The sequence below is a fragment of the Lemur catta genome, chromosome 1 (assembly GCF_020740605.2).
Source record: "Lemur catta isolate mLemCat1 chromosome 1, mLemCat1.pri, whole genome shotgun sequence".
NCBI lineage: Eukaryota > Metazoa > Chordata > Mammalia > Primates > Lemuridae > Lemur > Lemur catta.
In genome coordinates this window covers 6,096,430-6,164,357 of record NC_059128.1, presented here as the reverse complement: position 1 = coordinate 6,164,357, position 67,928 = coordinate 6,096,430, and the positions used below count along the sequence as shown (strand labels likewise).

At 49.1% G+C, this 67,928-nt stretch overlaps 1 pseudogene; it reads right to left on the bottom strand.

Moving 5' to 3' along the window:
- Positions 1–38,208: 38,208 nt before the first annotated feature.
- On the bottom strand, positions 38,209–53,265 carry LOC123620129 (annotated as a pseudogene).
- Positions 53,266–67,928: the final 14,663 nt, after the last annotated feature.

Sequence of the window (67,928 nt, the reverse complement as noted above, 5' to 3'; positions counted from 1 at the left end):
AACCAAAATGACTACTTTTCACAGCGAATCGTATTTCTCGGCCACTGTATCAAGAAACGATAGGCACTTAAAGTCTTTGAATCTGTTCTCCTTCTCCTTGGATACAACCGCTAATCTTTCTTCCTTGCCTTCTTTCTTTTTTCCTGGGGAATGCAACCTACTTACCTGGCACATAAAATACTCATATGATGACACCCAGGCTTTAGAGATTTACATGAGAATCAGCAAACCTTATTTTAGCCCAATATAGAGAGTGTGCAATGCATGGAGGGAACTCTGGGCTTATTCCCCAGGTAAGTCATTTATTTCTTTCCTCAAAGAAAAATCCAATATTCTGAGATCAGATGCATATTGAAGCTTTGGTGGAAAAGAACCAGACAGGAGCCGGATTAACATGTTCAAATCGGCCTCTCCCCTGCAGAGTGATCGGTGAGGCTAAGGGGAGCCCTCGCGGCCGAATGCTCCACGCTGGGCAGGAGCAGTGCCTCTGACTCGGTCGTTCCCACGGAAGGCACACGCCGTCCTGGAATGGGTGGCTTCCCTTCTTATTAGCATGTTTGGTCTCTTACCCCTGCGTCCCTAAGCAATGTGTCAGAGAGCTGAGCCCCCCTGCTCCAGGGCCCCCCCAGCCCTGGGCTCACCAGCCTGGCTGTAGGGACCTGGGGACAGAGATGGGACAGGAGCTTCCACAGCTGCCCAGGGGAGGACAGTAGCCAAATGTCCATGCTGTCTTGTCATTACCCAAACAAATGCACTTAGTGAGACCTTTCCGCATTGTTAGGAAGATAACTCAATGTCCGCACTGACGAGACTTCTGTCCTCTTTTTAGGGAGAGACCTAAATGAATCTGCAAACCGAGTAGATGCCTTTTGCCAGGGCAAGGACCCCAACGAGTCTGGTGATTATCTGATGATAAATGCCCTGTGGCCTCCCCTTTCCCACGTGAGAACAGCGCCTTGGTTCTCCCCTGACCTGGGCCCCCACAGCCAGGGCCCAGCGGCAAAAGGACAAGCACCCCCCTGAGTGTCCAGCCCAGAGACAACCCATCCCCAGGGCCATCTCTCTGCTGGGGGGTTCCCTTCCTTTCACTCTGTGGTGCGTCCGTTTCATCCTAGACAGAGCAGTGGGTTTAGTGAGAAGACAACAATGCAACAGCAGAAAAGGTCAGCTTGGTCCTGAGTCTAGTCACTGGCCTCTCCGATCCTCAGTCTACACATCTTTAAAATGGGAATCACATCCCAGCTCTGCCCACCACACAGGGCTGCTGAAAGATCAACCCTCACTGTGTCTCCGAAAAACAAACCAACCCGTGGACACCCTCCCCACCACCTCCCCGATTACAGCCTCCAGGGATGGCACGTGGGCTGCTATGTGACAGGAACGTTCCCCAGATGACTCCAGCGTGCGGCCCTGGTTGAGACCACAGTTTAATCCAGCTTTCTTCTGAGAAGGCCACACAGCTTTCCTAACTGCCAGGTTCCCGAGAGCCTGGCCACCGTCCCGTGATCAGAGTGTGGATTGGTCCCAGCTGTGGGTGCTCTTTCAAACTCTGCAAAGAATGACAATGCTGTGGACCCCGAGGGCCTTTAGAGTCACAGGATCTGGCCCCTGAGGGAATTTCCCACACAGCTCACCCCCCTCACCCTCCGGGCTCTGTGGTTTAGTTTGGTCTCAGTCAGCTATAAGGAGGCATCATCTGCACCTTCCATGAGCCGGTGACCACAGCCGTAAGAGTGTCTAAATAAAGAAGTACACAGTAGTAAACACTCTGCAGGGAATACGATGGCTTTGGGGAGACACAGCACCATGTCAGACCTGAAATGATGAAGCAGTAGTGTCCACACACTCCTGCTTCCAGGGGGACCTCTAAGGAGGTTGCACAGGAAGTGCCCCGGCACTGCGCAAGGGGGATCCCTTTGCAGGTTGTACTCTGAGCAGGAGGTGAAGCTTCATGACAAAATGGGTTCGAAACTGTCTCACCCTTTACTGTCTCCAGACAGCACCGATCCTGTAGAGACCACAGGCCAGCCATTACGCCAGCAACCCAGGGCTAGCACAGGGGTCAGGGGAGGAACTGGCTTCAGGGTCACACGGCCACCACCAGCTGTCAAGGGAAGCAGAGCCTCCTCTGGAGCCCTTGTGGCAGCGACTTTGAGAGGGCCCGTTAGCAATGGCAGAGACTGCACCAGAAAGATGCTGAACTGAGGGGCAGCTCTCTGAGGGTAAGCGGGACAGCCCAGGAGACAGGCGGGAACAGGTCTAGACGGGCCTGGGCTGCCCCCCAGGTGTGCAGCTGAAGCCTCCCTCCCATCGTCAGTGAGGGAGATGCGAGACCAAGATCATAGGCCACTGTGCCCCTTCGGTGCTGTGGGCACATGACAAGGTGTGATGGTGACTGTAGACTGGCCCAGGGTGTGAGCTCACCTGTGCCCAGCAGCACCTTCCATCACCTTCCTCCAAGCCCTGATCCAAGGATCCCCTTCAGATCTTCAGGTACCTGCGCAGGAAGACCACCTGAGCATTAGAGTCAGCATCCTGGCGTGCGAGGTGTGTCATACGGGATCTGTGAAGAGCATAGATCTGTCCAGGTGTCCACTGCATCGCGCAGGCTGTTCTGGCTAGAAACGAGCAGTTAGAACCATGTTCTAGAAATCCCTACATTATCCCAATTAGTTTTCACTCCTGGTTTGAGTTGGAGCAAATTTCAAGTCTGTTTGATGTCGAGAGGGGAATGGATTGAGAAGTCAGCTTGGCTTTCGGTTGGCACAGCTACAGGCCACCAAAGTGAAGTAGGAGCAGCAGTCCCTCCCTGGGGACCACACCAGCAGCACTTACCAAACACTCTTTCATCAACCGTCTCCTGGGAGCCTCAGGGCAGGATGAGGGGCACTATTGCAACAGTGACTTTGGAGATGAAACTTGGGGGCTCAGAGAGACTGCGAGTTGTTTGACGTCGCAGACCTGGCAAGTGATGAAGCACGGACTTTGACCGGAGTCTTCCTCCGAAGTCCTGCAGCCCTGCGGGAGTGTGCGTGTCCGGGAAGGACAGCAGCCACGTACTGGGATTCACTCTGTTAGAAACTGCGCTGAGCATCCTAGAAACAGTGAATTTAACTCTCCTAATCTGCCGATGAGGCCAGATGACTATGGAGCGGCCGGCAAGTGGGGGGCCTGGGGAAGACACACACTCCACATCAGCAAGAATGTTAGAGCCCAGTGGCCGGGGCAGCACAGGCGCCCCCTCCAACGTAAGGTAAAGGTATTGCGGCAGGCACCTCCCAGCACGGAGAGGGGAGCACAGTGCCTGGGGGCCTCTGAGTTCTCAGGGCAGCGTTTTCCACCCCAGGAACATGTCAGATGACACAAGCACTGCCAACCTCAGCAGGCCCAGGCTGCAGTGCAAGCAACCCTGCGACTCGGCTGCACGACGAGAAGGTGCCGTGGGATTGGAGGTACTGGCGGTGGGGAAGGGAGCTCCGTGGAGCCCACAGCAAGCCCCCGAGAGAGAATCAGGGCGCAGAGTCCCTCGGGGTTCCGAAGCGAGGGTGTGCCAACTGCAACAGAGAACAGGGCTCCTCTTCAAAAATAACTCCCACCTTGCCACTGGGCCTCCAGAGAGATACGCTAAGTCTCCCCAGGAAGACGATGACCGGGATCCTGAATCAGCTGCTCCCCAGACGTAGATGGCAAAGTGGCCTGGAGCAGCACAAGAGTGGACTCTGGGCTGGACACGGGGATGTGCCACGGGATCCCCTTAACCAAAGAGTCTGCTGCCCCAGCGGCCAACAGGCGGCCTCCAGCCCTCTCCCCGGGTGCCTCGGGTCCAGAGACCTGCTCCACCCGGGCTGCTGCACTTCTTCCCATTTTAGATATTGGGGTGCCATGTTAAATTGCATTTTTTAAAGTTCTCCACTACAGAACACTAGAAAATTGCAAAGGCTATTGCACCACCCAGGACTTCGTCCTCACAGCAATATTCCCAAAGGTAATGGAAAAGAAGCAAGAGGAAAACGAAAGACAGGGAATAAGAAAAAGGGAAAAGAAGAAAGTTATGTGTGTCCTCAACGCAGCAGGAGGCCCTTTGTGATGCTCTGACTCCCCACTGCCCTGTCCCGCATGGTTACACACGGGCGCACACACATACATGTGCACACACACACATACACGCACACACAAACATGCACACGCATGCACACACACACTTCCTGCGTTCAGCTTGTGTTTCCACTAGACCCCAGCTTGTGCAGCGCAGTACAAGGCCCAGGTGAGACAGGCAGTATTTGCTCAGGGAACAATAGGCCACGAGCTGCCGGGTGGTTTGTGCACAAGCATCTTTGAGCTTCAGACCTACATTTCTTTTGATCACCGCAGCTATTCGAGGGGTCCTGGAGGCAGGTAAAATGACTCCTCTTATTTGTTCTTCTCTTTCAAAATGATTGTAGCCATTCTAGTTGCTTTGCCTTCCCATGTAAATTTTAGAGTACAAAATCTTGTTGGAATTTCGATAGGAATTGTGTTAAACCTCTTTATCAATTTGGGAGAAAATTATATATCCTTACTCCTGATTCTCCCAACATACGACCACAGCGTGTCTCTTCATTTATTGAGACCTTCTATGATGTCTTTCATCCATATTTTGTCGTTGTAAGCATACAAATTCTGTGCAAGTTTTGTTAGATTTACACCCAAGTATTTTTTTGAGCATTTATAAATGGTATTGTGTTTCTAATAAATGGGATAATATATGGTATTGTGTTTTCCATTTGTAACAATAATATGATGTTTCCATTTTAAACAAATTTATGTAGGAAAATGTGAATCGACTTAAATAAAAATATTAAGTAAACAGTGGTAGACTAAGTGCACAGATGGGGCCACAGTTTGAGAACCACAGACGTGCATCACGCTCACACTCACCCTGCTGGTGGCGTTCCTGGATTCCTTTCATACGTGGAGAAATTGAGGCTCAGAGAGGTGGAGCCGCTTGTCTAAGATCACACAGAAAAGCAGAGGCAGATCTGGGATGTGAACCCAGCCCACCTGGCCCCGGGGCCCCTGCGGCTCTGACTGTCCCCGTGATTGTGGAAGGAACATGGTGGTCCGACCACAGGAGAGAGGGTAGCAGAGAGGTGCACCGGGAGAGCTGGGGCACAGGCAGGAAGGAAGATGGCGCTGTTGTCGTTAGTTGGTTGTCGCCATCATCTGGATGACGCCAGCGAGTTGCTCTTTAAAAACTCAGAAGTTGGCCATTGAGGTCAGCTGTGGGCCAAGACTTGGAATGACGGCTTTCTGCCTGGAGTCGCCTGTCCCAGAGGGTCTTTGTAGGTGAGTCTGGTACCCACAGCCCTCCCGACGTGCTCTGCCTGGCCCCTGTCCACTTGGCCCTAATACACTTCCATGCAAACAGCCTCATCGGATTTAATAAAAATCTCTCCCTCCCAGCGGGAAGTCTCATGACATCACCCCCTCCAGGGAAGGTGAGAAAATGACCTTCCATTTGATGAAAGAGGAGGATTAATTTTTATGGCCTGCCCTGCTAATGTGTGTTTAGACCGAGCGCGGCGATCAATACGGAGTGGAGGATGCTGACTTGACTCACCGGAGTTGAGGCAAGGACGTCGCCCCCCATCCATTTTTATAAATCACTTTAAAGGCCTATTGATCTTCCGCTGGGCACCAAGGGGCACCAACCCCAGGGGCAGCAGCTTGTCAGGCTTCTTAACCCTTTCTGAGATCCCCGCTCGCCCCCAGAGCCATCGCCTGCCACGGGTGACGCGTGAAGCTCCCTGTGACTCAGGCGGATGCCCCTCCAGGGCCCAAAGTCTTGCTGAGCCCCCTCCCCACAGGTTGCTCACACACACAGGCATGTACGTGCACACACACTGACACACCGTCCTGGCCACACATGCAGAGACCCACATACATCCCACCCTAAGATAAAACGGAGGCGTGAAGCTCACATACGTGCCATAGGTCTGTAAAGCACCCCTTGACACCAAGACCAAGGGGCGACTCGGGTGTCCCTGCCGTGCACCTCTCCTTCCCCTCCAGCTGATGTTTTCTCAGATTCTTTTCCCCTCCTGGGTTCATTTTCACCAGATGTCACCACTTGGGAAGGTGGGACAAGTGCGTGAAATGGAGGTTTCTCTGGGCCACCCCAATTTTAGGGACAACTCTGGCCTGGAGGCCCCCCTCCCCTGAGATGTCACCCACACATCTGGCTGAGGGTTCTCCTCACCAAGCACAGGTGCAGGAAGACACCCTTGCAATGTCCCAAGTTGTTCTTAAACACAAGGGTTTAAAAGGGGGTGTGGGACATTTTTGTAGCTTAGGGCAGAGCTGGTCCCCAGAGTAGCATCACTTCAAGGATTTATGTCCCAACCTCCTTGGTCACCCCCAGAGCCTGGCATGTGTCTGTCCCAGCTGCTTCCATGGGGGATGGGTCCAGCTGTCTGGGGCACCCGTGTGGGCTCGGGGTGCAGGTCAGTGCTAAGAGGCGTCACAGTGAGGGCTTCTAAGTGGAGCTTTCTTCAACCTTGGCCAGGGGCTGACCTCATGGCTGACCTCTGGGAGGTCTTCTGCCAGCCCAGCCCAGGATCCAGCAGATCCTGACCTCTCAGGGGTCAGGGTGCTGGCACTCCTGGGGGAGAGGAAGGGAAGGTGGGCAGGAGTGAGGGCAGCAAGCTCTGACCTTGAGGAACCAGCTCCATCCCTGTTATGGGACTAAAGCAGGGGAAAGGGAAGAGGAGGAGGAGGGGAGGGGGAAGGGACTCCTCCATCCCTCGGCCCCCTCGCCCTCCCTGCTCTTCCTGCTCCCACTGTGGCCCTCTGGGCCACCCTGTCCAATATGACAAACAGGCTGACCTTTCCCAGGCACCGGGCACCCTCAGTCTCCTGCCACCAGGAGGATCAAACCAGACTCCTGCCCCGGCTTTCCCAATCTTCTAGGGTCTGGAGACTTCTCCCCAGAACCCTGTCCCTCCCAGGGCCACGCACACCACTCCAGACACCCCGACCTCCTCAGGGGCCCTGCAGGGTCATCTGTCCTCATCCAGGTGTCATTATCCCCAACTTCAGGTGGAGATACTGAGGTTCAAAGGGATCAAGTTGCTTGCCTGAAGCCACACACTCATAGACAACCACGCCCCAAGTCTATACTTTCTCTCCTAGGAAAATGGTCAGACATCGAGGCCCTGAGGCATTTCCTCCCCACTTTGGCTGCTGTCATGGCAGCAGCAGCACCTTGTAGCCCACGGCAGCCTGGGTTTGAGTCCCAGCTGCCCCCTCTTCCTGCTGGGTGACTTTTGGTGAGTTATAAAACCTCTCTGGGCTCTTAATGTATAAAGTGGATCTAAGAACACAGCCTGGGCCAGGCATGGTGGCTCACACCTATAATCCCAGCACTTTGGGAGGTCCAGGCAGGAGGATCCCTTGAGGCCAGGAGTTTGAGACCAGCCTGGGCAACACAATGAGACCTGGTCTCTACAAAAAAATTTAAAAATTAGTGGGGCATGGTAACGCACACCTGTAGTCTCGGCTACTTGGGAGGCTGAGGCAGGAGAATCACTTGAACCCAGGAGTTCGAGGCTGCAGTGAGCTGTGATCGCACCACTGCACTACAGCCAGGGTGACAGAGCAAGACCCTGTCTCTAAACAAAAAGAATACACACAGCCTGAACTGGCTGCCGGAGGGATTCCTGTGGGGAAGAGATGCCATTTCCGATGCCTTTCCTCTGTGTGTCAGGGACGTCTACCAGCAGTGCCCGATTACCAGATTTTACCACTGAGAGTTGGGGGGGCTTGACCTGAACCCCCCCATTTCAGGGATAGCTCTGATCTGGAAGCCCCTGGGGCCATCCTGGGCTCTCCACCCGCTAGGGCTGGAACATACGCAGGACAGCATGCCGGACACCAGCAGTCTGGGCGAAGGTCGGAGATTACTGCGACCTGTACCCAGGCTGGGAAGAGGATGAAAGGCAGCAGCCAGGCCGGGAAGGAGCCAGAAAGCACGCGGTAGGCTGGGCTGTCGCAGGAGGGGCTGACTTGGAGAATCGCTGACTTACAGAGGGATCTACTTGCCCCTATCTCGCTGTGCGACCACTGGCAAGTTCCCGAACGTCTCTAAACCTCAGTTCCCACAGCAGTAAAACCAGGATACCGGGCCAGTCTCCTAGACCTTCCCAGGTATTAGACGTCTATGACGTGTCACCAACATCCCCCAACTCTGTCCCATGAGACAGGATCACCCCACCAACCTGGGAGGTGTCACTGCTCCGATTTCCAAACGGAGCAAACTGAGGCTCCGTGAACCGCGCTCCCGAGGCTGGGGCCAGGCCAGCAGCAGAACCGGCTCCATCTGGCTCCAGGGCCCAGGGCTGTGCTCTGCAACGTGGGGTGTTGGAGGAGGCTGCCCTCCCTCTTCCCCATCCCTCCTCCCTCCTCCCTCCTCCCCTCCATGCAGGCACTGGCCCGAACAGGCTGGCTGGGCCCCCCAAGCCTCCGTGCTGGTGGGAGGGCCGCCTGCACAGCCGGTGTGTCCTCCTCGGTGGCCCGTGCCAAGCAGCCCTGCCCAGACCGCACGAGGAGCTGGCCACGGCCTGCCAGGCCCGCTAAGCCCTTCCCGCCTGTTTCTCATTTAGAGCAAGCCCCGGCTGCAGCCCAGACATTCCAGAGGGGACAGTCAGACGCCAATCCCGCCCATGGCTTGGGAAACCGGGCTGCAGGCAGCCCCGTGGTCAGAAAACTCCACAATGTTTTCCCTTCCCTGTCGAAATTTTAAAAGTTGCTTAACCCTCGAGAAGTTTGGTCCACTCTTTTTGGGCCCTGCTGAACTGCGCAATCCCTGACCCTGGGGTTTGAGGCCTCCACGGCCAGGAATAAAAATGACTCCACAGAACCAGCGGACTCCCCTTGGCTTGCAGTTGCCCCTAGATCACCCTCCGGACCTTTGTTCAGGCTGGCCTCCAGCTCTGGGACGACCTCGCCTCCAGCTGGGAGTCGGGCTTCCTGGTGGAGGAGGCAGTGGAACAATACAATTGCTGCTAATTAGGCGTCAGCTGCTGGCTGAAGTGAGGCCCCCCACACTCCCTCCCGGAAGGTGCAGGTGGAATCGCTCTCGCTGTCCCTGGAAGAATCCTGCCCTTCACACAGCCTTGAGTGTGTTAATTATAGATTGCCGCCTAATGACATAAGTAGCGTTCCTGAATTCCGCCAAAGTGACAATTTGCCATCAACATAAAGCTGCTGCCCGTGCTGCTAGCCGGCCGGGCATCCGGGCGGGCGCGCGGCTCCTTGTTCTCCCGGCCCCTCCCTCCGCCCCCCTGCCCGGCACCTGGATTACGCCCGCTTGGCTGGCTAGTCAAAACAGACTCGCTCTCCTGTCAGGGCCGCATTTCAGCTCCCAAAGGGAGGGCTTTTTCTCTTTCCCTTTATCTTTTTCCCCTGAAGTATGAACCCTTGCTGATGGAACCGAGGGCTCTAAAACTCAGTTCCTCCAAAAATTAAAAATAGAATTCTCATATGATCCAGCAATTCCACTTCTGGGTATACATCCAAAAGAATTCAAAACAGGGACTCAAACAGATATCTGGGCACCCACTTCATAGCAGCGTTATTCACAATAACTGATAGGTGGAAGCGACTCAAGTGTCCGTAGACTCAAGAATGGATAAACAAAGTGTGGTTGATCCACACAATGGAATAGTATACAGCCTTGAAAAGGAAGGTGATCCTGACACGTGCTACAATATGGGTGAACTTGGTGAACTTGAAAGCACTATGCTCCGTGAAATAAGCCAGACAGGAAAGGACAAATACTTTATGACTACACTTATATGAGGTACCCTGAGTAGTCAAAATCATAGATGGGAAGTAGAGTGGGGAGCTGTTGTTTACAGTGGACAGAGTTTCAGTTTGGGGAAATGAAAGGGGTTCTGGAGATGGATGGTGGTGATGTTGCACAACAACGTGAATGTATTTAACACCACTGAACTGTATACTTAAAAAGGGTTAAAATGGTAAATTTTATGTTATGTTTATTTTACCACAATAAGAAAAACAATTTTAAAGAAAGGCAATTCCCCAAGCTCCCTGGTAGGCACCTTCGAGCTGGCAGGGTCACAGGCCAAGCTGGCCCTGAAGGAGTCAGAGTCTCTGACATGTCCTGGGCACCGGCCACACTCCAGGGCAGCCCGGAGTCAGACCCCACGGGATCCTCTCCAGAACCCTGCAAGGGGAGGAAAGGGAGGTGACTGGCCCAGGGACACACGTCCCCTCAGAAGCACAGCGAGGAGGGGATCCAGCCCTGATGCCACAGAGGTGTCCTCTCTATAGTAAAGGAATGAGTTTCCCAGAGACGGCCCCTCGCATGACACAGCTGGAAACGGACATTCCTTCCACAAAATCTTACAGTGCAATTTCCCTCCCCTCCCCTCCCCAAGCCCCTGCCACACACACAGGAGACAGGGACAGGGCAGGACAGGAGGCTGGGCCGTGGGCTGTGCCCCTTCTGGCCAGGTCCCTTGCCCACCTTAACCCCCTCCCTCAGTGCAGAACGTGTCAGGAATACACATGGTGGCCCAGGGACGGTGGGTGGCGGATGTGTTTCCATCTGACCAGCCACCCTCCCCTCGCTCTGCCTGGGCCACTGGGGTGACCAAGAATGGCCCCAACCCCAGCTCCAAGGCCTGGCCCACCAGAGCACTGAAACCCCCCAAATGACTACAGACAGCATTAGAGACGGACGTGTGGCCCAAGCAGGCCAATCAGAGCAGGTGCCCCCAGGCTTTTGCTGGAAAGCTCGAGAAAGATACCACCCCTTTCCTCAAGGATGAGTGAGCTGCTGGTGCCATCTCTGCCACCTCATAGCAAATGAAACCAATGCAGGGAAAAACAGGAGTGATGGGGAGAGAGCAAGGAGAGAAAGAGAGGGCCAGTCGGGGGGGGTGGGGAGATTGTCACTGAGTCACCTGGATCCAGCCATGCCTGAGGCTAGACGTATCCCCCTGGACTTTAAGAATTTCCATTTTCTTTCTCCTTATTCCATTTTGAGTGGGGTGTCTGTCCCTCACAACCAAAAGAATCCTGTTTTATGCAGAAGTGGACCCGCACAATTAATCCATGCCGGTTTTCACCCTCTGGGATTCCCTGGCTAGGATGTGCTAGCTGCGGTAGCAGACGACCCCAAAACCTCGGGGCTTACCCTGGTGAAGGTTTACTTCTGACTCACATCCCAGTGCACAGCAGGAAGGGGTGCAGTTTTCTGGGGCCCAGGTTCCTTCCATCAAGTGGCTCCATCTCCTCTCCTGCCCCCCAGGGCGGCAGAGCTCTCTGCTAGGTCTCTGCGTCTGCCCCTGAAGAGTGAGGGCCCAGAGCACCAGGAGACACACCTGCACCTCACAGCCCACTGTCATGTCTACTGGGTGGGGCAAGCCCCTGGGGGACACACAGCACACCTGTGCTACCCCCGCCCCAACCCGCACACCTCACACCTGGACTCACGGCACCCACCGGCCTCCCCACCCTCCTGCCCCCACTACTGGGTTGTCTGGGGGCCTCTGCCCTCCCTCCAGGCCACAGGGATGTCACCACCCAGCCCCACCTGCCCTTGGGGAAAGGAGCTGGGTGAGATACCTGGGAAAGGATGGATGCAAAGGCATAGCCATGGCACCCAAGGCCCGTTCTTGCCTTGCCGGTCTGTAAGTCCTCCCCCTCCTCCCCTGTCCCTCCTCCTCCTCTTCCGCCTCCTCTCTTTCCTTCTCCCCCCGCTCCTCCTCCTCTTCCCCCTCTTCTTTTTCACCTTCCTTATCCTCCTCTTCATCTCCTTCCTCCCCTCCTCCCCAGCTCCTCCTGCCTCTGTTGCCGCCTACTCAGGACACTCCAGTGGAGCCCTGAAAGGGACGTGCAGAGGGTGTAGAATGTGTCCCTAACCCAGCTCGTCTTACAGATGGGCCCCTGGGTGCCGAAGCAGAAAGGTGCCTCTCCCAGGTCCTGCGGTGACGAAGTCCCAGGCTGGGCCCGACTGGGCCTCCCACTCCCTGTGCAGTGCGCGTCCCCGGGCCAGCTGCCAATCCCTGATCCAGGAGAGGACGGGATGGAAGAAATCTGTACTTGAAGGTGACAGCTGAGTACCAGCCCCTGTAGAAGTGGCTTTTTGCATCATTTTACCCAATCAGTTCGCAATGCTCCTCCATAAGTAATACGGCTGGTCCCTCTGCAGAGAGGGCGAGTTTCAGCTCAGAGAGGCCAGGAGAGCAGCCTGGCCAGCCGTGAGGACCAGGAGCAGGGCCGGGGCTGAACCTGGGAGGGCCCAGTTCTGATGGCCGGCACCTTCCCCCGGCCCGGCTGCAGGCAGGGTCAGAAAGGAGCTCAGGGCGGCTGCCCCCACCTCCTGGGCCCCCGGCCCCTGGATCCAGGCTCAGCTCCCGCGCGGGACACCAGCTCCAGGGGGCATGCGAGCTGGGCGCGTGCGGAGCAGAACAGGGGCTGGGAGAGCAACAAACACGTCCCACAAAGGGACCCGGCGCCAGGAGGGAGGACAGGGAGCGAGAGGGAAAGAGACGTGGCAAAAACGAAGGCACCGAGAAATAAAAGCCGGGAACAAAGACCGCTAATATTACTAGTTAAAAACCCATTTCACTGTAAACTTTAATTCATCTACTAAATGTCAAGCACTGTTGGCTGCAGCCGCCGTTTCTATACCTCTCCTGGTTATTAATACGCACTTAGCGGCAGTGGGAATTAGAAGCTCTGTAATAATACCCTTCCCAAAACACTTCAGATGAGAATTTCGTTTGAAATTTAAGGAGAATGCTATTGCGGCTGCAGCGCGTTATGTAAAAGGCTGATGTTGGGAGTGAGGCCTTCATGGCTGCCCCCCCATGGCTGACGGACTCCGGCCAGGATGGAAGCCCGTGGCCGGGGCCATGCGTGGTCAGAGGCAAAGAGACTCGTGGATCAATGTGATGTGGCCCGGCTGTGACAACTGTCCAGTTCTGCTAACCTCGGCCTCCTGCCTGCTCCCCCCAGCTCTTCCCCACAGCCGAGCAGGGAGCACCCACACACACGGGTGTCTGGGGGCCCGTCCCCGCCAGCAGGTGGGCACAGTAACATGCCCAGGCCCTTCCCCCTCCCCAAGCCTCCTCAGTGACAGCACAAGAAACCCTGGCTTGAGGGCACAGAGTGGGAAAAGTCAATCCACCCTTGGTCAGAGCTGGCCTTCATCCCCTGAGACAGGGGTGGCCGTCACCTGTGGTTTTTTTTATTGGACTCTGAGACTGAAAACGAAGGTGATGTCATTATGTCTATTGCACTTCACCGTGTCTGTGGAGGCCTCCACCGTGGCTCACTGTGACTGTCACACTGACCCCCAGCCGGCCCACCTGCCTGCACTCTCCCCCTCCTATTCAGGTCAGGTCTGCTTGACACAGAACCTTCCCTAGTCCAGCTCTGACCACTGGACACTGAGCAGCAAACACCCCACACCTCCTCAGCAACAGTCCTTAGCTGAGAACCCAGGACCCTGTAAGCACTGGCCCATACCACCCTTTGCTGCCTCACAGCTCACTCACGTAAGGCCGTTCACCCACCGTGCTCCAGCCTGAATGAGCGGGTCACGGTTCCTGCAATGAAAATCTTCCCTTATGCCTCAGGGCCTTTGCACATGCTATCTTGTGGAGCCTCCCCCCTCCCTCCCTTCCCCCTGCTACCTCCTTCTCTGCCTGGCTGACTCCCACCACTTCCTTCAGGCCAGCCCTCATCCACAAAGCCTCTGTGATCTTCCCTTCCCCAGGCTGGCCCCTTGTCCCCTCTGTGGGCCCATAGCCCTGTGCCATCTCTATGACAACCTTTGCAGTATCATTGTCTGGCTCTGAGCCTGTCCTCCCACCGATCCGGGCAGGGCCTCAGAGCAAGGATGGGGTCCAGTTCATCTCTGTGTTGTCACCATGTGGCGCAGGGCTGGCACATAGTAAGTGCTCAACAAAAATTTGTTGAAGGAATGAAATGTGCTGAACTAGACCTGATCCCTCACCTTGAGCAGTGCCAGGCCAGTGAGGAGTGTGGAAGTTTGGGATGCAGCAGCGTGGCTAGGCTGGACTGCACTTCCCAGAATTCCATTCCCTGGAGGTTTCCAGTGGGGGTGGGGCACAGGGGACATCTACGGATGTGACGACGGGCAGAGGTGAAGCCACAGCTGCGTTGTGTTTATGCTCCACACGCTGTCTCTCTGCTGGCTCCCCTCCCTGCGGTGGGGCTGCAGCCAGGCCGCACCTGCCCCACCTCCCCCCACGCTCCTTCGGCTCTCTGATCCCTGGGCCAGGTGTGTGCTGAGCCCGTGATGACAGCTGTCTGCATTTTCAGGACGGACACCTTCAGGCTGAGGTAATGCGACAGACAGGGGTCCCAGTCCTCCTCGCGCCTTCCAGCTCTGCACGCGGTTCCAGCAGAGCCTTCGCCTCCCCATTTCCCGCCTCCTACCCACTACCCGCTCAGCACAGGTGAAGCTCCAGCAGGGGACACGGAGGCCACAGACGTACGGGCACTGCCCCACCCGATCCCACAGCCGCGTGAGGCCAGAGCCCTGCGGCAGGTCCCTTCCTGTCTGCGCTCATGTGTGGACTCAGACACAGCAAGTCTCTGCTCCCGGACGCCAGAGCATGGCGGAGCAGGGGCGCCAGGGAAAGCTGCGGAGCGGGTGGCGGTGAGCTCAGCCTGAACGAGCGGGACCACCAGGCCCCGTCAGGAGCCGGCCATCGCCACGCGGGAGGGATACAGCCGAGGGGCCCCAGCTCCCGATGGCAGGCCTGAGAGCGACGCAGACCCAGACCTGGGCTGCTGGGCCCTCACCCGGTCCCCGTGGTGGGAGGATGATCAGTCCAGGAGCAAAATGCTCTGAGCCGGGCAGAAAGCAGGAGAGCTGGGCATGGGCGAGTTCTGCTGGGAAGGGGCCACATCCCGGTAGCAGGTGGCAGTGGCGTTGGGCCCAGCTGGGTGCAGAGTGGGGCTCTGCCTTGCTTCCCAGGACAGCCCCGGGGGTGGCAAGTGCACGGAATTCCTCCATCCGGCAGAGCTGCCAGGAGCAGCGGCGTGGCCGGCTGTGTGAGGGCCTGAGACGGCCACCAACAGCTCTCAGATGCACCTGGCCCGGGAGTGACAGGGAGGGGTCTCCTCTGGGAAGGCAGGAAGCCCGTCCAGGACCACGTGCGAATGGGGAGGTCTCAGCAGTACCACCGTGGACCATGCACGGTCCCTTTTACAAGCTCCCTGGAGTGTAGACTCAACTCCAGGGAGGGAAGAGACCCTAAATTGACTGGGTTAAGTTTCCGTTATTTGGAATTTAGTTCAGCCATAAACCCTTCAGGGAGGTCCCTGGCACACCCCCAGGCAGTGGCCAGAGATTTGCACAAGAGACAGATCTCCAAGTTCGTTTGTCAAAACGGCCCCCGTGGGCTCACTGGCGTTAGAAATGTGGCCACTTCTGGAGGGGCCGGCAGCCGTGGGGGAAGGATTTCCAGCAGCAGTGGGAGAAGCCAAGGCAAGAACTAAAACTAACCAGCAAAACCAATTGGAAACAGCAGGGGAACTTGCTACAGGAGTTGGTTTCACGCGCACCCCATCCGTAATTACTCATTTCGAACGTGTCACGATTCTCCTGCCAAAATTATGGCTTCCCTTCACTTGTTAAACCCCTTTCACACCACTCCTTCTTCGCTCTGCAAAAATGAATTTCACTCAAAAAAGAAATTAGAAAAATAATTGATGTAATAACCATAACCTTGAAAACACTTCTGCCAGAATTTAAGAGCAGACGGGAAAGAAGGCCCAAAATAAAGGCATCTCTCTGGAAATCAGAAGCCCGAATTAGTTCCAAGCCCTGGCTGCACCCACTTCTCCGCCAATGCCCCGAAGGTGAACACCAGTGATCTGTCTCCTCCCGGCCCCCAAGGAGGCAGGACCCAGGCCGCTTCAGCAGGCACGGACCTCGATGCCACAGCCAGATAGGAGGGGCCGGCTGGGCCTGCCCTGCTTTTACAGATAGGGAAACTGAGGCTCGTAGCTGTGCCAGCTCTCCTTCCAGGCACATGGTATCATTGCATGTAGCCACCTCCTTTGAAGTTGTGACCACGTGACTTTCCTGGGCCAATGACACCTGAGTGGGAGTTGAGCACGTCCCTTCTGGGCGGAAGCTCTGGGCGCCAGTGCACAATTCGCCATGGTCCCTTTCTAGGGTCTCAGTGGCTGTGAGGGCCCAGATGGAAGGAGTTCCGCAATGGCCTGAGGGTTTGCGTGTCCGTGACAAACAGAGCCCCCGGTGGACCACTGTTAGATATTCAGCAGAGCAAAAATTAAGCTCTTGTTGTGTTTAAGCCACAACATGGGGGCTGCTTGGCACTCTACCATATTCTCTGTCACCCAGAGAGACAAATATTTTTTTGGTGGTGGTAGCAGTGATCTGTCACTCTGTTTTCTCATATTAAGGTCCATAACGTCAGGATTCATGTTTTGTTTGGGCTCCCAGGTGTGCCCAGTGCCTCGCACACAGGGGGCTCAGAAGATGTTTGTTGAATGAATGAACAAACAAAGACTCAATGGACAATGAGTCGAAAATAAGATGATACATCAACAGACATTTCCTCAAGTGGGGAGACAAATCTGACACCTGTGCAGACCATGACATCCCACGCTGTAGGGGTGGGTGACCATGGCAAGCCGGGTTTCAATTCTAAGGAAAAAATTTACCCAAGTAACTAGTTGTTATTGCCTTTTAAAGGTCAAAGAGATCCGGAGTGCTTGGGCGAATTGCCTAAGGTGACACAGTGAGCAAACAAGCCAGCCACTGGCCTGACTCCAGAGCCCGGGATGGTCCTCTGCCCGCCTGGGCACCCATTCTGCGGGACAGGAGCTCCAGGGAGGAGCCATGCCCTCATCACCTGCCCCTCTGCCAAACTTACAGGGGTGAGACCTCAAAGATGAAGTGAGAAAAAATATGTCAAGTGTCAATCTGGTGTCAGGCTTCAGATGCCTGTTTGAGAACGTGGAACTCGCAGGAGTCAGGAAGGACTCTGGGCTGCACACCGGGAGCCCTGCGTTCCAGCCCTGGGCGTCACAGCCAGCTGGGTCATCCCTCCCCTGGGCCTCGGTTTCCCCCACTGGGACAGCAGACAGGCTGGACAAAGTCACCCCAGGATCCGTTCCAGCTCCAGAGTCCTGCAGTTCCTGGGAACGTGCTTCTGGCTGGTGCAGGAAAGAAAGGCAAACCCTTTTAAGAAAATCACTAAAGCTCTAAAATTACGTGAAAGCTTTTGAGATTCCTGAAAGAAAGGCATTTGCTAAATCCCCTCTATTATTTCCAAAGGATATTTTCTATTATTATTATTTACCAAAGGAATTTCTGGACAGAGTTTAAGTGCCCCAGAGCCTACAAAATAATCGTCTCTTCGACATACAACAAAAGGATCTGAATATTCTTGGCTGATGACTTTTTCTTTGAAACATGTTCTCTACCGAACAAAGGATTTTCTTTTTCTTTTCCAATTTCTCTAAGTTTAAGTAAAACATACACACAAACTGCATCATGATTACTAACCTAGAAAACTTTTTAAGTCAGGCAGAGGCCCTAAGAACACACTTACAACACTGGTGATTCCCAGCCGGGACATGCTCAGTGCCACCCACCATCCTGAGGACTGGTTACTAGGAACAAGACAAAAAAATGACATCTGTCTATTGGGAACGATGAGCTAAGCTCTGTGCTGAAACCTTTATATGCAGTGCCTCACTTACACCTCGGCTCGGCCCAGCGGGGAAGGTGGGACAGCTGAGACTGACCACGTCCAGTCTGAGCTCTCACAGCTGGTAGGAGCTGGAGTTGGGATTCAGACTTGGATCTCCTAGATTCCCCAGTTCATGCTCTCAGCCATCCACACGCTGTCTCATTCGATCCTCATGCCCTGCCTCCAAGGCAAGGTTAGAAGCCCCACTACACAGATGAGGAACCCGAGGGCAGGCCAGGTAAGCTACTGGCACAATGTCACACAGAGAGAGTCTTGGTCACTAACGCCAGGATTCAAACCCTAGTCTATTGGACCAGAAATGCCTCTGCCTGACTCCGCGCTACTTCTGCAAGATGCAGACATTCAGACTCATGCTCTTCTCATTCAGGCCCAATTTATGGCCCAAAGCATGGCTAGTTCCAACTCTCCACATTTCCAGGTGAATGAAAGAACAGGGAAATTCTCTGTGGTGTGAGTGAATATGTGCATCCAAAGGACAGATTTGCTCTCCACAGCCAGGGTGGAACCTCGGCACACAGTGGGCACTGCCACGATGCCCACCTTGCCCAGGGGTCTGTCAGCAATTCCACCGCAGGCAGCTGTTTGCAAAGGTTCATAACTCGGCCCATAAAATCGTGTGGTGAGTTGCAACTTGGCACCAGCTGCCTCAGACTAGGAGAGAAGCTGGCGTTTGCAAAATATGGTTCAAATAATCCAGCCACCCCACCCCCCGTGCGCTTTTTTTCTTCTTTAGTTTTAAGAGTGCAAGAAACATAGAAGTTCTGTGGTTTCACACTGGTCTTTTTATGGTTCGAAAGACTCTAAAACAGAGTTGATTAAAAAAATGCCTCTGCATAATGCCGACCATTGTGCGGGCATTTTCAAGGAAGTATGCCATCCAGTAAGGGGACTTTGGGGACTTGGATGTTCTTCGTTGGCTTAAAGAAAAGATTTTGTTCTTGAACAAAAGAGACATCCTGACTCAACAACTGTTTGTGTCTTGACCTCTGCACCCAAATCCTAAATCTGTTCACGAGAAGCAACTTGATACAAGAGAATGAGCACAGACCTTGGATCCAGCCCGGAAAACCTCAGGCCTGGCTCTGCCTCTTCCTGGCTTGAGGATCACGGGGCCCTCGCATCTGATTCTCCCTTTCCTCTTCTCTGTAACGGGCACAGGAATTTCCACTTTGCAGAGTTGTCGAGAGACTGGAAAGAGATAACACATGCAAAGCATAAAGTCGATCCACCCATTCCTTTGAGAAAAAATTGTTAAGAACCTGCTAAGTACTGAGGAGAGGAAATGAGACTTCAGGGTCAACTGAGGCAGGGATATGTCTCCAAGCCCCTGCGTAAAACCGGGACCAGAAAGTGTTACCCAGCCATGAAACTATAAGCTAATACATTGCTATAAAATTGGTCCCAACTGAGGACACTCATAGGAAAGGCAAACATGGAACTACTCAGAAAGGACACTGCCAAAACTCAGGAAAACGAGGCTCTATGGAAAGCTATCCCCACTGAAGATGAGCACACAATAAAAAATTATAATTCACATGAGCAAAAAAGCCACGCTAAGGTATAGTACAATCAAAAGACATATCAAATGAGGTAAATTCACCTTAACAACTACAAATAAAAGAAAAATTTGAAAGAAACTTTAAAATAAGCATATTTAAAAATTGTCAGAGAGAGACAGGAAGAAATACTAACCAAGAAATACATACAAGAACAAAATAGCATGTCAAAGAAAAGGCAAAACTGAAAAGAACTAAACAGAGCATCTAGAAATGAACAAGGTAGTAATTAAAATAGGAAAGTTCAATAGGCAGGTCAAACAAGAATCAATACATGCAAGTGAAAATATTGAACTCTAAAGCTGAAATTTGGAAATCACATAGAATACAGAAAAAAGAGAGATAAATAAATAAAAATGAAAGAGTAATTTGAAACCTACATGACAGAAATAGAAGCTCCAATATATTAAATTGAACTATTATTATAGGTCAAAAACGATTGGCTCTCGGGAATTTCACACAGTTCTGTCTACTGTGTCTGCTATGAGTTTCAGAGAGGAAAATGAGGAAGAGCTGAGAACTGATAATTTTTTCAGAATTGAAAAAAAAAGAAAAACCATCAGGCCTGATGCTGACTCAAAGAAATATAAAGTATAGTGAAACAATTAAACATCAAAGACAAGGAGAAAAGCTTAAAAATCACCCAAGAGAAAAGACAGGAAAGGTCAAATAGTAGATCTGGGTACAACCTGTTACAGGCTTATATAAGGCACTATTAGCCTACTGATCCAGAGAGAGAATATAAAAGACATTTTAAGACATGCAAAGAATTTGTCACCCACAGACAAATAAAAGTACTGCAACATGAAGGAAATCAAAGTCAGAAAGAGGTGCCCACCATCACCAACCATCAGAGAAATGCAAATCAAAGCCACAGTGAGATATCCCCCCACACCCACTGGGACAGCTATTATCAAAAAGACAGAAGGTAACAAGCGTTAGTGAGGCTGTGGAGCAAAGGGAGCCCTTGTTCAGTGCTGGTGGGAATGTGAATGGGTAAAGCCACTATGGAAAACAGTCTGGAGCTCCCTCAAGAAATTTAAAATAGAACTACTGTATGATCCAGTGATGTTCATCACAGCATCACTCACAGTCGCCAAGACGTGGAAACAGCCTAAGTGTCCATTGACAGATAAATGGATAAAGAGAACATGATATACATACAAGGGAATATTATTAGCCATAAAAAGAAGGAGATCCTGACATTTGCAACAACATGGATAAAACTGGAGGTCGACATGCTATGCAAAATAGGCCCCACACAGAAAGACAAATACTGTGTGATCTCACTTATGTGTAGAATCTAAAAAGTTGAAGTCATAGAGAGTAGAATGGTAGTTACAAGTGGCTGGGGCGGGATGGGGTGATGTTGGTCAAAGGGTACAAACTTTAAATTATAAGATGAACAAGTTCTTGGGATCTAATGTATAGCATGGGTGGTGATGGATGTGTTGACTTGGTTATGACAATCATTATACAATGTGTATGTCTGTCAAATCATCATGTTGTATAATCTTTGTCAATTAAGTATTTAAAAATTTGTTTTAAAGGAAAAAAATTGAAAGAAAGGCAGGACTACAAGAAGCAATGTGAGTCTATAAATTGGCAAACATGTTGGAAGGCTAAATAAGTATTGACTACCAAAAATAAGAACGACTAACGGAGGGGTTAAAACAAGATAGAACTGAAATATTAAGCAACAATATTATTTTTAAAAGGAGGGAGAGTTCGGAATTAAAGATCTGTGAAATAAATTATTAGGGGAAAGATAGAGATAGCTTTAGATTTTGCTAAATATTCACCTTAAAATTTTTAAGGCAACTGCTTAAAAAAATAGATGTAGAATGTATTACTTCCAAACAAGTAGTTACGAAAAATAAAATCAACTCTATAGACAGGGATTGCCAAATATAGGGTCAGTTGGTAAATATTTTCAACTTTGGCAGTCATACAGTACCTGAGAAAACTACTCAGCTCCACCATTGTAGTGCAAATAGAACCACAGACAAAATGTAAATAAATGAGCATAGCTATGTTCTAGTAAAACTTTATTTACAAAAATAGGTAGGTATATGGAGTTAGCCTACACATTCTAGTATTGCCCCTGCAATAGAAGGCAAATGAAAGGATGAAAAAGGAATAATAAAGAAAAAGCATATTTGTAGAAAACAAAACAAAAAATAAATCCTAGGATTCACAATAAATGTAAATGGATTAAACCCATCTATTAGAATGTGCAAGTTGCAGAATGAGACAGTGTGATGTCATGCATATACAGTTTTAATACACACAAGCAATACCACTTATTGTTTATAGATATGTTCATATTTAGTAAAAGTACAGAAAGGGACACATCCCAATTCCGGAGAGTGCTACCTCAGGCAGGACACAAGAAGAATAGATTTGGAGAGGGATACAAACGAAACATCAGTGTAACTGCCAAAGATCTTGTTTTCAAAACAAACAAACAAACCAAAAGACAAAGCCAATTTGGCAAAACATTAATACTTGCTTATTGTCTGTAGTGGGTACATGGGTATTTGTCACAATACTCCACATTCTTCTTAAGGTTGAAAACATTTTATTTTTTAAGTACTTGTCTCTCATTTGAACCTTCACAGTCATTATGAGAACAGTGTTACAAACTCCACGTCTGCGAGCGAGGAACTTGAAGCTCTAGACTTGAAAAACTGAGACTATAATCTTCTAACTCGATTAAATGTGCTCTAGATACTGTATGACATTTTGTGGGAACTCGAAGACCTGTTTAGCAAACATTGTCCCTCCATAATCCCCGGGACCCCTTCCCAGACACTCATTCTCTTCTAACCACCTTCCCGCCTGTCCTGCCCCTCCCCTCTCTCTCCACTCCCTAGTCTTTCCACTTACGTCGTCCTTCTAGTATTTACCAGGCTGTGTCTGCTTTCAGAGTTGCCTTCTTGCCCCAGCTCTTCCACATCAGTCAAAATTATATTTTACCTGAAATAACAGGACTTTCAAGCTTTCTCAAAATCTCCAGCAAGAAGACGTTCCTCCCATTGAGTCTTCCCAGTTTGGGCTTACCTATTACCACCTGCATTCGTCCTCATGGCCAAACTATTGATTCAATGACTACAGTATGACTGCCTGGAGGAAACAACCTTCAGAGTGTGTACACTTGGCACTCATTAAATGCCTCTGTAATTGATTGAACAAAGCTGTGCCCAGTTGAGCTCAATTAGGTTGGGTGGAGTTCAACTGAGTAAGCTGAGAGCCGCTGAGTTGTGCTGAACTGAGCCAGGTTGGGTGGTGTCTGGGGTGGGGAGGGGGCCAGGGGGACGCTGAGCAAAGCTGAGTCCACCTGACCTCCGAGTTGCGCTGAGCTGGGCTGAACGAAGTTGTGGTGAGCTGAGTTGCACTGAGCTGAATTTCACTGAGCTGAGCTCAGTTGAGTCAAGTTGTACTTATCTGACCCCAGAAGCTGAGGATCTCACAACAGCCTGGGCTTCTTTAGATAGAAACTCTGCCAACTAGTCCCAATGACCCTTCTTTTATCTAAACCACAAGGGCTGATTTCCACCAAGCAGGGGGCTGGTTATGCTGCTCGGTGAGCTGTGTGCATTTCCTAGGCCCTGGGACCACAGGAACCAGCCGGAATGAATTCCTGAATTTCTGTGTCTGGCCTTCAGCCTGCTGCCCGTTGCTTAGGTAGAGCCTGCGGGGGAGAAGAGTTTGAGGGAGTGGCCTCGCCCGGGAGGGTCTGCAATGGCAAATGGCTCCGCAGGGGAGATCAAGCGTGAGTGCCGCCCAGCCAAAATAAGAATATTAATAATAATAAATACCTGCGACATCTGATATCCCTCACCATCAGCTAAAACCGAACATTGCCATCAGAAAGGAGTTAGGTTTATAGAAGCAGCATGTTGGGACAGAAATGAAAGCGGACTTTGAAGTGAGGGGACCCCTTGTGACACGCTAGCTGCTCGAACTTAAACGATTTAATCTCTCTGAATTTCAGTTTCATTGTGTATCAAATAAACAAAATAAAATAAAAATAGAACCACCTACCTCACAGAGTTGCTAAGAAAATTAAATAAAACGGTCTCCATAAAGCCCCTCACACAGCATTTGATGCATAGCGGGTATTTGAACCGAATCATCCCTCCTCTCTGTGGCAGCTCCGTCTGGAACTGCTGCGATGTCCCTGTGAAACTGTCAGATCAGCTGGGCCTTGTAGACTCGCCCTGGTCACACAGGGCTCACATCTGAAGAAAAGCCGTGTAATATTTCTCACGCACCCTGCCCGCCCCGGGACACCTCGGCCGGCCACATTCCCTCTCCAGGGCTCCACTCCCAATCGTTAGAGGACGGGTCGGACCAGACGACCTCTAAGAGCCCTTTCAGCTCTGACATGTAGGTTCGCCCACTTATTTCCCCTGGGACCCAGGAAAGCAGAGCCCCTGCAGGCCTGTCTTACGCAAACATGGGCCCCAGCCACGGGAAAGAACGTGGCATCATTAGCATTTCTCATGAGCAGTGGGGTGTCGCATTCCCTAGAAATGCAAGGCTTATTTACAGAGGGAACCGACATTCCTGCTGCTGCCACCCTCCACACTGGCCCCTGTCAGTTTCTGAATGGGCCACACTCCTCCCACCCTGGGCACTGGCACCCACGCTGTCCTCTCTGCTTGCTAGAAGGCTTGTGCCCACCCTTTACCTAGGCGGCCTCCACTCTGCTCTTCCACCAGGTCTCAGCTCAGACTTGGTTTCCTCAAGGAAGCCCTACCCAGCCTCCCAGACCAGTCAAATTCTCTGATTTTACATTTTCATAATATCATGCCTCTCTCTGTATCAGTCATGTATTGCCACAGTGAGGCTGTGTAACAAAACCACCCTGAAACTTACAACAACAGGCATGAGTTATTTCTATCTGTCCGTAAGATGACTGGACAGTTCTGCCGATCTGGGCTGAGCTCAGCGGATCTCACCTAGAGTGGCTCTTGCATCAGCAGTTAGCTGGTGACTCGGCTCGGGAGCTGGTGGGTCTATGAAGGCTCAGCAGGTGCCTCTGACACACTCCACGTGGTCTCTTGTCGGCAGCAGGTCTGCCTGGCCGCATCCTCAGTGTGGTGACAGGAGCCTGCAAGGCCCCCCAAGGCCTAGATTCAGAACTGACACAGCATCACTTTCTCTGCACTGTACTGACAAAAGCAAGCCCCCACCATCCTGTACTCAGAGGGTGAAGAGACAGCATCCACCTCTTAAGGGGAGGAACTGCAAAGCCACATTGCAAAGGGCTGGGACACAGGGAGGGGTGGCAATTGCAGCCATTTTTGCAATCAGTGTACCACATTCCCCTTTAAAGTAACTGTCAAAAATCACCATTTTTCCTTTTCCTTATGTGACTGTTATTATCTTACCCACTATACTACAATTCCCAGGAAGGTTGGAACCAAGTCCTATTTTTTTTTTCTAATCACTCTAGCCCCAGTACTCATTAACTAATTAATTTACAGATGACCTACAAGGAAATCAGCACTGTGCTGGGCATTTTTAAAATATATTATCTCATTTAATCCTCACATTAATCTATTAAATAACCATTATGTTCCCTCCTTTACCCATTAGTGCACTAAGACTTAAAGAGAGGAAGAAACTCCCCTAGAGTTATAAACTATGTTTCAAAACGATGGTGTAGCAGTCATTAGTACACAGTACACCAATATTCTAAGTTCTTCTTTTTAAAACATGGTAGGGTTCACTTTTCTGGTGCCTTGAAGTTAAGCATGCCTGTATAACTTTCTCTGGCCAATGAAATGTAACCAGAAAGTTCTTGCTGGAACCTTTAAGATCCAGCATGCAATTCAGCCTGTTCTAGTAATTGGTGACATTCTACATGGTAGCTGTTCTGTTGGCCTGAGTCCCTGAGTGAGGACAACATAGGGCTGAGTCCTCAGTTGATGCTTATTTGATATGTGGTATGAATAAGAAATAGGCCTGTGTTGGACTAAGCCATTGAGATATTGGAGTTATTTGTTGTTGCAGCATAACTTAGTCTATCCTGACTGATAAAAATGCTGACAACTGCCCACAGACCCTGAATCCCCAGCTCTATTCCCAGCCTGTAACACCAACAGAGATGCACATCCCTGTGTGTGTTGGAGGGTTACCACTCTGACCTTAACTGGGACTCTTGGTATGTTGAGCACTTGCATGCGTGCCAAGCATCTATGGTGTAATTTTATTTCTTCATGTACAGAGGGTTCTGCAGTCACAAACACAGGGGGTGTGGAACGGGATGCAGGGGTTGGATGAAAGAACCTCTCACTTGATGGTTTAATTTCCACAGCAGGCCAGGCATGGTGGCTCATTCCTGTAATCCCAACACTTTGGGAGGCCAAAGTGGGAGGATCACTTGGAGCCAGGAGTTCAAGACCAGCCTGGGCAATAGAGCAAGACCTTATGTTTATAAAAAAAAAAAAGAAAGAAAGAAAAAGAAAAAGAAAAATTAGCCAGGCATGGTGGCACATACCTGTAGTCCCAGCTACTTGGGAAGCTGACACAGGTGGATCACTTGAGCCCAGGAGTTGGAGGCTGCCGTGAGCTATAATCAGGCCACTACCTCCATCCTGGGTGACAGACTGAGACCCTGTCTCTAAAAAAAAGGTCCACACCAACTATTCATCTCAACAAATATTAAGAAGCCCCTATTATTCCAGACCTGATGCCAAATAGTAGGCCCAGCAAGGGGAGACTGGAAAACGCAGGCACTGCCCTCCGGGGGCTCGTTGCGTAGCAGATAATCGAGTCCCACTCCCGGATTAAGCAGGTGTTGAGCACAGGGTCCTTACCAGTTGCTGGGACACAACCATGGCTCAGTGCTGTTCGCCTGAAATACATCCAGACTGAGGCCCAGTCCTGCCGGCATCCACCCACCATCCACCATTCGACATCGTGAGGATCTGCGATGTTCTGTCCCAGGGTGCAGAGGCAAAGTCCCTGTGCTGTGGCACGTCCATTCTGGTGGGGAGGACAGAGATATCCATGGAAGCAGCAGATCAGAACCACCAGAGGAGCTCTGGGGCAACCCTCCTCTATTTGCATCTAAATTTGTAGAAAGTTCTCCACGAGCTGGGCCCAAAGCACTGTTGGAAACACTGAGGGACAGAAAAGGATGCTGACCAAGAACAGGGGGGCCTGGGCACCCTCCCTGAGGAGCAGACCAGTCTCTAGGTCAATGTCAAACAAGCCTCCCACAACCTCTCAGGGTCTGCACAGTCCGGTGAGTTCAGAGACTCGCACAGAAACCCCTGGGGTGCTCCGTGCCCCAGCCACAGGGACGGGCAAAGGCCATGGGTCATTCAGAGGGAAGAAAGGACAGGTCCTGGGACCCTGCCACGTGTGGGGCTCTGTCCCGAGCCCTGCAGGCAGACCACAGTGAGGAGCTTCTAATAGCAGGTTGTAGCTGGTACACTCAACTAGCCACTTGGCTTGGAGAACAAATCAGCAGCTTTTGTTGCCAGAAAAGCCACAGCTGCCAAAACCCCTTTGAGGTTTGAGGGCCGCACATGCTTGATGCTTCCAGTCACTGGGGCCATGTGTTTGCATTTCCAAGGGGGGGGCCCTCAGGAAGCCGTTGGTAAGACCCAGGGCTGCGGCTGGCCGACAGGAGGCCTCGGATTACCCAGCTGAACTTGCGGAAGTCCCAATCTCCATTCAGGCCCTGTGCATCCCTCAAACCGGGTGTCAGCATGCTGCGGTCCCCAGCTGGTCCCAGCAGCCTCGCAGCCGGGCTCAGGTGGGCAGGGCAGGGCGAAGGCACTGGCTGACTTTGTAAACTCCCTGGGCTTCTCTTGGCTGTGTGTGCCCCTCCCTTTGCCCTGGCTCCCTTATCTACAAAACAAAGATGGTAATAGCAGTGCCCCACAAGTTATTACGGTTTTTTTTAAGTGAGCTGATACAGGTTTGACTCCTACCGTAGAATCGGAAGCCAACATACATTTGCCGACTTGTGACAGGAACGTTCATAACAGCCCTGGGCACCGCTGTTCCCTGCATCAGGCCACTCACTGTTGGAGCGTCTGCAGGGTATTTTTATCCTCCCCGTTTCATAAACACTGAGGCTCAGGAGATTAACCATGAGCAGGTGACGGGAAGTGGCCCCAGTGCCCGAGGCTGTGGGAGCCTCACTGACTTCGGAGCCTGCAGGGAGAAGAAGCCAACGGGCACATCGTGGGGTCAGGCCTCTGACCTTGCCCCTGACTTTTCCATTTGTTCACAGCAGCTAGGGTCACCTGCAGGCCCAGGCCTCTTCTCTGGGCAGTCCCCAAACGCCTTCCATTCCCACGCACACCAGGAGCGTGGGCCCCAAGATGGTGTGACCCCAAATTTGACTCACCCAGGCCTGTCAAGGAAGAAACATGAAAATGTATTAAGCAGGGTGGGATGGATTTTTATGATTCCACCAAATGTCTGATAGTGGGAACATCGCCCACGACAAGTATGTATCAGCGTCAACAGAGGCAGAGAGCGTTTCAGGACACCGTGTGTTCAGGGCCTGGTGGTGTCACTTTGGGGGTGGATTACACAATGGCCCAGAGGCCCTTCCTGGGAGGCTGCTCTGAGGACGGGTCTCCCACCAGCCTCTGCTCAGGTGCCTCCTCTGCCTCCCCCGACCCCCCACTGCCCATTCCTGCCGCCCTTCAGGAGTCAGCTCACTTAAGTCCCATTCTACAGATGTTCAGGGGTCACACAATTACTAAGCATGAAGCCAGGACTTGGCCGAGGTCAGTCTGGCTCCAAACTCAGGCCCCTAACCCTGCCTAACCTTGACTGTGGCTGTGAGGCCCAAGCTCAGAACCAGGAATGGCAGGTGAGGGATCCATTCCAGCATGGTGGGCTGGGATGGGCTCCATGGGGCATGGCCACTGGGCCATGCCTGTTCTGTGCCACCATGCATCAGAGATTCACCTGGGTAATCCTCAGTTCCACACATGTAAAGCAGGGTGCTCACAGGCTCCCCTGGGAGGGTCAAGTGGGCTGTGGTGGTGAGAATGCCCAGCGGCCAGTGGGGAGCCTGGGCTCCAGCTGTCTGCAGAGCGCCCACCGGGCGGGAGCTGCCTTGAGCCTTCCTCACACGCCATCTCATGTTTCTCGAATTGATGGTGTTGATCCTCATCCTCACCCTCACAGCAGCAGACTGGTTCTGGAGGGTCTCCTGGAGATCAGAGCTACCTCCTAAGGACAAACCATTTCCTCGAAATGTTAATAGTTATCTGCTCTAAATCCCAGAGACTAAGGCGCTGTATTGCATTTATTTGTTAGACTCTCCACATACAACCTCCTCAACTTCCAAAGACAACCTGAAGTGTCTTATACTTGCACACTGTGTCCAACAGCATTTGAAATGTCAACCAGAATGCAGACTTCTGAGAGTGAGAGATGTCACTTTCCTACCCACCTCTCCATCCTCAGGGTTTGAGTAAGGCCTGGCATATATAGTAGGTGCTCAGCAGATATTTCCGGAAGGAACTAATGAGTGAAATAAGAATAATAATGGGCATTTGCACAAAACATTATAGTTTACAAGGCACATTTCCAGCTATTGTCTTGTCTGATCTTGATGAGAGAGAGTTGATATCGTTCCACTCTGCAGATGGAGAAGTGGAGGTTCAGGGAGGGAGGAACAGCAACTGCTTCACTTTAGTGGCAAATCCAATCTTCTCTGCTTATGGGATTCCTCTTCATCCATCAAGGCATGGATCATATGTCAGCTCCTCCAGGAAGCCTTCCCAGCCTTCCCCATACTTGATGTTCTCCTCCCTAATCTCCCACAGCCTGTCACCAAACCTCCATTATTTTTCCCTCACACTCTGGCTGCCATGAGGATTGGTTGATACACACCTATCTCCTCCCTAATGGCCGTGTCGTTCGCTTCCCATGTCCCCACAGCTAACACTGTGCCCAACACAAAGTAGGTCTTCAACCAATGTGTGCCAACTTAAATACCTTCTTGATAAGCTGCTTGTGGCTAACATGTCGGAGCTGGAAAGAACTTTGGAGATCAGCTCCCATCCCATCATTTGATAGAGGCTTGTCTGTGTTCCCCAGAGGGTTGATGTACCTCCCGACTTCTAACTCAGGGCCCTTCCCAAGGAGCAGACTCCAACTGACACCCAGATTTACTCTCCTGTGCTGACTCCAGTGGATCAAGGACGGTTGCCCGCAGCTCAAGTGGAAAGACTGCCATAATCAATTAGTAATGTCTGCCACTGGTATAGGAGGGGAGTGTCATAGAGGGTTGTCAGGTGACCCCAGCCTTAGATGGTGCTGTACACAGGCTGCATCTGATTCATTTCTGGACTCCCACTGCCTGCACACAATACAAGGTTCTCGGTGAGTGTTGGGGGGGGAGGGAAATTAAATTAATTAGACTTGGTTCAACAATCCTGGGTCCATAAGGTGAGTGGGTGGACATGCAAATGGACAATAGAATCTCAGCTAATCCTCCAAATGTCCCATCTGCATCAGCCTGGCTCCCTCGGGGTTCCTGGAGGCAGGACTCTCACCAACCACTTTATGCATGAGCTCACATTTCAGGGGTGTAGAAAAAGCATGCCCATCTTTCCAGCTGTGGGTTGGTACATTAGCAAAATATCCACAAAATATAAGTCTGGGGAAATCATTCTAAAAAATGGAATAAACCATTACCCAAAGGAAAATTGCCCAAATGTTAAGGGGATTTTTTTTAACCATTCAAATATCCATGGCCTTTATTCCCAATAGCCCTGTTCCTGCTGTGTTATAGAGGGAGGAAAATGTGGATTTATTTGTCTTATAATTTGCCTATTCTCTGTATGAAGCTCACATGCCAACTATGTGTGAAGAGATATAAATATTCCAATTCAGTTATAAAAGGATGTAGATTTGGAATTTTGAACCTCCTGATTTCGGTTGTTTACAAATTCTTTCTCCATGCTGTGATTTGTTCAAGGTATTTAATAAACAGACAAGTCTATAAAAAGATGGAAGGCATATTGTTTTTCGTTAAAGATGACCCTACAATCTCAATCCCTTAAAAATATATTCTGCTTTTGCCTTTCATGGAAGAATGGAAACCTTTAGGATTTTATAAGCAAGGAAGGGAAAAATGAAGTGCATAATTTATAAACAAACAACTCTAAGCAGAATGAAATATCTTTTAATTAAGTCTAAGTTACAGTTCTAGAAGGTACTGCAAGTGCCTTTCACAGATCCATTCATTCATGTATCTGAGAAGCACAGACAGAGCCCCTCACGTGAGTCGGACGGGTGCTTATGAAGGTCAGAACTGGATGTTTGGGATCCGAAGTCCAGGCACTGAGTTCAGGTCTTCTTGGAACCAGCTTTATCTCATTTGGGGAGGGTCCTGTTCCCAGCGTTCCGAGTGTCCTCAGTCAGGCATTCATTCCTTATTCCAAATCATATGCAAAGCGGCTAGCTGGTGAAAGGCACTGGGCTGGGCTCTGGGGACCCAGAAATGGGTGACAGCCAAGAACAGATGCCCCCGACTCCACCGAGAATAAGGCGAGGGGCCCAGCAGCACACTGAGTCACCTGGGGGAGCTACTGGCGTCTGGGGCCCTGGGAAACACACTCACAAGGAGTCATCTTCTGCCTCAGGGACCTTCAAAGATTTCTTTGTATGTCTGATGGTGATGAAAAAAAACTTTCATGGATTCAGCCCCTACCACACGGCAGGCATCGTGCTGGGTGCTCCCCGAATGTTAGCTCGCTGACTCTCAGTCACAGACTCAGGGGGGCTGAGGCTCAAAGACAGACATAAATTTCTCAGAACGCAGAACTCACACATGGCTGACCGGGATCCGGCCCAGCACTTCCAGCTCCAAACCCAAGGATGGTCTCTTTCCCCCACCACATACTGCGCAAGGGGGTGAATCTCGGGGATCAGCCTAGCTGACTTCCAGACTTCAGATGAATGAACATGTATGCAGAGCATGTGTCGCACGGGATGCAGGAACTGGCAGAGTGGTCTGATCACTTTACTTGCAAAATAGGAGAGGGGAACTCACCTGCCCAGAGGCACGCAGCGCAGAGCTAAGCCCGGCATCCCGGTCTCCCAACTCCCGGCGCGAGCCGTGCACAGCTCCACGCCACCTGCACATCCCCCCTCCCCTCCCCCACCCCTCAGATGACACGTGGATCCCAAGGCAAAATCCATCTCAATGGAGTTCCTGTAAATATTTTCCACTCGGTTTGCAGGTTAGCAAGATTCCTTTTCTGCCTCACGGTTTTAGACAATTTACGCTTCCATTCTCAAAACAGATTTTTATCCTAATAAAGGCTTTTATTACTATTATCCACCTGTCATTACACAGCATTAGACAATTACAGAGAGCAGACTGACTCTCCCACCACGAGCCTTCCCCTCCACTCTCGCTGGGGGGAGGGGACGCACACAAACAGAACATTTCATTAAAAAATAGAGAGGCATCTTTAATTTTTTAAGCTCTGCCAAGACTGCTACCTACGCGTTTGAAAACTTTGTTGTGAAAAGTCACTGGCGTGAGCGAGAGGGAGATAATAAAAAAGTGTGGGCTAGAAATCGTCTCCAGCCCGCTTTGATTGCCAGACGATTGACAAAATAATTTGTACCCGTCGGTGCTCATGAAGGGAATTTTTACAATGGATTTGCCGAGCAGATTTTTAATTTTAATCAGTAATGAAAAAATGACAACATGGATCACAACAAGACATCAGTTGCTGAACGGGCTTTGCAGTCCCTGTCAGGCAGCCTCTGTCAGGGAGCCGCACCTCCGTGAACATCAATCACGCGTTTCAAACTCTGTACATCTTCGCGATTTAATTAGACATTTAAGTTCTTTACCCGCAATTTGCAAAACTGTCACTTACCAAAAGTGCAAGACGCTAAAAAATGTTTCACATGAGTCCCAGGAGACTGTTTATCTACTTCATGGGAGAGGATTAGTTAGAAGTTAATGTTTGGACACCCCCCACCCAAAACACACGTTCTCATTCAGCTGCTGTGTAATCTGACCCACGGCTACAGATCGGTTCAAAAAGCGAAAAACATAAAGGCTGATGATTGTGGTAAAAACCAAGCCCAAACTCTACTGTGGAGGACAAGGAAAAGGAGGAGTGGATGGGACAGAGGTTTGTTCTTTTTGTAGGAGACTGACTTGGAGACCTTGGTCTTGCTGACTCACTGGGGTAGGAAAAGCAGAACTCTAGGGGTAAGTTCATGCCCTGGCTCCATCACATGCCATCCAGCTACGGGACTTTGAGTCAATTGCTGTGCCTCTCTGACCCTTTGTTTTTGTAAGCCTGGAAATAGATAAATAAATAAGTAACCATCTCTTATTAATGAATTGCAACAATGTATATAAAGTCTCTGCAGAGTACTTTCATAGAGGTTAATTCCACCTTGATTGAGGGATACTGTCTTTTCACCAGCAGGTGCAGAGAATCAGGGAATGCCCTACCCATCTGAGGACGGATGCAGACAGATGCTGGAATTACCAAAAGGATCCTGAGATGGAGGGACAGTCAGCATCTCAACATAGTGTGGCAGGAACAAGTCTCCCAGAATCACTGGCCAGCAGCTATGACCAAAGACACACGCAACATACAGTGTGCTGTACGAGGCTTTAGTCTTTCACCTCCAAAAGCCCCTAAAGCAGTGTTTGCTTTGAAATCTTTGGAGCCTGGGATTTTTTGCTCTGTTCGGTCTTCTGTTCCATATTAAAGAGACATATGCTTGGTTTAATATTTTAGAGACAGGAGAGTGGATTGGAGGATGAATCTTCCGAGATTGACCGGGCTCTTAGCTTAGTGGCATCACTCCGGAAGCAGAGCAGGAAACAAACAGGGCCTTCTCCTTTAAGAGAACCTTGGCTTACCAAGGCACGTTATTGAAATGAATATAAAAGGTGGATTGTGAAAAACCTATTACTCACAGATAAGAAATGCACCCCAGGCAAAGCTGAGGAGCACAGACTCATTCTGTAGCTGAAGTTTCTTTCAAGTGATCTTTACTCCCCACCCCTAAGAACAGTGGGATGGGGTGAGGGGGCCTGGAAAGGGTGTTCTCATGCACGTCTCGGGGTGGAGGACAAGCGCCAAACTGCAAGCTTGAAACAATTTACCAGTCAAAATTGACAAAATGCACTTTGTAGTTCCCCCCTGCCAAGATTACCTGTTCTTACCTGGGTGAATCCCCGCCACTTTGCTGCAGGAGACAGACAAGGTGCTGTCTCATTATCCCACTAGCCTTCCTCACATTCCTGTCTTCGGAGTGACCTCAAAGCACTTTCCAGGAAGGATGCAGCCTGTCCTGTCTGTGCTGCGGACTCACAGAGCCCAAATCCCATGATGCAAGAGTCAGCAAGAACTGAGACTTGGCAAGTCTGGAGCTGGGGCTGTAAACTCCCACTCATGTGCCAAGCTGCTGTGTGACACTGGCAAGCCCTCCGCCCTCTCTGGGCCTCAGCTGCCTCCCCTCAAAACCAAAGGCACTGGCCAGGACAACTTCCACCCCTGTAGGAGCTCTGATTCTATGAAGCCATAATTTGGGGTGGAAAAATGTTAATGTAGGAAAAAACAAGATAGACATAGGTTTTAGAATAACAGACCTAGATTCAAATCCTAACCCAGCCAAGAGTTTCTGCATGTGTGTGTGTTTGTGTGTGTCTGTACCCACCCTTCTGCACTCACTGTACCCATAGGGAAACCTCCTCCAAGAAGCCCTCCCTGATGCCTCTTTCCCTGGGCTGGGGCGGGGGCAAGGCCTGTCAGGAATGCATGACCCACAATCCCCCATCCTCACCCAGATGCTCTGCCCCCACCCCATCCTGCGCCTGAGTGGTAACAGTGCCCGGGCACTTTTCCCTTCATATTTCTGGGTGAGCCGCTCCCTGGCTCTATTGGCCTACGCCTGTGACTCCCTTCCGAGGACAGGCCTGGGCTCTCCTACCTGCATCCAGAGAGTTCAAGTGTCTGGGGGCGCAGGACTCCTGGCCAGGCCTGAACTAGTAAGAGCCCAGGTCCTTGTCTCAACTCAGGCAAGCTCTGAGGTGTGATTTACAATGTATGCTCCCTCCCTCCCCCAGGGGATCAGGCTGAGACTGCCAGCTTCCCTGAAATCAGGCACCCTCCCTTGGCCTCTTCCCTGCCCTATTCTTTGCCCCGCTACTCCCACTCCTTACTGGTTTCTTCTGGGAGATTCCTTAATAAATCACTTAACACAGGAGTCCTTGTCTCTGGATTTGTCTCTGATGGCTACCCCAGGGCATGCTCGCCTCCTAGGTGCTGTAGTAGAAACATCTGTGGGACGAATGAAGGAAGGAAGGTCACCCAGGGCTCAGTAAGTGTTGGAGGGACACAGGAATCATTCTACAGAGTTGGAAAGCCGTAGAAGGCCAGAGGAGGTCTTCTAGAAGTCTGCTCCACGAGAGTAGAGAATTTCATCTGTTCTTGCTGCATCCACAGTGCCTGCCCCGTTGTGGGCTCTCAACAAATATTTACCGACTGCATGAATGGATGGGACCCACCCCTCTGCCGCCTGACAAGTCCAGCATCCTCCAATTAAACACCTACTCCGTTTCCAAAGACACCCGGTGCCCTGGCTCCCTCTCTGGTGCCAAGAGACCCCGGGCATCCTCCCTTCCAGACCCGCTCCTACCTGTGGGCGCCGCCTCTGCCCAGGACCGTGGCAGAGATGGCGCTGGAGAGCAGCTGCTCCCCTCCCAGCAAAAGCGAGCTCGCCCTCCGCACCCACGAGAGACACCTCTGGGCAGCGTCACCCTGGGTGACCTCCCCGCACTGTGGGCGCAATGCTGGGCAGAGCGATGCCAGCCCCCGTGGGCCGGCAGGCGGGTCGGCAGGTTCGCACTGGGGCGGGAGCGGGAGCGCCCTGCACAATGGGGCTTTGTCCTGGTGCCTGTGAGCCCGCTGGCCGAGGGCGGTGGCCCACGTAGGATGCCACCTCCCAGTTCTGGGAGCCTCTTTCTGAGCCTGCAAACACGTGGCCTCGGGAGGAGAGGCAGGTCCCAGGGGCCACCTGCCTGTGCTCTCCCTTGGCCAGAGGAGCTCAGGGAAAGTCAAAAGGCAGCCTGAGTCCGTGGCCACTTCCAAAGAGGATCATGACAGGGACCACGAGCAAGAGGAAGTCTCTGTCCATCCAGCGCTTACTGTATGCAGGCTCTGTGCTGGGCACTTCCTCTTCCTTACCTCCCACTCTGCTAGGGGTGAATTATCACACCCATTACACAGATGGGTAGGCTGAGGCTCCAGGCAGGAAAGCGACTGGCTCAGAGCCACCAGGCCCGGGGTATCTGCTCCCAAGGCCAGTGCTCTTCCCCCTCCCCCTACTTAGGCCCTCAGAGCTTCTCCCCCACCCCCCTAAACAAGCACCCACCTCTGACTCTGCCAGACAGACCCAGCTGGGTGGAAATGGGGTTTGGATCCCAGCAGCACCCTGCTCTCCCCATCCCGCCCAGCCCAGCTCTGCCCAGCTCAGCTTAGCCCCGCCCCCTCAGCCCCTCCCCCGGCCCAGCACAAGGCAGCCCAGTGTCCCCCTGCACCGTCTGTGTCAGGCATTTCTTCATGTCCCCGTGCTTTCGGCCCTGCCCGTGGGCCGACGTAGCCCCGCAGTGCTGGGCAGTGAGGGTGGCCTGTGGAGGTGGGGGCCGAGCGCCTGGAACGAGTTTCAGCCACAGCGTGCTGCCGAAATCACAGGATCAAACCTCGCAAGAAATCATCCCTCAGGTAGTGACCAGGAAAGGCCCGACGTTGGTAAGGCCAGGACTTGCTGGCCAGGAAGGCAGGAGTTCACAGCCGGGGAGATCAAGAGGCTGAATTCGCGTATTTCCAAACACCCACTTGCACTGCAAACACAGGTCGCTGTGTGCACGTCGTCTGCCTGCTTCGACCACGAACTAGTGCACTGAGAACTCTGCTGGAACGAGGCGTGTCCTCAGCAAACCCTGGCTAGACTGTACTAGTCATAGTCTGTGTCCCAGCAGAGCAGTTAGGGTGGGTGTCCAGGCTCACCCTTAGCCCTGGGGGGCCCTGCCCTTCTCACCTCAGTACCCGCCAGCACCTCACGAAGCTTCCATGAGATGCAGCAATTGCCCAGGGGGGCGGCTATTCGGCGGGGGAGGCAGGTGAAGACCCCACCTCTGTCTAACTCCTGTGGACCCTGTCCACCGCTCCAGGCTCCATCACTCCCGAGATGACGGCAACAAGGATGACAAGACCTGAGATGGACCACGTCGCGAGCCAGGCAGCAGGCCACACTCGTCATACTTATCATCTTGTTTCATCCTCACCACCCACCCTTGGGGGCATGCTGTGTTATGCCCACTTGACAGATGAGGACACTGAGGCACAGAGAGCGTGAAGAACTTGCCCAAAGGCGTGCAGCCAGCAGGACTCTGACCTGCGCTGCAAAGCTCTCAGCTGCACTTCCTCCCCACGTTGCAGGCTGCTGGGGGCCAAAGGAGCCCCCACACTGTTGGAGCCGCCCCCCCACAGGCCACCACCCAAGGGACAGCCAGGACTCATGGAGCCAGGGAAGGTGGCTGGTGGCCAGGAGGTTCCCACCACAGGGGGCTGGGTGAGTGTGGCTGGGGGTCCACAGCACCTTGAGAGGGAGTCAGATCCGCTTTGGGGCAAAGCCACTCAGACACAGAGGCCAGAACCTGTTCGGAGTGGGCAAGGAGCAACGCAGCTGTCATCTGACCTGCCCACCAGCTAAGGGCCCCCCTTGGAGCTGCAAGGACGAAAAATGAACACTTCCCCTCCCAGCCAGTCAACAGGTGAGGGGAGCGTCCTGCACCCCAGCCTCGCCAACGGAGAGCGAGCACTAGAGACGGTGCAAAGCCAGCACCCGCATTTGTGAGCTGCATGCCCCACAGAATGGTATGTGACCTCTCTGAGCCTCAAAGGCCTCCTGCAAAGAATGAAGATGGAAACACTTTTCAAGGCTTAATTGTAACTTAAAAACATTTTCTCCCACAGCGCTTGGCATTTAGTAGGAAAAGCAAGTCCCCTTTTATCTCCTTTTCTCTAGGAAGAAGGCAGAGCCTTCAACAAAGTTCTCCTCCCACCTCCTACCCGTCCCATCTCCGATGGACCAAGCCCCCCGACCAATATGGCCGAGCTGAGCTACAAGGAGGAGGCCGGAGAGGGTCACCCTAGTCAGGGTACCTGACAGTGCCTGGCTCGGAGCTGTGGGAGAGACGGGGAAGGAGCACACATCTCAGTCCCATGCTTTGTACGGGGCCCTCCGCCTGCCCGGCCTCTGAGATGCCCCGTCACAAATCTCCCCATTTTATAGATGAGGAAACTGAGGCCTGTATTATTGAAATCAGCCAAGGTCACAAGATGTATGCACCAGGATCCAAATCCAGTACAGCAGAACCCCAACACCCGGCCACACACCCTGGGAACCGAGGTGACCAACGCCCACCTCTCTTACTAGTGCTGGAAGAGTGACGCGCTCCTCGACTGGGAACAGGCAAGAGCCGAATGCAGCCCTGCCAATCACCCGGCGGAACATATGCATTTCAGGGATGGAACAGTTGTATGCTCTTTTTTACCCAAACTTAATATTTTGCATGTTCCTCTCTCAAACACCACAAGCTTTCCTGTCGCCATGTTGCACAAGCCCCAGAGATATTTTCTGTCTTATGTTGTACCCCACACAGCGGCTGTCTTCTGAGAAAGGAAATCGACCAAGGGACAAAATCTTGTAAATATTCCAGCCATTCACTTATCCAGCATAATTACTCTGCAAAGAGCAACATTTGGGCCTCAGTTCAGTAGGCAGATAACTGCATTATGCAATTAGCCAACGTGCAATTAGCGGGGCTTGTAACGTGCAGGAGCTGAGGGGGCAACACAGACTTCCAGGAGACCCTGTGTACCGGGAAGGGGCACAGCGAAGTGGCACCCGTTCCAGGAAAGGAGCCTGGAGAAGGGTCGTACAGAAAAGTGGAGGTGAGCTCCTCCAATTTTGCAGTCCACTCTCTTCTCTCCATGCGATTGGCCTTCACACAGACTTCAACATCTCTCCCCCAGACTACTGTGACAGCCTCCTACCTGGCCTCCCTGCCTCCGTCCTCCACCCAGCAGCCAGTGAGATCCTTCTAAACTCCAAGTCTGAATGTGTTACTTCTCTGATTCAGTGTCACCTCACCACTTCCAAGGGAGACCCCAGCATGGCCCAAAAGGCACCTCATGATCTGCAATTCGTACAGCCTCTGGTTTTGACAGAGCCAAATACTCGCTCCCACCTCCGCAAACATACTCACGCACACATGCACGCACACACAAACACACACAAATGCTGGGATCTCTGACTCTACCCCATTCCACTCTCCCTTCTGTTGGACAAGCAGCTACTGACCCTTCAAGTCTAAGGTCAAGAATCACATCTTCACGGAGGCTACTCTTACTCCTCCCGCCACTCCTGTCTGGAACCCACACCACGCCGTGTAGAAATCACACGGAGCTGCCTTCTTCACACGGGAAATGACTTCATTTCACGAAAGAGTACCCACTAACAGACTTGCGATTTCATCCAATTTGTACAAGAAGTCTCTTCTTTAAAATAGTATTCCAAGGGTGGGGGGATTACTAATTTTTAAACCCATTGCCAAACTGTGCGAATTTCCACTGCCGAAGACAATGCTTAAACAAGTACACCTAATTCATTATGCCATCATCAGTGCTTGACAACACCATTATTTTTAATTTTGCTAGTTTAATGGGTAAGTTATCAGGCATAATTCTATTTTGCATTTTATATCTAGTGAGGTTGACCAGTTTTTTGTACTTGGGGATTGACTCCCATCTTGTTAGACTTATCTAATTAAAGTAGTTTACTAGTGGAGCCTGGTGGTTTTCTAGTTAATCTGCACAAGCTCACTACACAAACCAGGGGCACAAAGATATTCACTTTGGCATTAGTTATATGGCGAAAAATGAAGAGCGTCAGGAAGGGAGCAGTTTAAACATTCAGAGCGCAACACCTCGCAGAGCACTGGGAAGCCCTGAAAAATGGTAACAACAAAGGCTTTGGACCACGGAAAAACGCTTACTGAGTGAAGAGAAGTCAAAAACAACATAAAATTGCTTCAATATGTTGAGAACAACCATGAAAAATGTCTTCTGTGCAGGGTCCTAGAGATACACATTAAACAAGATTGTCCCTTCCACCAAGGAGCTCACAGTGCGGAGAAATATACAAGTGACTGTGTTAATGCAATGCGAGAGACATTTCGATAAGGTCGTAAGGAAGGCTTCTTAGAGGGATGTCTGAGCTGAATCTTGAAGGGTTGGGTTATCAGTTCTGCTGATGGACTGGTGTCTGGGGACTGAGAGCCCCGTGCACCTGACCTTCAAGGATCGCCACCTAGTCCTCTACCTGGGGCTGCGTCTACTACACCTTGCAACGTGCAACTGCACAACTAAGGCAGCTTCATGTGCCTGACCCCTCTGAGGTGGATGTTCCTACAGCTCATGTCACAGCAGGGGGAAGTGAAGATCAAGGAGGTTCCATCCCCTGTGTTGGGTCATACTGGCTTCAAAACCACGACTGGAAAACCCCAGATCTCATGCTCTGAGCCCTGTGTCTGTGTTTCTCAAACCTCCTGCACCAGACCCATTTGGAGCAACTGTTAAAAATCAACACCCCAAGACCTACTCCAGAGAGACTGAATTTGAACACTTGGGGTGTGGCCAAGGAATCTGGACTTTTTAAAGTGTGCCTTCTAGAGGATTTAGAGAGACACCGAAGTTTGAGGACCAGTGAACGGCATGCCGCTTAATGGTGTGTTCTAGGAAATATCTTCACCTGCCTGGTTTTCCACACTCGCTTTCCATGGCCCAGCCTCCAGGCTTGCTGTCACCATCGCTGGCTACTTAGGGCAACATGCATTTGAGACATTCCTAAGAGCCAGGCAGGCCCTCAGTTGGGGTCGCCCCTCCCAAGAATACTCGACCCTCCAGCTCTGCCTGAGCTCGTTGTCTTGTTCAGAGCCAGTGAGCAACCTGTCTTCCCTTCTCATTTTTATTTGACACCAGCAGCAATGAGGCAACTCCTCTTCTAAATTAATTATGTCCATCATCACTAGAAGAAAGCCCACTGAGCTCCATCAAGTTTGGCAAGTGACGGAGAAGCCTGCATGTCACACCGTGGCGTCAGCAACAGAAATCGGTGCTGGAGCGGACAGAGGTGGGGCAGCTGATGCTGTCAAACGTCATCAGCCAGGGTTGAGGGAACAGCCCGGAGTTGGGTAAACCCAGGTCCAAGTCCTGCCCTCCTCTTGCAAGGCGTGTGACCTTGACTGTGCCTGTCACCTCTCTGGGTCTCAGTTTGCACATCTGTGCAATGGACATGGTAACAACGGGTTGTCCCCAGGGGCATTCGAGCTGCCGTGTGGAGCATGACTCTGGAAACACACACCACTTCTGAACTCGCCGGGAGGATGGAAGGATATGAACTTACTTTGCACTTGAGAGTAGGTTTCTTTGTTCTTATGGGAATGGGAAAACTGCAAAGGTTTTTAAAAAAGGTTATTTACAAATACTAATGTACGTTCTTTCAAAGCATATTAAAAAGTGGTAAAATGCTAAGAGAAGGGAGAGGGCAGGTCATCCCCTGAACCGCCTTAGCTTCCGTCTCAAGGGTTTCAAGCTGCCTTATTTGGGGCAGCCCGTGGGGCCAGTGCGTCTGGCCCCTCCTCTTGCTCCACTCGCCTTTGGGGGTCCCAGCCCAGCCCCCGCCTCCTGGTGCCACTTCTAGTCCCTAAACACGCCCATGTGAGGCCTTCCTGGGGCCCTTCTTGCCACCTGCTGGTCTTCCCGCAGACAGTGGCATGCCCGTGCAGCGCTTCCTCCCTCCTGGCCACCCACCTGAGACCGTGGCTCTGCACCCTTTATTTTCTCCACATGCTGTCACCATCTGACTTTTCACTCGGCTGTGCTCGGCTCCTGCCTCCTGAGCTCCCAGACACTGCCTACTTGCTCGCATCCCAGCACCTAGAATGCACCCTGGGTACTCAGTCCATACTGTTCAATTAATTGCTCAGTCACACGGGCTCTATCTCATCTAATCCATACATCCAGCCTGAGAGGCAGGTGTCATTTGACCCATTTTTATAGATATAGTAAACAGGACTCAGAGGAAATGGGCAACTGGCCAAGGTCCCGCAGCCGGTAAGTGATGGTCCAAGTGACAGGAATTCTAATCCAGGTTTTCCTGAATCCCTTCCCCAAACCTTAGCAATTCACCCCTCGGCCCAAAAGGGCGAGTATGTAATGAGTGAACTGAGTGGCCGAGAACATACTGGACTCACCAGAAAGCCAGTGCCACCAACTGCACAGCCTCGTGACAGGCCCCTCCGACCTTTCCATCCAGAGGTAAACCTCAGCGAAGGAACCCCGGACCTCCCTGCCTCGCCGCTTAGAGTAGGAGCCCCTTTCCCAGGGCTGCAGGGTGCAAGAACCCAGCATACTCTGCAACCCCCAGGGATGAGCTGGGGGGGCTACAGGGGCCTACTCGGCCTGGGAGGAGAAGAAAGGACCCCTCTGTATAGTTGCCAGAAATCTCCCTGCATCCCACTGAGGGTTCAGGGAAGGTAGGAGGGAGGCAAACCGTAGCTGAGAATTTTCTCGGCCCTTCCCACCTGCCCTCCTCTGGCCCGCACAACCCCTGTGCACAGCAGAGGTCATGGAGCCGTGCAGACTGTGCCCTGCTCCCCCCGAGGGGCACCACTAACACAGAGCATGCTGGGAGAGGCTCTCCTTGCAGTGTGCAGCCTGGTAACCCTGGGCAGCATCCCATTTCAGAGACGTGAAAACAGAGGCTCAGAGATGGGCCCTGACTTATCTAAGCTTCCCCAGTTAATGAATGACCAGGCGAGGATCCAAATCCCATCGTCTGACCCCAAAGCACACGCTTAGCCCACACTCGACAACACCTTCCACACGCTCGAGCTCACACTTGTTATCCACTCAGTCTTTGCTGTGACCCAGGAAGAGAGGTTTTATGAATGAGCAAACTCTTAAATCTGCCCAAATCAAAGGACTGTGATGTCAATCTAATAAGTTCACAGCCTTTCATTATAATCATAGTAACCTTCAATAAAAGGTAAGGCTTACTGCAGGCAAGTCGCCACGAAACACCGTGCAGATCAGCGGCAGCCTGCCAGGCGAAAAGGGAAAAACATCTGAAGGGACAGGGTCCCCCGCTTCCACCAAAATACCCTCTTCTCTCAGGCCCCAATTGGCAGAACCCGCCAGGGCACGGTCAGCTTGTCCCACCGCTGGGAAGTGGTGGAGTCAGAACTGGAATCCAAAGTTCAAACTCTCCCCGATGCCTCATTGCCTGTCAATGGTGTTTCATTTATTCTTATGGTAACCCAAACACCAGTCATTATTATCCTGATGGAGGCAGATTGCGTTTTCCAGAAATAGCCACACCCCACCCCAGAACCTTACCATGTCCCCAGCAGGAGCTGGAGTCTGTGTCTCCTCTCTGTGAACCTGGATGGCCTCAGTGGGTCTTTAACAATAGACGACCCAGCCACCATGCTGTGAGGAAGCCCAGGGTACGTGAGGAGGCCATGTGTAGATGTCCCCGTGGACAGTCCCTTCTGAAATCCCAGCCAACAGCCAGCAGCAATGAAGCCTTCAGGGGGCTCCGGCCCAGCCACCATCTGACTACAATCCCATGAGCGCTCCTGCTGAGAACTGCTGGGCTGAGCGAAGCATCGGGAGAGATAACAGATGCCTGCTGATGGCGGTACCCCGGGCTTGGGGCACCTGCTACACAGCAACAGACAGCCAGAGGCTCACCTTATCAATGAGTAACTGAGGCTCACGGGCATGGCATGACTTGTCCAAAGGAAGCCAAATCTCCAGGCTGAGGCTGTCTGACTCTGGGCTGCTCCCAGGAGCAGGAGGAAGGGGGGGGCCACTACCTTGTCCCTTCTTCATTCCTTCCTTCCATTGTGTGTGTTCCCTTCAGCTTATTAAACCACCAGGGCTTCTTTTACCCGGGGAAATAAAGGAAGGCTCTTTGCTAGCATCGTTTCTGCACAGGGAGATGAATACAACATAATCATGTCCTGTAATGACTACTCGTATAAAAAAATCATGTTTTCTTTACAAAGAGCCTCTCTCCCTTTTCTCTCTCCCAAATCAATCCAAACTGCGAGAACTATGACAAGTACAGCCTCCAAGATGATATCCAATCTGTCAGATCTGCAGCCCTTCATTATGAGCGTAATCACAATAAATGGAAGATAAGGCTGAGTGCAGCAAAGGTCGCCATCGGGAGACGCTAACTCACCACCCGTCTGCCCGGGACAGCGGCCGGGCCTGTGGGGGAAGCGAGGGAATAAAACCTCGAGGAGGCGGGTAAGTGCCCCCCCGTCCACCAGGGCTTGCCGGGAGTGGAGCCCACCGGAACCAGCGTGGCAGCCCAGGCTGAGCAAATCCCTTCCCACACACTTTCTGGTTTCTTCTCAAACTTCTCCAAGGCAACAGATTTTTACTTCCTTTTAAGATTTCTGTTTTGCTCAGAGAAAGAAAGAAGTTATCATACACCGAGTTCTTGCACACCAGGCACTGTGCATGCATGTCCCCCCACTTCAAGGCCGCCCCAGGAGGGTGGGCATCTTTCCTGGTGGCTGGAGCACGGCCGCAGTGTCTACAGAGAGCTGGGTTTGAATCCCCTCCCTGGCTCTCAGCTGCTGTGTAAACTCAATGCTCGATACATGAATGCTCGTGGGATGAGAAAATAAAATATAAGGCTCGTTCTCATTCTCACCCCCATCCCCTTCCCTCTCACTGTGACACATCCCCATCTATAATGCACCAAAAAGGTTTAATCCTGAGTAGAGACTGAGTTCACAGTTCCCGAGGTGAAACCAAGACAAGTTGTTGCCTTCTAAGCTGATGGACCCTCACACCAAAAAGCAGACGTAGCCGTCATGCATATGCAGAACACAACCACGCCTGTGCCCTCCTCTCCCCAGGCCTGGGGAGCCTGAGAGAACGTTCCTTCTCCCAGGGAAGAGTCAGGTGCACAGGTCCCACCATCCTGGGAAGACTGTAGGAGCCAGGGACAGGGGACAGCATGGGGGTGCCATCACAGCAGGGTGAAGGCCCCCAGAAGAGCCAGGAGTGATGAGGAGTTATAGAAGGTTCCAGTAGCTGACCAGCAGTGGCCAGAATGCAGTGCACTTCCTGTTACCCAGACAGCTCTAGAGAGAACCAGGGGACACAGTGCCCTAGCTCCGCTTTCACCAAGAGCACCAGATATTTGCGGGACACACCCGTAGGCCTGTCAGTCCCTTGTGATGACACTACTAATTGCAGGCACACCTCGGAGCCGCTGCGGCCCAGTTCCAGACCACTGCAACAAAGTGACTATTTCAGGACAGCAAGTCATGCAAACTTTTTGGTTTCCCACTGCATATAAAAGTCACGTTTACAATATACTGTAGTCTATTAAGTGTGCCACAACATTATGTCTAAAAAAGTATATTTTTTAGACAAATTTGTAAAGTAATTTACAAATACTTTATTGCTAAAAAAAAATGCAAATGATCACCTGAGCTTTCAACAAGTTGACATCTTTTTGCTGGTCGAGGGTCGTGCCTTGCTGTTGACGCTGCTGACTGATCAGAGTGGTGGCTGCTGAAGGTTGGGGCGGCTGCGGCAATTTCTTAAAATAAGACAACGATGACGTTTGTCCCATCGTTTGACTTTTCCTTTCATGAAAGATTTCTCTGTGGCACGTGATCCTGTTTGGTGGCATTTTACCCACAGTAGATTTCAAAACTGGAGTTGATTCTCTCAAACGTTGCCACTACTTTAGCAACTGAGTTTATGTACTATTCTAAATCCTTTGTTGTCGTTTCAGCAACGTTCACAGCATCTTTACAAGCAGCATGTTCCATCTCAAGAAACTACGTCTTCGCTCATCCAAGAAGCAACTGCTGATCCTGAGATCCCAGCAAGGCAGCCCCATGTCCAGGCTCCTCTGCTTATTCTACTTCTCTAGCTTTTTCTACCACATCTAATGTAACTGCACCAAAAGTCATCCATGAGCGTTGGAACCAACTTCTTCCAAAGCCCTGTTAATGTTGATATTTTAACCTCCTCCCACGAATCACACATGTTCTTAATGGCATCTAGAATGGTGAATCCTTTCCAGAAGGTTCTCAATTTACTTTGCCCAGATTCATCAGAGGAATCACCATCTATGGAAGCTATAGCTTTACGAAATGTATTTGTTAAATAATAAAACTTGAGAATTGAAATTACTCCCTGAACCACAGGCTACAAAATGGACGTTGTGTTGGCAGAAAACAGCATTCATCTCCTTGTACGTCTCCATCAGAGCTCTTGGGTGCCCAGGTGCATTGTCAATGAGCAGCAGCACTTGGAAACGAATCTTTCATCTGAGAAGTCAGTCTCAACAGTGGGCTTAAAATATTCATCAAACCATGATGTAAACAGATGTGCTGTTGTCCAGGCTTTGTTGTTCCATTTATAGAATCTAGGCAAAGTAGATTTAGCATGATTTTTAAGGGCCATAGGATTTTCAGAAGAGTAAATGAGCATTGGCTTCAATTGAAAGTCACCAGCTGCATTAGCTCCTAACAAGACAGTCAGCCTGTTCTTTGGAGCTCTGAAGCCAAGCGTGGACTTCTCTTTAGCTATGAATGTTCTAGATGGCATCTTCTTCCAATATAAGGCTGTTTAATCTACACTGAAAACTGTTGTTTAGTGTATCCACCATCATCAGTGATGTCAACTAGATCTTCTTGATAACTTGCTGCAGCTTCTACATCAGCACTTGCTGCCTCACTTTGAACTTTTATATTACGGAGATGGCTTCTTTCCTTAAACCTCATGAACTGACCTCTGCTACTTTCAAACGTTTTTCTGCAGCTTCCCCACCTCTGTCAGCCTTCACAGAATTGAAGAGAGTTAGGCCTTGCTCCGGATGAGGCTGTGGCTTAAGGGAATGTTGTGGCTGGTTTGCTCTCCTATCCAGACCACTCAAACTTTCTTCATATCAGCAATACGGCTGTTTCACTTTCATATCATCTGTGTGTTCACTGGAGTAGCACTTTGCTTTTCCTTCAAGAACTCTTCCTTTGCATTCATAACTGGTTTAACTGTTTGCTGCAAAAGGTCTGGCTTTCAGGCTATCTCAGCTTCCAACATGTCTTCCTCACTAAGCTTAATCATTGATAGCTGTTGATTTAAAGTACAAAACATGTGACTCTTCCTTTCACTGGAACACTTAGAGGCCACTGTAGGTTATTAATTGGACTAATTTCAGTATGGCTGTGTCTCAGGGAATAGGGAGGCCCAAGGACAGCAAGAGACAAAGGAACAGCCAGGCAGCAGAGCAGTCAGGACACATCATGTTTATTAAACTCCAAGTCTACATGGGCATAGTTTGTGGCAGCCTGAAACAATTACAATAGTAACATCAAAGCTTGTCTGCAGGAAGCACTTGTGTGATTAAGTTGTGAGGTGAACTAGCCACTTTTCCTTCCAACACCATTTTTACTGGAAAGAATAACTGACAGATAAACTATGGCTATTTGAATTTGGATATTTGGCAGCCACCCTTTCAAAAGTGAACAAAGTGAACATGTCCCTTAAAAAAAAAAACAACTTACAGCACAGGTGATCAATGATATCATTTGAGATTTCAAATAAAAATTAAAATTTTGGAAAACTTGTCTTGGCCATCTTGAGCTTGATGGCTCCCCAATGTTTAAAGACTTTTCTGATAAAATCAATGATGACATAAACAAATGTGATTTTTTAACATTATATAATCAAATGTGTCAACATTTGAAAGACTTGCATAAGTCAGTGAAGCAATATTTTCCAAATGATCAATGCATAATGTTACAAAATTATGCATGAGCGAAAAATCTATTCAAATTACAAGAGAGATGGAGAGATGGTTAGATTTTAAGGAAACCAAATATGAAAAGTTCATTGATCTGGTTTCAGATTCCACCTTGTAATTAACCTTTAAGAAACTACCACTTGTGAAGCTCTGGTGTAGGATCAGACTATACCCACAATACTCTGAAAAGGCCATTAAAATATTCCCCTTTTTTCCAACTACATATCTGAATGAGGCCAGATTTTCATTACATATTCCAACCAAAACAACATATCTCAATAAATTGAATGCAAAAGCAGATATGAGGACATAGTTGTCTTTTATTAAGCTATGTGTTAAAAAAAAATAAGCCAAGGTGGAAAACAATGCCATATTCTCAATATTTTTTGTTTCAGAAAGTGTGGCTGTTTTTCATGAAAAGGTAAGTTATTTCTAATAACTAATATTTATTATTGTTACTTTAAAATGAATTTATAAATATTTTACATTCTTCTCAGTTTTAACTTATATTACAATAAGATATTCATAGTGTAACCCAGATGAATAAAATCCTTTTGGGGTTCTAACAATTTTTAACAGTATAAAGATGTCCTGGGACCGAATAGTTTGAAACCACAATTCTAGGATAACCATTAAAAGAATAACAAAAGAATGTATAAATACTAAGTAAAGGAGCAAAAAGAATAATAATGAAAAAAATAGTGAATCCAAAAGAAAGCAAGAAAGGAGAAGACAGAAGAAATAAACTCTATCAGTCATTACATTAAGTGCAAATGGACAAAGACTTACAGATAAGATTTAAGAAAAAACAATTCAATTATATGCTGCTTACATGATACACACTTCAAATATAAAAATGTGGAAAAACTGGAAGTAAAAGGAGGGAAAGATATCTCAATGCAAACATTAACCAAGAGAAAACTGAAAAAGCTACATTAATATCAGACAATGTAGACTTTAAGGAAGTAAAAGTGACTAAATATAGAGAGGGGCATTTTATAAAATATGAAATCCAATTTGCCAGAAACATATAATAATTCTAAATGTGTATGCACCTAATAACATAGTCTCATAACATGCAAAGCAAAAACTGACAGAACTAAAAAGAAAAATAGATGAAATCACTATTACAGTGGCAAATTTTAATACTTTTTTTTGTAATTGATAGAACAAGCAGACCAAAAACATTAGCAAGGGTATAGAAGTTTTGAATAACATAATTAACCAACTTGACTTAATTGACATTTACAGAGCACTGCACCTCACAACTGCAGAGTATACCTTATTTTCAGGTACACTTAACATTTACCAAAATTGACCATACACTGAGCCATAAAGCCAGTTTTGACACTTTTGAAAGGATTAACTCACACAGAGCATGTTCTCTGACTGGAGTGGAATTCAGCTAGGCATCAAGGACAAATTAAGAATTTGAGAGATGAGGAAATACACGTCTAAGAAATACACCGGGTCAAACAAAAACATCCGGTAGAAATTAGAAAGTATTTTAACTAAATGATAATAAAACTATACTATTTGATAAACTGTGGAATGTACAAAAGCCATGCTTAGGGGGAAATGGTATAGCCTTAAATGTGTATATTAAAAAAGAGGAAAAGGTGAAAGACCATGATCCAAACTTCCATCTCAAGAGTTTGGGGAAGAAAAAAGTAAATTAAACCCAAAGAAAGTGGCAGGAGAAGTGGCTGCTGGAAATTCTGGGGTGTGTCCTCCCTGGAGTCTGGAGGGGACACTGCTCTGGGAGGCTGGCCGGGGCTGCCCGGGTGCAGCAGTTCGGCCAGGAATACTGTCTCCGCAACGTCAGCTCCCGCCACCTTCTGTCTCCTGTTCATTTTCTTTCTGTCCCAGATATTTTTGCTAATCTAGTACACGTGGTTTCAATTTACATTCCCCTGATTACTAAGAGGTTGGGAATCTCTTCAGATATTTGGAACCTCATGTGGTTTCTCTTCTGTGAATTGTTCATTCAGATATTTTGCCCATTTTTCTATTCATTGCCCTTTTTATTTTGATTCGTAGAATTCTTCCTGTCTTCTGGAAGCAAATCCTTTATTTGTTACATATATTGTAAGTATCTTCTCTCAGTTCATAGGCTGCCTTTTCATTTCTTTTAGGATATCTCTTACTGAACAGAAAAATTTACATTTAATTTCATGTGGTCAAATGTATCAATACTTTCCTCTGGGTTTGGGGAGGGGCGTTTTGAAAGTTCTTCTCTATCTCGTAGTCATGAAGATATTCTATTTTCTTCTAAATGCATTAAAATTTCTCTTCTTGAATGTAGGTCCTTAATGCACCTGGAAGTGATTTGGGGGGTGTCGTATGAGGTTGACTGATTTTTACAGTAGACGATGCATTATATGAAAACGGCTGAGCCTAGAATCGAATCCTGACCCGTCTCGTCCAAACCACGTGATCGCTCCCCTGCGCCCCACTCCATCCTCGCAGAGCCTCCAATCTGAGCTGCACTTGGCTCCTGGCCCTGCAGTAGGTGCTGGGGACACAAAGATCTACCAGCCCCAGGCCTGCCATGGACGAGCTCCCAGTCTGATGGGGACCCAGGGAGGTGCTAGGCCAGGGGACACCTGGACTCCAATTCCTGGAGGGTGAGAACTTCAGAAGCAAGTGCAGGGCCACTGTGGGCCCAAAGGCGAGGCTGGGAAAACTGCCCAAAACTCCCAGGGAGCACGAAGTGCTTATGTCCTACTTACAAAAGAGCAAAACAATGCTTGGAAAGTCAGAGCAACCAGCCCGAGACGGTACATGGGAGAAAGAGGCAGTGGTGACATGGAAGCCAGGCCTGAGCCTGCCATCTGGTTTCTCTTGCTCGTCCAGCATGTCAAGACGAGAGCGGCTGCGGCGCGCGGGCAGCAGCTGTGGGCTTGTGGGCCGCCCAACCACCCCCGCTGCCTGACCCCAGCCGGGCGTGGGGCCTCTGCAGGCTGCAGCTTCCTGGTTCTACGGTGCCCCGCAGCAGTGGAGGGTTCTCACGTTTCCCACAGCACCCAGCCTTGCCAGCTGCAGCCAGGTGTTTCTAGCAATCCACCCCCAACACACACACTCACATGCGTGTGCACACACACTCACACACGTGCCCTGCCAGGTTACCTTGTACAGGGATCACACCACCCTCCACAGGATCTCAGCTCTGGAGTTGTGCAAACCAAGCTCAAATGTCTGAATCTTCACCCAGCAGCAGGCCCTTCTACCCAGCTGTCCACGCTGCTCTGCGGCCAGTGCTGGGTGACCCGGCCAGCACGTGCCTAGGGACTCGGGGTCACATACACACAGAGTTCAACATCAGATGACTTACCAGAATTGTGCAATCAAAAAAAACCTAACAAGAAGTTACTGTAAACTTCACAGTGCACATAAGTTTTGTATCAATATGAAAAATAAAATTTGGGTTTGAATTAGATGGGGCTGTGGACATCAATATCTCTTCTCAGCTTAGATCTTCTAGAAGGTTGAATTTGCCCTGACAGAGGCTCAGCCCAAGGGACTGTTGTTCCAACTTGGTTCTGGGTTGCTCTTTCTCCTTCTGCCTCTGATCCTTCCAGCTGTAGCATCTTCCTCCCTCCTCTCCCTCTCTCCTCCCTCTCGCTGCCCTACATATAATCATTTCCAACCCTGAAGCACTTCACATTTGGTGAAAAGCACTTCAGTTTCAAAGTGATTAGAGGTTGAAGATCCGTAGTTTAAAATTTAAATTAAACCTATTAAAATTACAGGAGCACTTCACATGTTTTAAGCAAATAATTATTTTTTACAAACAGATCCGGGAGGTTGGGGTGAGCCAGGTTCCAAACAGGAGGGACAAAGCAGCGGCAGTGACCTCCAAGAAGCCAGCCTCCCCCCGACCTCCAGCCGTACTCAGGTTGCCCAGGGCAGCTTCCCCAAGTTCTGGGTGAGGAGAGTCCACAGAAATCAGTCACGGCCCCAGGGAACTTCCTTCCAAAGTCACCCAAAGAATGAGACTCCAAGTGCCTGCTTGGGGTTCCAGTGCAAATGGAGGTGGCCCCACTCACGGGAGGGAGGGGAGATTCTCTCTCAGCACCCCCAGTCCCTGCCTTGTGACACACATACCACATCCCTGTGGGCCCCAGCACGGACAACATAGACTTCAGGGCCACCGGGACCTCACATTCATAAAGTATTTTTTGTATCCTGGACAAAGCAATGAATAGGCAGAGTCTCTGCCCTTGAGGAGCTGAGCCCAGGAGAGAAGTGAGAATATAAATAACAGCACAGAGTTGTGAATATGACAACATAAAACTGTATTAAGTAATAAAATAGAACAAAGATGGAAATGATTAACTTCTGAGGTTTTCTGGGTTGGCCTTGCAGAGGAGGGGCTATGTGAACTGGGATTTACAGGATGAATAGGAGTTTTCAGGTATACGAAGATTGCAAAGACTTTCTAGAGACCAACACCATGACATCATATTCCTGCTGTAGAATAAAGAAATGTATCACAGGCTTCTCGAGTTATCTTCTCTTACCAAGTTGGAAACTGAGCCTCAAAGGGTGGAAGCTACTATCAGAGGTGTCGGTTAGAAAGCTGTAGACTCAAATCCAGGTCTGACCCCAGCAACCCAAGTGCTTTTGATTCCCCCTGTGTTGATACCTGGGGCCAGAGATTGTTGTTTTAAGTCTTTTGTTGTTGTTGTTGCTGTTGTTATTGTTATTATTGGCAGAACTGCAGCCTAGGATCAAATCCAGAAAACCAACGAGCCAGCCTCCCCGCACCCCACGCTGGGCCCAGCTGCCTTTGGGACCTCAGTGGGAGAGGAGCTGGTTGCTGGAACACAGAGCAAAAGAAAACAGCCCCTGGTCCGTGGGGCGAAGTGAGACAGGCAGCCCCAGCGGCCAGGGAGAGCCGGGAGGCCAAGCCCAGCCCAGACGTTTCAAAAACAAACCTGCATCCAGGTTTCCATCTCCCCAGGCAGGTCCCACCCTCCAGGAAGAAGGTAACTTCAAGCAGCCCAGGCTCCCGGAATCCTTGTTTTGAGTTTTCCCGTTTCCCTAATTAGGTCGCAAAGCCCAGAATAATCTAGGCAGCTTCCTTGTGCTCAGTAAGGTTGGATGTGGACTGTGGTGTTTATTTAAAAATATTCCCAAAGAGGGATGGGGGTGGAAGGACGGGCAGGGAGGCGCTTTCTAAATAAGAATCAGCCCCTGGGGCGGGAGAGGGGGCAGGTATTATTAATGAGTACAGAGTTTCTGTTGGGGACCACAAAAAGTTTTGGGTACGGATCGTGGGGCTGGTTACACAACACCGTGAATGTATTTAATGCCACTGACTTGTACACGCAGGAATGGTTAAAATGACAAATATTATGGTATGGATATTTTACCATAATAAAAAGTAATAATAATTAGCGTCTGCGATGCCTTGTGAATGGACGAGAAGTAAAGAAGTCCTCGGTGACAATTGTCTCACAAGGGATGACAGGGCAGGAAACACTGCCTCACTCTGGACGATTATTGATTTATCGGCCCAGCAGGGACTGGAGGAGACCTGCTGTCCCAACAGCCTGCGTGCATGGCTGTGACGCAGGGCCGTCCCTGGAACACCTTGACTCTCTGGGGGCACATATTTAACTGGGAAGTCAGCGGAGCCATTTTTCTTTCAAGAAACAAACTGACAGCTGTGTCCGAGTGAGGGGCTCAGCTCCCGGGCCGTCCCTAGGAGCCGCGCCCCTGCCCGGGAGGTTGCGGGTGGTGGAAGGGGCACCCTCACCCCCAGTCCCAGCACCACCCACATGGCATCCCTCTGCCCCCCCGAACCGCGGCGTCCTCATGGCCCACACAGCTAAAATCCTTGCACCGAATGAGTTGACACTTGTGCCTGTGCCTGGCACGTAGCGGGGGTTTGACAGGGCTGGTTCTCTCTGGCTGTTACTCCTAAGGGGAGCCTCGGACTTGCCTGAGCCACCCTTCATTCTTGGAGACCAAGAGCGACCCTCACTGAGGCCACGGCTGGCAGGAGTCACAGGCGGGGTCGAGGCCTTGCTCTCTGTTCAGTGACCTGTGGACTCTGTGTCCTGGGTCGGGTGGAGGCAGAGGAGAGGCCACGTGCACTCAGGAGCAAAACCACAGTGGTCCTGCCCCACACCCTTGGCTGCTCGGGGCAAGAGAAGCTTTGGGAAAAGCTTCGATAACATGGTGGCCCATGAAAGCTCAGCTCTGGAATCAGGGTGAGGGAGGGAAGGGGGACCAGCAGGCTGGTCGCTCGTGTACCACCATCGAAGGATGTCCCTTGTAGACATGGGGCTGCGGAGTCCCTGGAGGGCTGTCTGTCCTGCTCAGTCCAGGGAGTCCTAGAATGGGGAATGCTCTGCAAGAAAGACCTCCCTCCTACCCCGACCCCAAAACAAGCCAGCTCCTTCTTGGCTGAGACCACTGCCCTTACTTAGAGGAGAGAGCAGAGCACAGGGGCTGTTCTGGAAGTCCACCAGGAGCCTTCTCAGACATTGTCCCCATAGCCCCTTTTCACAGCTCTTTGAGAGAGCCCCGAGAGGGGTGATCACCTGCCAAGTGTTTCTCAACCTCCTTTGGCCTAAGAGTCTTTTTTCCTCATGTCTTGCAGCACTCAAGTTCTAAGGACACATTGTGAGAAATGTGGCCTTCATACTTCTTAGCTATGGCTAAATCTGGCATGAATTTTTCCAAGTTTTTCTTGTAGAAATGTGAAGCATCAGCACCTGACATTCTTAGAGCCTCAGTTTTGACATCTGTAAAATGGGTATCATGGGTCACACCCACACAGACGGCTGCTGTGGGAACAAAAGAAACTATCTCATGGAACGCACTGGTCCAAGTTACCTGCAGCTCCCCAGGAAATAACTAAGCACCACCTTTTGTTACCCGTTGCAAGTTGCTCTTACTTATTTATTCGCATATTCCGCAAATATTTACTACCTGACAGACCATCGTCACTATTCAGTTCGGGATACAGATGCTGAGTGGGGGCTGAGCTGGTAAATCCCAGCCCAGAATCAGAGCCTGGGTTGGCCTGAGCAAAGCCAGCCATTCTCCCCCCACCGGCTGCCACGGGCCCCCGCAGCACCTATGCAGATGCCATGAGGAACACCGCAAGGGAGTCAGAGGCCCTTCTCACGGGAGGTCAGGGCTCCGTGGAGACGTGGAATCGGCCAAGGCCCAGAGCGCCTGCGATGGACCAGGCCAGGTGGATGGATGGGTTTGGCAAGAGGGAAAAACGTGAGTCGTGAAGGTGGACCATGGAGGAGGCCCTGCAGGTGGGAGGGGAGGCGAGGTTGGCATCTCCAGCTCAGCCTGCACCACAGAGGAGCCAGGGGTAGGGCTTGGTGCTGCGGGCACTGGGGGGCTTGGTGGGGTTCCAGCTGGGGTCGTCAGAGGCTGTCTGGTGCAGAAAGACTCACCTAAGACTGTATGGAGACCCTTCATCCACTGCAGGTAGGCATGTAAAATGCCACAGCCACTTTGGAAAACAGTCTGCAGTTCCTCAAACAATTCAACACGGGGTCAACCCATAACCCAGCAATTCTGCCTTTAGGTATAGACCCAAGGGAAATGAAAACAAATGTCCACAAAAATGTGTCCATGAATGTTCATAGCAGCGTTATTCATAATTGCCAAAAGGTGGAAACAACTCAAATGTCTATCAACTAATAAATAGATAATAAAATGAGGTATAGCCAAACAATGGAATCGGATTAGGACATTAAAAAAGTGAAGTACCAATATGTGCTGCGACTCGTGTAAACCTTGAAAACATCACGCTAAGTGAAAGACGCCAACTACAAACAGCCCACAGATTATATAATTCCATTCATATGAAAAGCTCAGACTAGGGAAATCTACAGGTATAAAAGGTAGATTAGCGGTTGCCAGGGGCTGGGCGTGGGAAGATGTAGAGGGGGACGGATGAGGGGTTTCCTGCAGAGGTGATGAGGGTGTCCTAGGATTGACTGTGGGGAGACTTGTACCTACCTGAGCATACACTAAAGGCCATTGAATTGTACACCTTAAATGGCTGAGTTGCACGGTATGGGAATTATTTCTCAATATCGCTGTTTCAAAAAACTGCGTGGAGGCATCGATTACTTTATATCTTATTAAAGCTTAGTTAACACTGACCTCCATACAGGGTGGGGTGTTAGGTTTCCCATTTTGAGTGAGAACAAAGCTGGTTTAGAGAGAGTGAGCGGCTTGGCCCAGGTCAGAGCTGCGGGAGTCCAGGCTACCCTCTGAAGTCCAAACTTGTCCCGGGACCGTCATTTCAGTCCCAGGGGCTATTAGAGCCAGCCTCCTTCCCCGTTCGCTGAAGGCCAAGGCTGGTGGGGCTTCCCCACCCCACCCCCACACCTCTTCAGTCCCTATCTCCCAGCCTCCGTGTCTCTGCCCACCATCCCGCCAGCATCCCCACCGCAGGTGACCCGGCCGTGGCAGGCTGTGCTTCTAGCCCAGCCCCTGATCTGCAAAGACGGTTTCCATTGCAAAAATTTATGGCAAAATACAGACAGCCTGCTCTCACCGGGGCCTGTGTTTGAGGCAGCTTTCCCAGCGCATGCATCTGATGGCCCAGTCCGTCCAAGAGTGCTCCCCTTGGCTGTGGGTGCTGTGCGGGGCTCCCCTACAAGTCCTGAAATCCCCCAGCATCATTCAAGCAGTGGGTGGCACTTGCACACACTCCTGAGATGCACATCCAGCCTGTCCTGGCTCTGATCCTGTCCCCTGGGTCCGGCAGCACTCAGATAGGGTCCCAGGCAAGACATCCCCTCACGTGGTGGACGCTGGTCACCCAGACTTGTGCACTGCCTAGTGGGTGAGAACACAGACTCAGAGGCGGCCCTTGGAGATTCAGTGCCACCATTTAGTAACAGCGTGACCTCGAGCAAATGCCCTCACTCTGCTAAGCCCATCTCTTTAACTGGAAAGTGGACAGTGACAGTAACTTCGCGATTGTGCAGGGCGGTTCTGTAAAGGGGTTAGTGCTTATTAGACTCATGCATTGTAAGAACTCAAGAAATGTTAGCTGCTATTATCTTCTCTTCCTCTTCCTCCTCCTCTTTCTTCTCCTTTTTCATTATTAAACATGAAATTTTGCAAACAAAAAATAGCCACATTTGCCCATCCCATTTTTACTCTACGCCCCATCATTCACAGTCCTCAGACGATGCACCCTAGGCCTTCCCAGCACCTCGCTGGAGGGAGGACACTCAGACTCAGAGAGGGACAGTTGATTGCACAAGGTCACGCAGCTCAATATGGACGGCTGATCCAGAAGCCCACGTTTGTTCACTGAAGCCCTCGCCAGCCCTCTTCTTCCCCAAACGCAATCATACCAAGCCCGATTTGGAAGCAGCCCTGGTGCAAGAAGGATCACTCACTCTTTGGAGTCTTGGAACATTTTTAAATTGTGAATTGCCAGTGACGGTTCGGGGGCTGCTAAAATCAGAACTGTCAGCACATTCCCCGGGTAGGAGAAGTCAGCCCCCACAGATGACACAGCGAATCACGTCCCCACCCTGTACTCCACCTGCCCCCACCTCTCCCAGGAGGCCCGGCCAGGTCAGGCGGACCCAGGCCAGTGTCTCGGAGGCTCCTGGTGGGAACATCCAAATCCAAAGGATTCTTCAGGCAAGGTGGCCGCGGTCCCAGGAGTTGACCAAGTGCCCCTCCCTGGCCTCCACTCCTCCAGGACTGCACTTCTGAGGGCTGGTCAGGACAAGGTGAGGAGGAGCCGAGCCAGCTGCCCCGTGGGCTTTGGGCACGCAATGGAAAGAAAGCTCTCAGGCCCCGGAGGGCAGGGGAGGGAACTCTCGCTTGTCGAGAAGGTTCCCAGCACCAAACCGGGCGGCATGCTCTACAGGTGTGTTGTTTGGGCAGAGAGCCAGCCCGTCCTTCCAGCGGGGCCAAGCCCTGAGGACAAGGACTCCGAAGGGGGACAGGGGAACATTCCGGAAGGGGGAGCAATCATGAGATTTGGAGTCAGACGGAGTTTGCTTTGAACTTGGCTCTACCACTCCTAAGGTTCCATCCTCAGTAGGAAGGAGTCACCCCCTCCCACCCAGCCATGAGCTGCTTGCTGGGAAGCGGGACCACCCACTCATGCGCCATCCTGGGCTGAAGAGTGGCCTGGTGCTGGCAGAGCCTGTCCGGCACTCACTCGATCACCAGCATATATTTTAAGAACCACCTTCTGCGTGTCCAGCTCACGTTTCCCTCGGTCTGAACCCCGCCGGCTCACCCGTTCACCCCTCCTGTCGTTTCCATACTCCCGGGAAGGCCCGTGCCCCACACAACTTTCACTTTCGCCAAGGCTAGACACGAGTCGTGGTTCACTCATGCGTTTGCTCACCTTTCCATTCATTCCACACACACGTTAAATACCCAGATGTTTTAGGCAAAAGCATCTTTTAGCCTGGAATTCCCTTATGGATGAATGAATTCCAAACTAAGGGAAAATCAGAACTGCAGTTGCTTTTATGAGGGTGCGTGAATTTTGAACTCTCATAAATTCTGGCGTTAAGTGGGCTTGCTAGGGCCAGCCTGCTGCTGCAGTTACGCAGTATGACACAGGGACCCGGCATGGCCACCTTCTCTGCCCAAGCAGAGATCCACGTAGGAAATTCTATCGGGACTATTAACAGAAACCAACTTCCAGATTTCCCTTTTACAGGTACGACTTTGACGAGGGCACGCAGAGGGCCGTCCATCTCAGATAGAAGGAGTGTTTCCCCAGAGCAGCTGAACGGTTGCAATAAACAGGAGCAGATATGATCTTCGTATCTTAAAAAATTAAAACAATAAGAACATACTTTTTATTAAAATAAAAACAATCCCCTGCGTCACCTGTATCTGAGTCAGCATGCCCAATTTTAAAGTCAGACTGCTATGGCCCGCAGGCCCAAGCATCCAGTTCTATAAATACAGACAAGCTAAAAAGTCAAAAGGCCAGACCATCCCAATCTGCCACCCTTTCCACAATGATAAATTATGTAGACCCCTTTGGCTGGATACACCCAGAGGCCCACAGTCCTGTCTGAGCAGTTTGCATCCATTCTCACACGTCAACCTGAAGTCCCGCTCTCCCTGCTGTCCACTCCTCCACCCCCCGCCCCCCGCGTGCCCCTCCCCGCCTGCCGTCTCCTTTGGGCAGACCAGGTGTGCTCCGTGATGGATTGCCCAACTGGCCCCTTCCAACCTGCAGGCGCTGAGCCCTGGTGGCGGGAAGCATTCGCCGGGCCTTTGACAGACAGCAGACACGTCAAAACTGGAAATGAGCCTGTCTCCGGGGGACGTGTATTATTTTATTTGAGTTACAGGGGCTTCTTCCCAGCTCCTTTCCTGGGAGGCCGCTGTGCTCACGCCCTGTGCCCCCGCCCTCTCATTCCTCCTCTCCCCTTTTCATGCCTCCGTAGGGCCCTGAGTGCATTTGGCTCAAGATATGAAAACCAAGTTTTAGCCAAAGAGCAACAGAAAGGAACCAAGTTTCCTCCCATTTCAGAAGACTTTGCTCTGTGATCTCAAGACGAAATCAGAAGGGTGCCATGTCTCCAGCCAGCTCCTGATAATTCAGAAAGATGGTCGCCAGCCATTTAAAAGAAGCCACAGAATCTTTAATAAATTTAATCCACGTCTGATTACAGAGGAAGAAAGCTCTCTCTCTCTTTTCATCTTACAGGACTGGAATATTGCAATAACTGTTCCATCTGATTCTTAAAAAAATAAGATTTGCTAAAGGTCAGTGTATCTCCTGGCCACATATGCAGCAACATTCAGATTTGTCTGGGCCAGGAATAAAAAGATTCTATCATTAAAAATAAAAGAATAAGGACATCTCTCAAGCCCATGGGGGATTTTAGAAAGAGGAGACATTTCGCTATCAACGCGCAATCATGCGATTTTTAAGCAGTATCTCTAATCTGCTCCCCCCGGCCCCCCGCAACCCATCCACCCCCAACTTCCCTCACACCCCCCCTTCTTTTCACATCAAGGTCTTTTTATCTTCCAATTTTGCATCTAAAGATGAGGTGAATACCATTAGCTCAATTCAACCTCAAGTGTAGTCAGATGGGCCTGTGATTTCTGAAAAGCGCTGTCTAAGGTCACATTAAAATGTATAAGAGCATTTCGATTCCTGAGAAGGGGGCTTATTATCCACCCGTGGCGTAAAAGAGGAATGTCAGTGGCCACAGACTTGGGTGAAAACAAAAGAGATACCAGAATTTCAGTCTTTTGTCAGCAAGCTTCTCTGCTTTCATTTCTGGGCTCTCCCACCAGCCCTGTAGCCAGCTCTGCAGACTGCAAACTCAGGCCTCTCGCAGAAAAAACAAAAAAAGAAGAAGAAAAAAAAAAGCACACACACACACACACACACACACACACACACACACACACAAAACAAGTTTTACTGGCTTCCCCTGCTCCTTCTAACCCTCCTTAGTTTTCTTAGTTTTTCATTTAACCCTTTCAGCTAGACTCAGCTATGCCACTCATTTTTAAATTATAAATGGTTATTTCCTTGAGAGAGAAAAATGTGGCTTGTGTAGTATTCTCACTGAATGTCTTGTTGTTGCTGCTGCTGCTGGTGGTGGTCTGTCCTTGCAGTAGACAGGAGTGAGCATGAAGTCAGAAAAGTGTGAACTTTAGGGCCAGACCGACCTGTGTAGGAAGCCCAGGTTTGCCACTACCAAGGATGGGACCCTAGGCGCTCACCCGCTCACGCAGTCCACAAATATCTGTTAAGCATCAACTACATGCCAGTCACGATCCTGGATTTTAGGAAAACACAGATGAGCGAGGCAGACAGGGTTCATGAGAGTTTGCGTTCTCACGGGGTGGGGGTAGACGCTGCTCTACAGGGAGGGAAATCCACAAGACAGGGAGAGATGATAATTATTTCTGAGGATGTGAACAGATGCTATAAATGAGGAAACCTGAAGAAGGCCGGCTATGGGTAGAGTAATCAAGAAAGGCCTTTCTGAGGAAATGACATTTGCAAGTTGAGACTAAGTCAGCAGTTCCAAAGGCTCAGGGAAGAGCATCTCGGGCTCTGGGTACAGCAAGTGAAAGGGCTTGTGTCACTGGCACCTGTCATTGCACCCATGGACCATCCACTCCGTGGTGTGGTCTTTGTGGGGTAATCAGTCAGGGTACCCTGACCCCATCCAGCAAAGGAAAAGGTATATGACCCAGGACAGGTGCATCAGATGCTCACCTGGCGGGGAGGGTGTCTGTCGAGTGGAGGAACATGGAGACGGAGGACAGTGGGGGCTGCTCATGGCACTGGTGTGTTCCGACGAGAAGCTATCTGGTTCTGCCTCTTACATCCCTGTGCTTTTTCTAGTTCCTTATTGTCCCCAACTTCTGTTCTTCAGCTTTCCTTCAGACCCTGTGAACCACCCCGAGCTTGCCAACAAACGCCTTTTTGCTCAAGTTAGAATTTGACACATGATTTGAAAACAAAAAAACCGTAACTAACAGAAGTACCTCAGGAAAATGGGGGCTCTCTGGGCAAGAGAAGGAAAAGATATGGAGACTGATTTATACTCGGGGTGAGAATCTAACAGCCAGTGGCACATAGAGGTGAGATAGCTATTTAACTCATCACCTGCGGGACCCCCAGAGAACAGTCACTGGGGTGAAGTCCTGGCATGAACCAGATTGCACTGCAATCGGAAGTGTCGGTGTGAATTCACGGTTTTCAATATAGACAGGGAGATAGGACTGCAGATGTGAGTGTACGTTTGCTGTGTGTGTACAAGCGTACGTCTGCTTTCCAGCTCTGTGCACTGAGAGGGACTGACAGCAATGACGCTCCCACAGCAACGAGCACACTGAGCACCCAGATCTTGGTTTCTAAATACCATTGCCCACTAAAAGGAACAAGCGCTCCTTAGGGAAATGCATGATTCTGGGGGTGGGACAGAGAAAGTACAAGATGCTCCAGGAATATTCTGTAGTAGAAAGTAAGGAAGTGCTCAAGGAATAATGGGAACATGTAAGAACAGCAGCCGGACAATTCTAAGAGGCACACATTAGCCAAATTTGGAATTAAAATTTTTTTAATTAATTTTATTCTGATATAGTTTACATACAATAAAATGCACCTATTTTAATTATAATTCAATGAGTTTTGACAAGTATATACAGTTGATCCCTGAACAATATGAGGATTATGGGTGTCAAGCCCCTATGCAGTTGAAAATCTGTGTATAACTTTTGACTCCCCAAAAACTTAGCTACTAATAGCCTCTCATTGACCAGAAGCCCCACTGAGAACACAAACAATTAATACCATTCTGTATGTTAGATGTATTATATACTCTATTCTTATCATAAAGTAAGCGAGAGAAAAGAAAGTGTTCTTAAGAAAATCATAAGGAAGAGAAAATACATCAAAGTACCGTATTTATTGCTATCATAAGTTTACGTTGTCTGTTTGCAAGATGACTCGTCTGACATGGCGGCACCCACAGCTGCAGAACCCCACCTACCACGCACATCAAGCAGTTCAGCTTTTTCTTCTAATGTCATGACTTTTCTCTGCTTCTTGGGAGCACTTCCAGCATCACATATGGCACTTTGTATGGGTCCCTGATGTTATTCAAGGTTTAGAGTATTGCACTAAACACGATGAAAAATACACGAGAACCACAACCACGACAGATCACTTTACTGCAATATGCAATTTACTGGAGAGACGAACTGCTCACATGGAGATAATTAGCATCACGCAGCGTTCTAAGCAGATATTCGCAACGCTTGAGCTCACCACCATAGCAACAGAAGGTGGCTACAAAATTATTACAGTAGCACGGTATGTACTACAGTTAATTTTATGCAGTTATACTCTAATGCTGCATCTTTACCTGTGTTTGCATCTCTCTAGACTACAAATGGCACCATGTAAGGTCTATAAGTGTGTACATACGTTCTGATAAATTTTAACTTTTTATAATAGATTTGTGTATATTTTATGGTAGTAAATGATGAAATAGACTAGTACCTATATCTATATATATTTTATGCATTTATGATATATCCTTTTCTTAATTTTTTTTTATATTTCTAGGCTATGTGGTTTGTCTACAAGTTTTTTCAAATTGTCGAAAATCTCCAACAATTTTTCCAATATATTCATTGAAAAAATCTGCGTGTAAGTGGACCCATGCAGCTCAAATCCATATAATTCAAGGGTCAACCTTGCAACTAAGTGACCACCACTCTAATCAGGCTACAAAACATTCCGATTACCCTTAAATTTCTTGCACACCCTTTCTTAACCAATCACCCTTCCCCAGAGGCAATTACTGATCTGATTTGTGTTACTATAGCTTAATTTTTCCTTTTCTAGAACTTCACATAATGAAATCATATAGTATGTACAGGTTGAGCGTCCCTAATCAGAAAATTGAGGCCGAGTGCGGTGGCTCACGCCTGTAATCCTAGCACTCTGGGAGGCCGAGGTGGGTGGATCGCTCGAGGTCAGGAGTTCGAGACCAGCCTGAGCAAGAGCGAGACCCTGTCTCTACTAAAAAAAAATAGAAAGAAATTATCTGGCCAACTAAAAATATATAGAGAAAAAACTAGCCGGGCATGGTGGCGCATGCCTGTAGTCCCAGCTACTCGGGAGGCTGAGGCAGTAGGATCGCTTAAGCCCAGGAGTTTGAGGTTGGTGTGAGCTAGGCTGACGCCAAGGCACTCACTCTAGCCAGGGCAACAGAGCGAGACTCTGTCTCAAAAAAAAAAGAAAAAAAGAAAATCCAAAATGCTCCAAATTTGAAAGTTTTTGAGCACCAACATGATGTCATAGGTGGAAAATTCCACACATAAGTACTTAACACAAACTTTGATTTATGCATAAAGATATTTAAAATATTATATAAAATTACCTTCAAGCTATGTGTGTAAGGTGTATATAAAACATAAATAAATTCCATGTTAAGACTTGAGTCCCATCCCCAAGATATCTCATTATGTATATGCAAATATTTCAAATCCCAAATCTGAAACACTTCTGGTCCCAAGTATTTCAGATAAGGGATACTGAACCTGTATTCACTGGTGTCTGCCTTCTTTGGCTAACAAAGTTTTTGAGATTCATTCATATGGCTGTGCATATTAGTAATTTATTCATTTTTAGTGCTGAGTAGTTTTCCAATCCATAAAAAAATACAGTTTATCCACTGGTAGACATTTATGTTGTTTCTAGTTTCTGGATATTATAAATAAGGCTTGCTTAATTATTCATATATGTCTTTGTGTGGATATATGTATTAATTCTCTGAGGTAATAGCTAGGAGTGGAAATTCTGGGTTTTATAATAAGGCTGTGTTGAACTTTATAAGAGATTTTGCATTGTTTTCTCAAATGATTGCACCATTCTACATTCCCACTAGTAGTGTGTGAGAGTTCCAGTTGCTCTACATCCTTACGAGCATTTGTTGTGTTTCTCCTTTTTAATTTTAGCCATTCTAGTAGGTATATAGTGGTTTCTCATTGTCATTTCCATTTGCATTTCCTGATGGCCAATGGTGTTAAGCATCTTTTCATGATCTTCTTGGCCACTGATATAGCTTTTTTAATGTAGTGCATGTTCATATTTTTGCCAATATTTGTTTAGTTGTTTGTCATATTATTGAGTTTTTAGAATCTTTCTGAATACAAGTTGTTTGCCAGATATATGTATTGAAAATATTCCTTCTAGTTGTAGCATGTTTTCTTAATGGAATCTTTGGAAGAGCAGAAGTTTTTAATTTTGTTGAAGTCTGTTTTATTAAATTTTGTTTTAGGGTTAGTGTTGCTTGTATCCTTAGCACCACTGCCTGCTCTAAGGTGGGACATACTTCTTCTATGTTTTCTTCAGAAGTTTTATAATTTAAGTCTTTATACTAGAGCATGTGCTTTAGAGCACACTTTTGTGAGTGATATGAAGTAGAGCCAAGCTTTATTTTTTTCATGTGCATATACAGTTGTTCCAGAATCATTTGCTGAATAGATTATTGTCCTCCCAGGAAATTACCTTCACCTCCTTGTTAAAATGAATGAATCATGTATGTGTGGTTTGTGTTCCATTAATCTACATGTCTGTTCTTACAGTCTTGAATACTGTTGTTTTGTTGTATTGTAAACATTTACATTAGATAGCATAGGTCCTCCAGATTTGCTCTCCTTTTTAAGTTATTTTGACTGCACTAGGTACTTCACATTTTCACATACATTTTACAATCAGTTTATCATTTCTCCCAAAATTCTACTGATATATTGATTGGAGTTACATTAAACCTACAAATTAATTTGGGTGGAAATGAAATTGTGATATAATAAATATATGTGGTCCTCATCCTTATTCCTGGCACAGAGCTCCTAAAACCCTTGTAACTTTCTGAGTGAAGGGAGTGTCTCCTGTCACTCTTAACAAGTCCCTTTTAGTTACACTTGAGTTTATGTTGATGAGGTGATTTAGAGTGGGGCCCTTCGGATGGGGCTGGTCACCAGAAAGACCAGGTGACTACAGGGTTGAAACATCCCTCCCGGGAGAGGAGTGGGGACTGGAGATTGAGCCCTACAAAAACGCTTTTTCATTTTTTTTTTATTTTTTTGAGACAGGGTCTTGCATGCAGTGGCATCATCATAGTTCACTGTAACCTCAAACTCCTGGGCTCAAGTGATCCTCCTGCCCCAGCCTCCTGAGTAGCTGGGTCTACAGGTGCACACCATACCCAGCTAATTTTTCTGGGTTTTTTTAGAGACAGGTCTCACTATGTTGTCTATGTGGCCCACACTGATCTTGAACTCTTGGCCTCAAGTGATCCTCCTGCCTGGGCCTCCCAAAGTGCTAGGATTACAGGCATGAGCCATTGTACCTGGCCTCAAAAACTCTTGAGCAAGGAGATCCAAAGAGTTTCTGGGTTAGTGAACACGTCAAGGTGCTGGGATGGCAGAACACCAGGAGAGGACAGGGAATCTCCTTGGCTCTCCCTCTACCTTGCGTCTCTTCCATTTGGCTGTTCCTGAGTTGTGTCTTTTATAGTTAACCATTAAAGGGTTTTCCTGAGCTCTGTGAGCCATTCTAGAAAATTATTGAACATGAGGAGGGTCGTACAAACCCTCAAACTTGTACTCTGTTCAGCAGAAATGTGAGTCGCCTGGGTACCCCACTTGCATCTGGAGTCTAAAGGAGGGCAGTATTGGGGGGCTGAACTTAAATCTGTGGAGTCTATGCTAACTCCAGGAGTCAGTGTCAGAACTGAATTGAATTGTTGGATTTCTAGTTGGTGTTGGAGAATTGAACAGTTGATGTAGAAAACCCCACACAATTGGGGTAAAAGTTTTGTCAGAGGAGGAAAGCTTCTCAGATAGCTTAACAACTTTGAGTATTACAATGTATCTCCATATATTTAGGTCCTCTTTAATTTCCTTCAAAAGTGTTATATGGTTTTCAGAGTCACTTTTGTTCCACTTATTCATAAATATTTTCTTTCAAAATCCACTTTCTGTCGCATGTCACAATCCTTTTGAGAAATGATTCGCTGTTGTGTACAAGAGAAGATGACACTTCAAAATGACTATTTTTTTTGATTTTCGGTCAGCTCATGAGGAACCCACTTATCGAGCTTTTTCACCTTTCCAATTTGCTTCAAATGCTGAATGACCATAGAATGGTCCATGTTGAGTTCTTGGGCAACTTCTTATGTGGTTGTAAGAAGATCAGCTTTGATGATGATGGCTCTCAGTTGGTCGTTGTCAACTTCCGATGGCCAACCACTGTGTTCCTCATCTTCAAGGCTCTCATTTCCTTTGCAAAACTTCTTGAACCACCACTGCACTGTACATTTGTTAGCAATTCCTGGGCCAAATGTGTTGTTGATGTTGCAAGTTGTCTCTGCTGCTTTATGACCCATTTTGAACTCAAATAAGAAATCTCTCGAATTTGCTTTTTGTCTAACAGTTTTATATACTGACTTTGTATCAAGAAATCGTACAAAATTATTCACCTTATAGCATTCTCACAGATTCCTTAAGATTTTCTATGCATATAATCACGTCATCTGCAAATAAAAATGGTTTTATTTCTTTCCTATTTTTATGCCTTTTATTTCTTTTTCTTGTTTTATTGCGTTGGCTAGGACCTCTAGCCAGTGAATAGAAGTGGTAAGAATGGTTATCCTTGCCTGTTTCTCATCTTATGGGGAAAACATCTAGTCTTTTTCTCTTAAGTATGGTTATAGCTGTATTTTTCATAGATTTATTGTGTTGACAAAGTTTCCTTCTATTCCTACTTTTCAGATAATTTTTATAATCTATGAAATGTCACAAATTATCAAATGATATTTATACATTTACGGAGTAATCATATGATTTTTCCTTCTTTCTTTCTGGTAATGTTGTAAATTACATTGCTTGCTTTTTGACTGTTAAAACAACATTGCATGTTAACAGTATCCTATTGATATTTCTAAATTGAATTTGGCAAATGTTATTAGGGATGTTTCCCTCAGTATTTATGAAGTAAATCAGTCTGTACTTTTCGTATATTTTCCTCATATTGTCTCCATATCATGCCATCACATCAGCTGAGAAGCATTCCCTTTTCCTCTGTTTCCTAAAAGACTATACATAATAGTGGTATTGTTAATTCTTCCTTAGATGTTTGACAGAATTTGCCAGTTAAACCATCTGGGCATGAAGTTCCACTGTGAGAATGTCTTTAATTCAATTTTATTCAATTTTAACAGATATATAATTATTAATATTTTTAATCTTTTCTTCTGTCTATTCTGGTAAATTATATCTTTCAAGAAATTTGTCCATTCTATCCAAGTTGCTGAAATTATTGTCATAAATATTTCAATGATAGTTCCTTAGTATCCTTTTAATATCTGCAGACTCTGTAGTAATATCCTCTATTTTATATCTGATATTGGTAAATAGGAATAGATGCCCCTTTTTGATCAGTGAATCCAAAGATTTATCAATTCATCAAATTTTTTGAAGAACAAAATTTGATTTCTCCATTGTTTTTACATTTGCTATTTCATTAACTGTGGCTCTTTTTATTTCCTTCTTTCTATTTATTTTATGTTTTAATTGCTCTTCTTTTTCTAGTTTCTTAATGTAGAATCTTAGATCACTTATTTTAAACATTTCCACTTTTCCAATGTAAGTATTTAAAGATAAGCCTTTCCCTCTAAAACACATAAACCTTACAATTTCTATATTTTTTTCTGAATTTCCATTCAAAATACTGTCTAACTTCCTTTATAAATCTTCTTTGACCCACGGATTCTTTAGAAGTATAAAAAAATAAAAGAAGTATATGGTTTAATTTCCAATAGTTTGAGATTTTCCAGATTTATTTTTATAATCGTTTTCTCATTTAGGTTTCATTGTGGTCAGAGAATAATACACTTTGTTGATTTCAATCCTTTTGGACTTGTTGAGACTTATTTCATGGCCCGGCATATGGCCTATCTTAACAAATGATCCACTTGAAAACAATGTATTTTCTTTTCTCCTGTTGCTGAATAGTCTATAAATATCAGTTACATCAGGTGTGTTGATGATGTTGCTCAATTTTTATCTATTATAACTCATTTTCTGTTCTATCAGC